This window comes from Juglans microcarpa x Juglans regia, chromosome 2D (genome assembly GCF_004785595.1).
Source record: "Juglans microcarpa x Juglans regia isolate MS1-56 chromosome 2D, Jm3101_v1.0, whole genome shotgun sequence".
NCBI classification, from domain to species: Eukaryota; Viridiplantae; Streptophyta; class Magnoliopsida; order Fagales; family Juglandaceae; genus Juglans; species Juglans microcarpa x Juglans regia.
This window is the reverse complement of record NC_054596.1, coordinates 29,903,614-29,971,462: the sequence shown is the minus strand read 5'-3', so window position 1 is coordinate 29,971,462 and position 67,849 is coordinate 29,903,614. Positions and strand designations below refer to the sequence as shown.

The following is a 67,849-nucleotide window of genomic DNA, read 5'->3' as shown; positions in this document are numbered from 1 at the left end:
GTTTAATTTTTCCCCCGAAACGTAAACACATTCCCTTTTTTTTTTTTTACTTGTTTTTCCCCATCCCCGAGTACCTACAATCGCTGCGATACCCACCCTCTCATCAGTGGCCATTATTTCCAGCCCAAAATCGAAGATCACTTCGCCCGATCCTTTGCACGAAAGCCACTCAAGCCATTTGCTCCCATTTTTCTACCCTAGAGTGTCTGTTTCCTTCACACAAAAATTGTATAGGTCGTTTCTCGTCGACACAACACCACTCAAGGCAGGCAAATAGAAGCCATTGAAGCAGTTCAGAGATGGAGGCGCCTTAATGCAGCCAAGGCCCAAATCAAGGTCCCTCCTCCTACCTACCCATCTAATCTGACCAAATCGTGACCCCCTTTGTGTGTTTTAGCTTTTTTTTTTTTTTTCGGATTCTCTAATTGGTTTGTGATTAATTTTTCATAAACCTCATATTGATTGTATGGATAAGAAAACTCATTTTTCATCTAGTTTATTAATAAATTATTAGTTAGGCTCTATTTCTTGCTTGAAAATAAAATTGTCCCATTTCACTTTGAAATTGGGTTTCTTCCATTGCAGCAACAGCAGCACCAGCACATCCTGCCATGAGTTTGGAAAATTAGGTAAGGGCGTTTGAAATTTGTTTTACTGTGATGTTGGTTGAATTTGTATATTTTTCTCATTTTTGTCCATGTGTTTGTAGACAATTGTATTCTCTAACATGGTATATAACATTTTCTTTTATTTGGAAATTTCCATACAATATATATAATTGGAAACACAAAGGAGATAAGTAAGTAGGATTAGATAACTGGAAGCAGGACTAGATAACTAGAAATAATAGAATATAAAACAAGAAATGAAAGAAATAATAGATAAGAGTATGCACAGTTTAAAAGCAGGCAGTAGAACCGACCATATGCATGTAGGCAAAATACAGAAAATAAATAGATGCCGAAATAACAATTTGCATTGAAATATAAGTTTAGTAAAATTACAAGCTCTAAAATTACAAATTTAAACTTATAGAAGAACAGGTGGAGGAGGGTATGTGGAAGAAGAGAAGGAATGTGAGTTTTGAAAGGAGGAGAATTGAGCCTGCCTTCCTTGAACCAGAGGTGCCATTTTTTATAGATGAAAGGGTCGTCTTTTTACAATAATTGAAACAGTAAAATAGAGTCCGTGAGTGAATAGTAATTGGGACTGTTCATTCACATGAAAGTAAAATCATGATGTCTTCAGATTGCTTTCTCAGCGTGTCTTGCGGGAGCATCTGTTTTGACATAAAGCAATTGGCATCTTTGACAGAAGGTACTAGTCAGTCTGAGAGATGGCAGTCTTCCTTCGTCTGATAGTGTCGGTAATGGAGCAATGGATCATTCATCGTCAGACAATCTTGGGGTTCCTTCGGAATCATGTCAAAAAATGTTCGAGTAGGGATCAGCCACTGAGGCTTCTGATGATGCCTCTGATTTTTTATCTTCATTAGAATTGTCATTTTCTAAGGATCTTTTAAAGAGTTGAATTAAATCCTTTTTGCTTAATCCTTTAAGAATATTAGTCTTCTTTTTGGATTTTGAGGATTTATTGGTAAAAGAAGCGCTGGTTGCTTTTTCTCGTTGTGAAGCAGTTGGTGAAGCTGGTGCTTGGATTTGAGGATATCCAGTTGAAACAAGAGAACCATGTGTGATAGCAGGGAATTCTTCTTTATTCTGTAGATGTGGTACAGTTTGTGAGAAATCTCTGATCATATAATCAATAATGTTTTGGGTATAAGGAAACATATTCCACCATTTTGTGAAAATATAACAGACTAAAATATCACCATTTCTCTCACAGTTCCATTTCATGATCCAAGGAATCTTGTACCATTCATAGAAATGGAGACAGTAACGAAACTTGGCCATATTTCTGTACAGTTTAGAACAAACAACATTGGAAAAATATTTGAATGCTCTGAGTAGTGGATCAGGAAAGTTTACAGAAATAGGACCAAACTGGCTCCACCATGTGAGAAACCAGAAGTGTAGTTTTCCTTTAAATTTTTTATCAAAATTGAGAAATCAGGAATGACTTATATCAGAAACTTGGAAAAACATGAATCTGTTCCAAGCATTGATGTAGTCATAATAGTTATAAGAAATATCTGTATTAGCAAGTCTTTTAGAAGTAAAGGGATTGGTTCCCCAATCTTCTTCTATTATGACAAGGAGAATATAAGCACTGTGGTAGATCAATTTTGTTTTATCAATTTTGTCAAAAATGGACTTTATGACAATTGAATCAATTTGGACTAAGAGGTTGGAATAAAATTGAAGATTTTTTGTGGAATCTTTAGGGATCCAGTGAAAATTAGAGAGAAAGTAAGATGAAGCAATTTTAAAAGGGTCTGTATACACATACCGATTTGGTTCTATATAAAATAGATTGGTTGAATGCATCTTCCATTATACTCAGTTTTGGACTTGGGAAGTAAATACTGAGTAATATGTGTTGAAGTAATGGCTTTGGCGTATGGATCATATGGGGTAGAAACAGTTGAAGCAAAAGAAGCAGGTTGAATTACTTTGTCGAGAGTAGTGAACCTATTGGCAATTTCAATAGGTGAAACATGTTCATTCTTGATGAGTTTTCTGTCAGGGATGGGGGTGAAGCAGTTGTTTGTTTTTCTTTTCCTTTTTTCTTCCTCATGGTTTGGTATCTGCAAAAATTCACGGGTAAGAAAATCAGGGATAGAATTATTGGATACTTTGATATATTCAATATCAAAATAAAAAAAAATACTTAAAATAGATTGTCATCGTGTAAAAAAATATTTTGATGCAATGTTTTCAACATCTTTTTTTAATACATACTTAGCACTTTTGCAATCAATTCTTAATAAGAACTTTTTATTAAGTAAATCACTTTGAAATTTAGAGATACATAGTACCATAGATAAAATTTCTTTTTTAATAGTACTATAATTACTTTGTGCAGGGTTCCAGACTTCAGAATGGAAACGAACTATTTGTTTAGAAAAGTCTGGCAAAATAATTTTAAAAAAATCAGTAGTAGGAATGCCAAGGCACGAAAGAGTTTTGACATGTGCCTTTATCTGTTTAACAATGTTAGTATGAACTTCTGACCAAGGAGGAGGATTTTTCTGTAGTCGTTGAAATAAAGGGCGGCATTGTTCCTTATATCTTGGTAGAATTTAGCAATATAATTAAGAGAACCAAGAAACTTTTGTAATTGATTTTTGTCAAGAATGACATCTGGAGATTTGTTAGCAAATTCAATGGCCCTATTAATGAGTCTGATTTTGCTTTCAGAGATGTCATAACTAAGAAATCAAATCTTGGTATGAAACAATTTGATTTTTTTGGCTGAAACAACAAGACGATTTAGTTTAATGATATCTAGAAACGGATTCAAATGTTTCCAGTGTTCATCAATAGACTTGAAGAAAATGAGTACATCATCAATATAGACAATGGTGAAATAGGTGAATGAGTTAAAAATGTCATTTATGATATTTTGGAATTCACTAGGTGCATTTTTGAGGCCAAAAGGCATCACATTCCACTCGTAATGTCCAAAAGAAGTATTGAAAGCAGTCTTATACCGGTCTGACTCTTCTATTTGGATTTACCAAAATCCTGACTTTAAGTCAAATTTGAAAAAGACAACAACATCATTTAACCGATGAATCAAGTTATTTTTGTTGGGGATAGGGTACCTAATCCACTCTAAGACTTTGTTCAAATGTTTGTAATTAATAACTAGACGAGGGGTCCCTCTCTCAATTTCAGCATTTTTCTGAATATAAAAAGCTGCACAGGATCAAGGAGACTTACTATGCCTAATTATATTTTTATTAAGTAGATCAGTAATTTCTTTTTTGCAAAATTCTAAAGTCTCACTTTTTATTTGAAAAAGTCGAGTTTTAGTTGGAATATCTTTTTCATTAAAATTTTTGATATAAGGAAGAGTAACAACATGTTTCTTTCTATTCTAAAAAGCATTTGGTAAATCAGAACAAATATCAGAAATTAAACGTTTGTTAAAATAATCAATTTTGGATTGAAGTAAAGTACTAGATAATTGTTCTGAAACCTTCTTATATTTGATTTCTTGTTGAAGAAAATTCAAATGTTTGGTTTTTGTAAAAAGCAGAGATTTCAAACTTTTATCTGTATCAATTTCAAATCATGAAGCAAATTTAAATTTGACTTTTTGTCCAAAAAGATTAGTAGTCATACCGTACTTTTCAGTAAAAAAAAGATATAAAAAGGAAATAAAAGGGATTTCTAAAATTACTTTATCAGACATATTTCTAACTAAAACAGAGGGAATTTTAAAATGAACATTATCTTAGCAAACATGAGCAATATTAAGCTCATAATTGATCTTCATCTGAGATCCATTTGTCGAGAATAATCTTTTGTAGATTTTTCAAAATATTTACTAGGTATTAGTCATTCTTGGATACAATTCATATCCGATCCGGAATCAATCATAACAACAACTGAAAATTGAAATTCATGGCAAACAATAATAGTGACTCTTGAAAACCATTTGGGAGGAATAATTTGATGAATGAAACATATCTGATTATCAACAGCCTTTTCTTTTTGGTTTGAATCAGAGTTATTCATTTGCTCATTATCAGAAGGAATATCTTGATCAAGTTGTTTGTCAATTAAACATAGAAATTCTTATTTTAAAACATCATTTTTAGATTTAAGATTATTAATTTCAGATTTGAGTTCAATGATTTCTTTTTTAATAAAATTAATTTCATGTTGTAGATCACTAGCAGAAACATCTTTGGGTTTTTTGCTTTTGAAATCTCTTCAAAGTGTCTTGAAAACTAATCCTTTACTTAGAAGTTTCTGGTTCTTAGCGAACCATGGTCTTCTTGAATTTAAGAAGATATTTTTTTTAAGCTCAAGATTAGTGATTTGATAAATCAAAGTTAATAATAGATTTTCTTGTTCTTCAGCCTTGGTTAAAATATTGATTGTTTTACTCAAGGATTTGCAACAAGATTTATCACAATTGCAACCAAGTTTGATATCAGGAGAATCAAGAGACCTAGTTTCTGAGTGATACAATGAATCACTAGAACTGAACTCATGAATGTCTGATGATGATGAAGATTGCATTTCTAGAAGTTGAAACAATTCTTCTTGACCAGTGGTATCAATATTCAACTAATTAAGTTTCTTTTTAAATTTTTTAGGCTTTTGAGGACATTTATCAACAAAATACCTAGATTTGCCACAATTATAACATTTTCCTTTAAAAAAATTCTTTTTCTTAGAAAAATATTTAGAAAAAGGTTTTTTAGAAGATTTTTTGTAAAATTCAGCACAGGGTTTTCTCCTTGTCCAGCCATGAGGTTTGGAATACTTTGTAAAATGTTTGTGCTTTCTTCTAGATGGAGCAATAGGAGGAAGGCCAAATTGTTCACAAAAAGTTTCCATTTCGTATTTGGATTTCTTGCTATTTTTCATCTGTTCACGAAGCATTCTTTGATCATTATATATACTAATACCAAGTTTCTTAATTACACTGAAAATGTCACCATATGTATTATTTTCGTAATTAAGAAATCCCGAGATATCAGTAAATTCTTCCTTAACCTTATGAGCAAATAAACGGGGTTGACCATCAATAAACTTTTCCTTCCAGTAAAGCTTGTGACTACGTCTCTAAGCATTACTCTAGAAATAAAAACATATACCATCTATAATCAGACATTTGATCGCATCGTAAATTATTCAACTAATCACTAATACGATTAGTAATGTTGGAGAGAGTTCCAACAAATGTTTAAGAATAGTGTAGATCAAAATATTAACACCATCAGGATGTGTTATTCCTATAATGTCATAAAAAATAGGTAACCTTTCGTCATTACGCTTAACAACATTCTAAATGGTTTCTTAAGCTTCATCAGTGAGGTGTTTATCCTACCAATGACAAAGTACTCCAGAAAAACCTTGTTTTAAAATAATAACAATATCAAGTTGCCTAATATTATTGTTAATATAAGCATTTGCAACTAAAGACATTTTACTCATAGTATTGAGAATTTCTTGTTCAAATAATCCATCAATATTCCATTCTTAAATTTTGTTAGCAGAGTAAGAAGATTAAGTTAAAAAACTTTTTCTTCAAATTGTAAATTAGGAGGAGTAGGTCTGGAATGCCAGTTCTTCGTCAGACTCATTGGTTTGGATCCTTTTGAAGAGAATCTGGCTATCTCAGGTTTTAAATCAAAATGTTGAAAATTCTTTTCAAGAAGATCAATATCCTTAGATGAATCACTATCAGACGATTTTTCTGTAGTTTCAACAAGAACAACTTCTTTTTCGTTGTTGGTCAGAGAACTAGTAGAATGTTGTTCTTTCTTAAGATCAGCAAGCATTTGATCAATTTTAGGCTGACTCTGTGGTAAAATAATAAAAGGTTTTTCAATGATTTTGGAATTTTTCTTTGGTTGATCTTTAGAGAAAATCAAAGGATTTTCAATAGTTGTTGAAATAGGGATTGAAGCAAAAATAAGTTTTTCTGTTTTTTCTTCAATCCTATCAAACTGTTGTCCGATAGTATGAAGAATAAGATTTACAAAATTATTTTGGTGAATAATCTTTCTTCTTTCTTTCAAAATCTTGTATTCTTTTGGATCTTTGGACACAGTTTCAAGGATCTTAAAAGGAGCAGCAGTTACTTCAGATCCTTTGTGCGAAACAAGGATTGCCTCCAAAGGCAGGTGACTAGATTGAATCACTATTTTGCCTTCTTGCTTGACAAAATCATTTTTAACAACATTTAAACTATTTTTTGAAACATAATAATTTTCAACAAAATCGAAAAAAAGTATGTGCCTTTGCAAATCATTCATCTTTTCTTTCCATTTTCTTTTAACACGTAATTTTTCAAAAGAAGAAAAAGTAGCATGATAGGCTTTTTGCTTATCATGGTTTTCTTTTGAACTGTATTCGTTAACAAGAGCAACTAAATCAAACCTAAAAGGCCTATTTATCACAATAAGGTTGTGATGAATAGGTGCAACAGGAGCAGCCATATCCAAAGCTGTAAGAGATAAAGATGAAGTATCTTCTTTTTTATCAGCTTCTTCCTTTACGGATTTATCTTTGGATGTTTCGGCATCCTTGGTAGAATAATAAGCAGAAGTAACCTGAGAGGATGTTGAAATTCCTTTTAGTTTTAAATTAGGATTAACAGGTTGAGATGTTTTGAGTGAATCTTCTAGAAATTGTTTGAGATTTTGATCTCTTTTTACTGGATTGTCAGAAACAAAACCAACAAAAGAAGATCTAGATCCGGCAAAAGAATTTCTTCTTAAGCTGAGAGCTTGATCAAAACTAATTTTAACAGTTCCATTCAAATATTGTTGGGTGTAGTCCAAAGTACAATCATTTGAAACAGTTTTAATATGAGGAACTTCATTTTCTAAAGTCCATTCATTGGGAAGAGAGATATCTTTCCAATAAACCATCTTTGGAACTTGAATGTTTGCATTTAGAGTAGAACTCTGGATGAAGAGTCTTTCCCGCAGTTGGTTTTGAAATAGCTTTTGGATTTAAATTCTTTTTAAAAGACGATAGTAAATCCAATAAATAAGAGCAAGTGGTTTGTTTCCTTCTAGCATGTCATAGCCAGATGTTAAAATATTCAAAGTTAAAACTTTTACAATGTTATTATCATCCAAAGCAAGAGTTAAATCTGGAAAACAACTAAAATGAGCTAGTACTCCAAACATAGAGGACTGAATCATTCCAAGAATACTAGTTTCAAACTTGTTGAATCTAGTATCTCGTAAATAAAGAAGAATAGATGCGTTGATGTCTTTCCTTGTTAAAGATTTGACAGCAACTTGAACAGAACTAATATGCAAGTATTTGTAGCCTTTTTTCAAAAAATCTTGAATCAAGACTTTAGTAAACAATCAACATTTTTCTTGGGATTTTGAAATAGCATAGGTTTGTTCAACTGTTCTAACATTAAAAGAAGTTTTAAAAGTAGATTGAACCCATGAGGTTCGATAAATAGAGTTTGAATCAATTTTTGGGATATTTTATTGGTTGAAATCACTTGGAGAAGTTTCTTCAAAAGCACAATCTTCTTCATTAACAATGTCAGGTGGTATTGACGGCCTAGAACTAATAGTTGAATTAGATCTAAACATTCTACTCATTTTGTTTATAGTCAATACAGTCCTTCACACTTCAGTGTCTAGAACTAAACATCCTTATCCCGACCTGACAACCTAATTGCCCTCAACGCTTTCTAGCAAATGGGTCTTACCAAGGTACTAGACGGACAATAAAGAGATAGACAAGACAAAGTAAGAATTCAGGGATTGAGTTGAAAAACAACAAAATAAATGAAATGAGGAGAAGTACTTATCAATGAGGTGCTTATCCCACCAATGACGAAGTACTCCAGAAAAAATTTGTGTTAAAATAATAACAATATCAGGTTGCCTGATATTATTGTTAATATAAGCATTTGCAACTAAAGACATTTTACTCATGGTATTGAGAATTTCTTGTTTATATATATATATATATAAATATATACTGTTTAAATCTCACAAGAACATACTTCTCAAATAGCTTTGGTTAAAGGGGAATTTAAACCTCACTCAGACATGCACCATCAAAAGACTATATGCATGAGGTGCCACTAGGGTTATAAAAATGATCTAATTTGTGATTGTTTTTACCAATAATATAAAAAACAAAGAATAATTAAAACTTGACAGATCAATAATAGTGATATATATCAATACTTTTTCAAGTATGAAAATCTCTCCCACCATTCACACATGCAGTGGCAGAAGCTGGGGGGGGGGGGGGGGGGGGGGGGGGGGGGGGGGGGGGCAATTTTATCTACATGAAACTCAATGCGATATTTTATTCGTATGAATTAATTTGGAACAAAATACATAAGAGTACAAAGATTCTGTTGATTACGAGCACAAGTTTCTGAATTCAAAGGTTAGGTGATTAAATGGTATAAATATTCTTTTATTGTTTCATATTTTTCTAGTTGGTAATTAAGGCTTTTTTTTTTTTTTTGTAATCACATAATCTTTACAATGAGTGATTATATTTTAGCTGATATTTCTCATCTATATTTATCGATGAATGGTTATATAATTTTATTTTAAGCATGTTCATGTCTTTACCTTATACAGTTATTCTTGGTGCTCTTTTAATTAACTGATGCCAAATAGAACATCTAAAACATCTATTTCTTTTGTGTTTCCCACTTGTGCAAAACCTTATACATTCCTTTTGGATGATACTAATCATATATGCATGGTTTCTTCCTATAAATTTTCTCCACTCCTTTATGCACTCCATTTTCTATTCACATTTTCACCTTCACTACCTCCATTTCAACTTGTGCCTTTTTTTAATAAAAAATTAATTATAGAAAGGAAAAGAAAGCAATACTACCAGAGAAAGTCATTACGGAACAAAAGATATTTGAAATTTAATTGACAATTGCATAAAACTCAGCTTCTTGTTTAAGTAATAAATCAATATCCAACTAGATATATGCACATCAAAGATCAACGATAAATGTTAAACTTTTGTATATTTGGCTTCATTTACAATTGATTGGACATGACCAAGAGATTTTTACTCATCTTTCATGTTGGTTTCTACACAGTTTGTAATAGTTTACATTTTTTAGAACTTAAAATGCCTGCACACTACTTAGGTATATTGAGTTATATATTGTGCTTTTCATAAATAAGCATATTTTCTTTACATTGTTGCTCTTTTTTTATTGAATCGATATGTAATAACAGTTTTTTTTTATACGTCTATGCATTGATAGACTTTACTTGCTTCTTGTTTGGAGAGATTCTTTTTCATTACCAAATGGTTCTTGATTAGTAGGTGAAGAAATCAAATAGGTGATCATGGTATTTTTTTTCCAATTCATTTTGGTTTCAAATTCTTCAGATCTGGGGTGCAGAAGGCTGGGAGTCCAACTAAGTGAAAAAACTTTTATTTTGGTGCCTTATATGGCTTGCTATGGTTACCTAGAACAAATGGATGATAGAACTTATTTATGGCAAACAATGTAGTTTGATTGACGTAATTATGATCAGGAATTAGTTGGTATTTAGTCTTAACACAAAGAATAGAAATAAATCCTCTTATTGATCATATGATGCTGGATCAGCAAAACTAACTATGCCAGTAGCAAGTTAGGCAAAAAAATTACAAGGAAGATAATTCTGAGGAGTAACTTAATTTGACTTCTCACCAGCAACATCTTTAATGGTCTGTTCCTCACCAATCCCTTTGTCTTATACATCTCTCCTAACTTCAATGGGTGAGATAATATAAATCAATAGCTAAAGTATGGATACCATGAAGAAGAAAGACATATATTAACTTATAAGAGATGTTTTTCCTCTGGTTATGGTCATTGTGGCTGTACGCTTTCCTCTCTAGGCACACAAACTTGCACAGAATATTAGCTATTAGAAATGTTCTAATAATTAGTCTTCCTTCGTAGCGAATTCATTGTGGATGTATTGTTTCGATTCACACATTTACATTGTAGAGCATACTAATTCTAAAAACAGGATCACACAAGGGGATTAGGGTAAATACTAAGTAGTGTGTATTGGAGAGAACAACTATCAAGCAAAATGCTTTCTCTGGTTGGTTAGAAACTGTATATTGTAAAACACAGTTGATACCAATTTTGGTCATATTAGTAGCTCATACTTTGGATCTCTTTTGAGCATGTAAAAAGAATATTAGTGCATATCCATAGTGTAAGGTAAAATTGTGAAGCCTGCAAAACTTGGATGCGTATAATATTTTTCTTTATTTTGTTTTGTGCATTTTTTATTTTATTTTATGAAACACTTTTTCTGGCAAGTATAATTCGCCGGAAATATTTTTTTTGTCACAGAAACACGCAAATAATATTTTACGTCAAAACTTACCTACTGGAAAAACACAATTTCGACGATAATTTAAAATCGCTAGGAAAAGTAATGAGTTATTTGCGGCGATTTATTAACCTTTTTCGACGATAAATATCGCCGGAAATAGTTTTTCTCAGCGATTTTAAAGGTAAACGGGAAGGTCATTTCTGTCGATTTTTAAGACATTTGCGACAGACTAAAATCACCGGAAATAGTAGTTTTTTGTGACGATTTTTTTCTATCACTGAAATTGATCAAAAGCGACTATAAGATTTCAGCGAACCTGCAACAATTTATAAATTGCTGAAAATGATCAAATGCAGCGATTCTTAAAGTTATTTGCGACGATTTTGAACGCTAAAAAATATCTAATTTTCTATAGTAGGTGGCTGATGGTTGAGATGCCTATGGTGGCCAGGCCACCCATGGTGGGTGCATGACTGGCCACCATGAGCGGCTTTATGTTTTCCTTTTTTTTTTTTGAAAAAAAAAATTAAGATCAGATTTTAAATTAGTTTTTAATTCTAACAAAAAGAAATTAACTATTAAGAGACAATTTGCCACGTGAAACTCTATGATTGGTCCACGTGGTTTCTGTTAAAGGTGGACAGAAAAATGGACAAAGTCTATACCACAAGGGATTATCACTTTAAAAACGCATAGGGTGCTAGATCAAAGTACTTAGCCTAAGCACTAAGAGTGTTCTATCAAAGTTTCCTTTATTAATTGTCTTTTGACATGATCAGTAATGCTCGCTACCAATTTTAAATAAATAAGTATTTTATAAATTTTTTATAAAAAAGTGAGTACCATCAATAAATATTATTTTTATTTTTATTTTTTTAAAGTATGATTATTTTTTTATAAAGATTTATATGAGACTTGTTTATTTAAAAACTGTATAAATTTATCATTTTTCTTTTGACATTAGGTGGCCCAAGGTACCTGGCGTCACCCTTCCAAAGGGAGTTCTAGGAGTAATTGCAAGCAAGCATGATCCTGATGCCTTGCCATCTAATTGGTTTGTGAACTCGATCGAAGACTAATAGATATAGCATTCTTGGTCATATAAAAAAAAAACAGGTCTTCCATACTGAGAAAGGACAGCTCTAATTTTCCTTTGATCTTTTTATATTAATTCCATCTCCAGTACAATAAAAAGTTCTCAAAAGATCGATTAGTCAAAGCAAGGACCAATAATATTGTTGATGCTATTGAAGAGTGTGAGAGTCTTGAAATCCTTTTCGACTCATGGACACTAATTTTATAAGTTAATTAATGTCCCTAGCTAGCTTCTTGAGCATGCAAGACCATGCATGATGAGTTGGGGACCTGGCCACTTAATTAACTCATTGATACTTTTGGATTTCTGTCATTCTTGCAATATTGCACTAATCTTGGTTGGATCAATTTGGACTTGTCAGTCTATATATTTGCTAGGGGGGGATAGACAAACAACTGTTGTAGAAGTAGGATTTGATCATGTTGTTCATTATAAGTACGTACCTACAATTAATGGATTTTTCCATGTGGCAGGGAAGAGGAGCTGGATGTCATTAAAGAGGAAGAATTATATATTTCTAAAAAATCATTTTTAGAATTGAAACATCTGTATTTGGGATTGAACTCTGGATCAGAAGAATTTTTTCCTAGATGGATTTTGCAATAGCTTTTAGATTTAAACTTGTTTTTAAAAGACGATAATAAATCCTGTAAATCAAAGTGAGGGGTTTGCTACCCTTAAGCATATTATATCCAGAAGTTAAAATGTTTAAAGTCAAACATTTTGAAATATGTTCATTATCAAGAGTAAGTGTTAAATCTGGATAACAATTAAAATGGACTGGTCCATCCGTTAGAAAGGATTGGATCATTCCGAAAATACTTGTTTCAAAATTATTGAATCTGGCATCCCTTAAACATAATAATACGGATGCATAGATGCCTCTCTTTGTTAAAGGTTTGGCAGCAATTTGGACAGATCCAATATGAATATATCTAAAACCTTGCTGCAAGAATTTTGTCATCTGTTCTTTTGGGAAGAGATAACATTTTTCTTGAGTTTTGGAAATAGCATAAGTTTGTTCAATAGTACGCACGCAAAATTGTGTGTGCAAAGATCTTTCAAACCAATTGGTTCGATAGATCGTGCTAACATCAAGTTTTGGAATCTTCCATGATCCTAGCACAAGCGACTCAGTTGCTTCAAAAGCACAGTCTTCCTCATTAACTATGTCAGGCGGCATGGCCGACCTAGAACTAATTGTTGAATTAGATCTATTTATCCAACTCATTTTGTCTTAGGACAACACCGACCGTCGCATCTCAGGGGTCTGCGAACTTACCACTTTCGACCCTCGGGTTTGAACCTATAGTTGCCTTATACTCGCCTCCCTGGCTTCAAAACGGGACTTACACCTCTGGGTTCCTAACCTACTTGTCGAAAGATGATCCTGAACCAACCAAAGTAGAAACTCTAGGTGGGGGTTGTCAGAAAACAAAATAAGTTCAACAAAGAAGAAACTCACAACAATTAGCTACCAGATTGGCTCTGATACCAAAACAGCGGAAAGAAGGAAAAGCCAAAACTGACTGAAGAAGAAGAGAAGGAAGGGAATGGAAGAATAAATTGCACAATAATTAAATTATGCAAGCACAAAATAAACAGACGGTTAGACCAGCCATATGCATGTATGAGTATGTAAAATTAATTGTAATAAACATATAAGCTTTATTAGAATTAACAAGCTTAAAGTAATTACAGGTGCAAGGTAGTGCAGATTTGCACTTATAGAAATTAGGGTAAATAAGAAGACTCAAGAACAGGGAAGAGAGGGTCAGGTTTCTCTCGAGTGAGTTCTGGTTTGAGTTCTGCCTCAGCTCAGAATAAGGTTCTCCTTTTATAGCATAAGGAGTTCCTGTTTACAATCATTAAAATAAAACAGTAAATCAATCCGTGAGTAAACAGTGGAAACTGTTTAGGCATGAGGCTCAGAATATCATCATTGTGTCTCTCCAGCTGTCTTTGTGGGTGGCTGCTTTGGGTACAAGATGACAAAATAGCATTCGGTCGTCTCTGTGTCTTCCAACTGTCTCTGTAGGTGGTTGCTTTAGGCACAAAGTGACAAATATCTCAAAGAGAATTATGGTCGGTCTTCTTTGAACTCAAGTAGTAGTCAATCATCTTCCAGCTTTGGAATGCCTTCTGAATCATGACCAAATATATTAATGTATGAAGCCTCTGAGGATGCTTCTGAATTCTCATCGTTTTCAGAATTATCACTCGTAGACTTAGACAGTTGTTGAAATATTTTTTACCAAGTCTGTTGAGGATATTATCTTTAGCAGACTTAGAAGATTTCTTTGAGGATGAGCTGGTGGCTTTTCCTCTTGATGAAGCAGTTGGTGAATTAGGGGCCCAAATTATTAGGGGATATTCGGGAACTGGTGAACCAGATTTGATTGCTGGGAATTCCTTCTTATCTTGCAAATCAGGAGCGACTTGAGGGAAACCTTTAATCATCTGGTTGATCACTTTTTGAGTACATCCAAACCTATCCCACCATTTTGTGAAATAAGCTCGGTCAATTATATCAACATTTTTCTCATAAGTCCATTTAAAGATCCACGGTAATTTGTAGTTCTTGCAAAAATGGAGCTCATAAGGAAACATCTGTGAATGCCGGTTCAGTTTTGTACCAGCAACCTGTTGATAAAATGTAAAAGCTCTGGCGAGCTGCTCAGGAAGATTCTGTGGAATTAATCTGAATTGGTCCCACCATTGGAGAAACCAGTAAGGGAAAGTTCATTTGAATCTTGTATCAAATTTGATGAACCATGAATGACTCATATCAGGTACTTGAAAGAACATGAAATGTCTCTAGGCAGTTATGTAATCAAAATAATTATAACTCAGTGCAGAGTCTGAGAGTCTTTTAGGAGTCCATGGGTTTGTTCCCCATTCGGCCTCTGTCATGACTCGGAGGATATAAACACTGTGATAGATTAATTTGGTGGAATCATTCTTATCATAAATGAGTTTTATGACAAGAGAGTTGGTGAGAATCAGGATACTGGAATAGTATTGGAGATTTTTGGAAGAATCTTCAGGTATCCAGTGAAAATTAGGGGGGAAATAGGAAGATGCTATTTTGAACGGATCTATTAAATTAGAGCGGTCAGGTTCTATATGAAACAAATGAGTAATAAATGGCTTCTTCAAATATTCAGATTTTCCTTTTGGGAGGAAAAACTGAGTAATCAAAGTAGGGCCTTTTGATGCAACTGCTTTCGCATATGGATTAAAAGGTGTAGACGCGAAGGTTGCCGGTTGCACAATTTTACCAAGAGGTGTGAACCTATTGGCAATATCCAGTGCTGTTGAGGAGACACTGGGCACAATGGAAGATCCAGACTCATTCTTGATGAGTTTTATACTGGGTATTGGAGGTGGGGGTTCGCTCTCTGTTTCTCTTTTCCTTTCTTCTTGCTTACGCTCATGGTTAGGTGTCTGCAAGAACTCTTTGGTAAGAAAATCAGGGATAGAATTATCAGTGCTTTTGATATATTCAATATCAAAATAAAAAACACTTAAAATATCTTGCCATCGTGCAAAAATATGTTTTGATGCAATGTTTTCAACATCTTGTTCTAAAACAAATTTGGCACTCATGCAATCAATACGAAGTAAAAATTTCTTATTTAACAAATCAGATTGAAATTTAGAAATACATAGTACTATAGATAAAATCTCTTGTTTAATAGTACTATATTTCTCTTGTGTAGGATTCCAGGTTCTAGAATGGAAACGAACAATTTATTCAGAAGAACCTGGTGAAACAGATTGTTTCAGAATGCCACCATAACCAATGTTTGATGCATCTGTTTCAATAATTTTAAATGAATCAGAAGTGGGGATACCAAGGCACGGAAGAGTTTTGGCATGTGCTTTGATTTTCCTCACTATTTTAGTATGGATTTCTGTCCAAGGAGGAGGATTAGAAAGAAGTCGTTTGAACAAAGGACGACATTGTTTCCTCATATCCTTGTAGAAATCAGCAACATAATTAAGAGATCCTAAGAATCTCTGTAATTGTTTTTTGTCAAGAATAACACCAGGGAATTTGTCGGCAAAATCAATGGCTCTTTGAATGGGCTTGATTTTCCCTTCAGATATATCATAACCAAGGAATCTGATATTGTTTTGAAATAGTTTGATCTTCTTCGCAGAAACGACAAGACCATTAAGTCTAATGATGTCTAGAAACGAGTTTAAATGTTTCCAATGTTCATCAATAGAGTTGGAAAAAATAAGGACATCATCTATATAGACGATGGTAAAGGCAGAGAACGAGTTGAAAACATCATTCATGATATGTTGAAACTCACTAGGGGCATTTTTTAGACCGAATGACATCACATTCCATTTGAAATGACCAAAGGGGGTTACAAAGGTTGTCTTATACCGGTCTGACTCGGCTATCTGGATTTGCCAAAAACCAGATTTAAGGTCAAATTTAGAAAAGACTACAGCATCACTCAACCTATGAATTAAGTCATTTTTGTTGGGAATAGGGTATCTAATCCACTGCAAGACTTTGTTTAAAGGTTTATAATTAATGACTAGACGATGGGTACCTCTTTCTAGTTCAGCATTTTTTCGGACATAAAAGGCTGGACAAGACTAAGGGGACTTGCTATCCCTAATTATGCATTTTTTCAAAAGATCTGCAATTTCTTTTTTGCAGAATTCTAAAGTTTGACTATTCATCTGAATTGGTCTAACTTTAGTGGGGATAGTGCTTTCATCAAAATTTTTGATATAGGGAAGAGAAACGATGTGTTTCTTCCTATGCCAAAAAGCATTTGGTTAATCAGAACAAACATAAAAAACTAGACGTTTGTTAAAATCATCAATTTTTGAAATTAAAATTGGCGAAGATAATTGATCAGAATTTTGTACCTGATTTCCTATTGGAGGAAATTCAGATGTTTTTGTTTTGTAAAAAGTAAAGATTTCAAGCCTTTATCTTAATTGATATCTTGACGAGATGCAAATTTAAATTTGACCTTTTGACCAAAAGGGTCGGTAGTAATACCATCTTTTTCAGTCAGAAAATGATATAAAGCAGAAATAAATGGGATGCCTAAAATCACTTTGTCAGACATGTTTCTGACTAAAACAGAAGGGATTTTAAAGCAAACATTGTTTTGACAAACTTGAGCATTGTTAAGCTCATAAGTGATTTTCATCTGAGATCCATTTGCAGAAAATAATCTCTCAGAAGATTTTTCAAAATATTTACTAGGAATGAGTCCTTCCTGAATACAATTCAGGTCTGATCCGGAATCAATCATAGCAACAACAGAAAATTGAAAATCATGGGCGACCACAATAGTAACCCTTGAAAACCATTTTGGAGGAATGATATGATAGATTAAACAAATCTGGTTATCAGCAGCTAACTCATGTTGGCTTGAACCAGAATCGTTTGTTTGCTCATTGTTAAAAGGAATATCCTGATCAAATTGTTTATCGATTTTAAATACTAAAAATTCTTGTTTTAAAATCTCATTTTCATACTTAAGGTTGTTAACCTCAGATCTGAGTTCAACGATTTCTTTTTTAACAAGATTTATTTCGTGTTGTAAATCATTTGTAGAAATTTTCTTGGGTTTTTTCTTTTGAAATCTCTCCAAGGTTTCTTGAAAACTAATCATTTGCTTAGAGGACTCTGGTTCATGGTGAACCATAGTCTTTTTTAACTTAAGAAGATATTCTTCTTTAAACTCAGAATTCGTTATTTGAGAAATCAAGGTTAGCAATAGGTTTTCTTGTTCTTCAGATTTGGACAAGATATGGATTGTCTTACCTTTTATCTGGCAACAAGTATCATTGTAATTGCAACCTAGCTTAGGACCAGTAGAATCTGGAGATTCAGTTTCTGAGTGATATTCTGAATCACTAGAACTGAACTCAAGGATATCAGATGATGAAGACGAAGCTATTTCTAGGAGTCGAAATAGTTCTTCTTTATCATTGCTATCAATATTCAACTGATTAAGCTTCTTTTTTAATTTTTTATCATTTTTGGCTTTCTGGGGGTATTTGTCACCAAAATGTCCTGGATTGCCACAAATAAAACATTTTTCTTGAGAAGAATTTTTAGATTTCTTTTTCTTGGAAAATGGCTTAGAAAATAGTTTTTTATAAGTTTTCTTATAAAATTCTTCACGGGGTTTTCTCCTGGTACCGCTATGAGGTTTAGAAAACTTGTGTTTCCTTTTAGAGGGAGCTATAGCAGGAAGTCCAAATTGTTCACAAAATGTTCTCATTTCGTATTTGACTTTCTTGCTATTTCACATCTGCTCTCGGAGCATCCTTTGATCATTACACATACTAATACCGAGTTTCTTGATTACTGCACAAATATCACCATAGGTGTATGCGTCGTAATTAAGAGACCCAGCAATAGTAAGTTCATCCTTCACTTTGTAAGCGAACAAGCGAGGTAAACCATCAATAAATTTCTCCTTCCAGTAAGGCTTCTAGCTATCATCCCGAAGCATTACTTTAGAAATAAAAACATCTTGGTACCATCTATAATCAGACATCTGATGACATCTGAGATTGTTCAACTGGTCGCTGATGCGGCTAGTTATGTCAGATGGTGTGCCAATAAAATGTTTTAAAATTGTATAAATCAAAGTATTAACTCCATCAGATTGGGCGGATCCAATGGATTCATCAAAAATAGGTAACCCTTCATCATTACACTTGACAGCATTCTGAATGGTTTCCTTGGCATCTCTGGTTAGGTGTTTATCCCACTAGTTTCTCAAAACACCGGAAAAACCTTGTGTTAAAATCTTAACAATATCAAGTTGCCTAATATTGTTATTTACATAAGGATTTGCCACAAGAGACATTTTACTCATGATATTTCTTGTTCAGAGAAACCATCAATATTCCACTCGTAAACCTTGTCGGCAGAGCAAGAAGATTGGCTTTAAAAAACTTTTTCTTCAAACTGTAAATCAGGGGGAGTAGGCCTGGAATACCAGTTCTTCGTTAGACTCATTGGTTTGGGTCCTTTTGAAGAGAATCTGGCAATTCAGGTTTTAAAACAATATCTTGAAAATTCTTTTCAAGTAAATCAAGATCATTTTCTTTAGAAGATTGATCATTGGAAGACTCATCTGTAGTTTCGACAAGAACTTCTTCTTCTATTTCTTTGTTGGACAAAGCACTTGTAGAAGACTGTTCTATTTTTAGATCATTAAGCATTTGATCAATCTTATCTAAATCTTTGCCTGTGAATTTTTAAAATAAATTTTGGCTCGACTTTCAAGTAAGATAATCAAAGGTTTTTCAATCATTTTCTTTGGTTGATCTGTAGTCAGAACCAAAGGAATAGGATCAAGTTTTTCAACCTTTTCTTCAATCTGATCTAACTATTGTCCGATCGTATGAAAAGCAAGATTCACAAAGTTATTTTGAGAAATAACCTTTTTTGTTTCTTTGAGAATTTTGTCCTTCTCAGGATCTCTGGAAATAGTTTTCGAGATTTTGAAAGGTGAAGTAGATATCTCCACCCCTTTATTGGTGATGAGAACAGTCTCCAAAGGTGGATGGCTAGACTGAACTACCATTTTGCCTTCTTCCTTGACAAAATCAGTTTTAACAACATTCAAAGTGTTGTTAGGAACATAAATATTCTCAACAAAATCGAAAAAAAGAATATGATTTTGCTGCTTATTCATTTCTTCTTTCCATTTCCGTTTAACACGTTGTTTTTCTTTTTCAGAATACTTTGCATGATAGGCTTTTCGCCTAGCATTGTTTTTTAAAAGTTTGTATTCTTCAAAAAGATAAATAAGATCAAACGCAAATGGTTTATTCAACACAGTTAAACTGTGATGAACTTGTGGTGCAACAGGAGCTACCATATCTGAAGCTGTAGGTGATAAAGATGAGTTATCTTCTATATCGGCTTCATTATGAATAGACTGGTCTTTAGAGGATCCAGCATCCCGTACAGAGTAAAAAGCAGAAGTAACTTGAGAGGACGTAGAGAGTCCTTTCAGTTTTAAAACAGGATTAACAGGTTGGGCTATTTTAACATAATCTTCCAGAAATTGTTTGAGATTTTGGTCTATTCTTACTGGAATTTCTGACCCTGCAAAACCCTACAAAAGCGCTTGTGCAGGAGAGGGTGCCTCTCTCAATATAAAGCCACTAGCAGGATCACTACTAGTCGATGTGGGACTATCCCGGCCCGCATACTCGACCCTCCCCTTGGGTGTCCCTTGCAGCGGCCCCACACGCCTACCAAACCAAGGGACCCTTGCCAGGAGCGGCCCTACTACCCCCCGGCGATATCGGTTTTGGCTCTGATACCAATTGTATATATATAAGCGTAATAAACTCAAAAAACGTAGCCCTAGCTTTCAAATATGGAATTCATGGTGACTCAAAGTCTGAAATGGAGCCTTGTGAATGCCCTTAAGATGTAATGGAATGTGTTGTGTTGGCTTCCTACTAATTGTCACTAACAACAAATAGCAGTGTTTGCCATGAAGGACAGTGGTGGGAATAAGTTATGGACCAGTCACGAAAAAAACTTTTCCCACCAATTCTTCTAGTGGATGGCTCGTGGGATATAATTCATGGAGAAAAATATATTACCCACCAAAAATTGATTTCATGGCAAAAACTAGGTTTTTCCCACGACCAAATCCCGCGGCAATTGTAACTTATGCCCGTGGGAAATTATCTTGCCAACTGGACTATTGTGGTGACAAATAGGCCATCTATCCATGGTATCAGTGCTCGGAAAAACTCAAAAGCCATGATGGTTTTTGTGGAAACTTTAGTGGCATAAAGTTTCTTCCCATCCACTGGTTTGTCACTACAGTTGGTTTTGGGACACAATTATACAATATTAACACACAAATTTAGAAAGGACTACTAACTACCCACCACGACATATTTTGGGAAATACGTATTCCCTGTGACACGAGCTCCTAGCAAACTGTTGTTATCCATGTCTGCTGTTCTTGACAAAAGTAATTGCCTCATATGTGAAGTTATGCCAATAGCCTTTGCTCTGACGACATAAGTGGTGGAAATTAGTATTACTCCCATGATATTTATTGGTAGGAAACTATTATTCCCAATGAACTTATATCATTGCAACCATTTCATTTAACATCATTGGTGTTGGTGGGGAAAAAAAAAGCCCAGGACGAAGAAGTATATCCATGACAACCTTTTGCGAGAACACACCTTTTTCCCATCACAAGTTTCCGTTGTCTATAATTTTTTGGAGTCCATGCAGCTCATTTGGTCTAATTTTGCATTTCCCCACTAATCAATTAAGTAGGCAGTTATTGGTTTCCCACGAAACAGCTAGACACTAATTTATAAATTACTGTCAAAATATGTTTCCTCAACCACTGATCTCCTTATAAAAGTTGCTTATCACCAAATCCATACATGTAGAAATTCAACCTTTTAAACTCCAAGTTATCCCACCAAACAATCCAGAAATAGCAACTTGAGGAGGATACCACATCAACATGCAGCAAACAAACGAAATAGCAATTTCATAATAACCTATCAATATACATATATAATCACCATCATATATATATATATATATATATACAAACCTGTCAATATTGTTGTTACACCATCATATAGACAAATATGCCAATATTCATTGAAACCAAATAGTTCAAGGCCATTTACAAACATAAGAGTTGCAACTGTGTATGGCAGTACATGAGGGAATTATAAATTCTTGCTCCAATAACATCTATGATAAGTGCTTTTGATATATAGATAGATTACTAAGGGCAATAGATGTTGCCCCATCTTGTTCTCCAGACATTCAGATTTACCAATCTTGCTCCACAAAAGTATGGTGCTAACATGTTTCCTGAAATTTTCAACAAGCACTGTGTCAAACTAAGATACTTAATTGAAGCATGACATGACAACAACGGTAGAGTAAGCTACTATAGTAATTGTGCATCCATATGTACATTAATTTTAATTAATTAACTCTCACCCATACAGCATATTAGGATTTTTTGAGTAAAAATCCTAACTCTAAAGATGAATTTCAAAAATGACATTATATCAATGGGAGTGATATTTCCGTGGAAAACTAATGAAATACCTACTACCATTAATTTTATGCCAATCTTAAGTACAACAATTGCATATCCCACATGATAGAGTTTGCAATAGCCTCATCCATGCTATTGCAGAATAGATGGAAATATATCCCTAAAAAGTTTGATCCAATTTGAAATCATGATACGTACTAGGAAGGGAAAATCAATTGTTGATACTCTACTTGTGACTCCCCACCTACCATAGTAATGGATCGATGTTGTCAGAGAATAAATTGTGTTCATTATTTGCAACCAAGTCTAAGTTTATGTATATAAGTATTAATAATATCAGAATTGGTATTGAGGAGAAGGCATGAGGAGTTTTCTGATTTGCACATATCCTAACTATTTCACCTCGGTTTAACCTATTTGTGCTATCTAGTTAGGAGGTTATCTTACCATATAAACAAACCATACAGCTCCAACTGGAATTTAAAACCTGAAGCTTATGGAGTTCCAATTGGGGGTGTGTGTGATATATAGTTAGAACTGGAATTGTGCATACATGACTTGAAAAAAATGTTTGGCAAGGTGTAAATTCTTACAAGATTGAATAAATATAGCCCCAGCGAATAGTACGTTTATTTGAAACAAAAGTTCATCTCCACCAACTCCTGCAGCAGCATTCCATGCTCCATATGGCTGATCAAAATACTTGCTCCAACCTGTAAGAGGAGAATACTAGCGAAATGGAATTACTTGTTCAGTTTTCAGCATTATGCAAATCTCAAATCCATACATTAAACTAGTATATGTAACTATAAGAGAACTTACCATTTCATAAGAACCTAATCTGTCCCTGTCAAGCTACTCAACCAAAGAATAGCATGTCTTTTCCCTCAACAATTCAAGAGAGACTACCAACAACTCAAAAGTCAACTCACTATCTGAATTAATAAACTACTGGTTTAAACTTATCCACCCTAACTATATGATGCAACTACCAAAATATGTATCAAGGACATAAGTCCATGGCCATTGAATTGTTACATATCCAATAAACAATTCACAAAAAAAAAACGCACAAAAAAACCTCCACAAAATAGTAAAGAAAGTGAGATGCCTAAACATCTTGATGAGTCTCTCTATGAGACTCAGTACCTCCCTCAATCTCAGTCATAAGATAGTTCAATAAGACTTTCTCATGCTCAGAAAAATTCTTCTTCAACGCTTCAATATCACCCATCATCTTGTCTAGCTTGCTCTTGTACATTTTCGCATCACTCTTGTTGTGTTCATTCTCCTCCGATAGACGAATAAATGCTCTACTCTTCTTCATTGAAGGAAAGGGGTTAGGAATAACCATGTGCCCCATCCTTACTGCGTACCCAGATTTTTTTCCCAACACTTCTTTGAAGATAGTGTCAGCTGCTTCTTCAACATCCTCCTCAGACTCTTTTTCACCTAACATCTCCACCATTAGATTCTGAAAAATATAGATGAAAGGAAAATCAACATTGTTGTTAAATTCCTATCATTCCTATAGTCTAACTTAAATTAAATTAAACACAATCTTACATAATTGTGTTCACTTGCTGCATTAATGAATTTACCCTTTCGTGTTGACCAATGTGTTTCCTTGTAAAATGCAACCATGTTTGGCGCCGTCTCCCTCTGAAACACACAAGTAACAGTAAATACTCTTTCCTAATTGAACATATTGGTGAGGACTTATATATACCCATAGTTATCACAAACCTTTCTCCTCTAATATCCGTATAAAGGATTTTCGTCCACCGGTATGTTTGAGTTTCAGTTTTTGTCTATTTGAACTGTTTCTTCTAGACTTCTCTTGCATTTGTTTCTAAAAAATTAAATCTCATTTACAAATAGTTTTGTATATCAAGTTTAACATATATGGAAAAAACCCGGAGACCATCAAATAGACATATTTGAGGCAGTAAAAAAATCAACCTGCCACCTATTCTATTCACTTAAAACTAATATGAAGGTAAATTACAATATACCTTAAATGTCAAACTTGCCCACCATTCACATAGCTTTTCCCATACAGGTTTCTCCATCATGTCCGTCCCACGACGTAGGGCCTCTTCATGTGATGCATATTTTAAATACACTTTGTGTAGTGCATAATGATATGCATTATACTTATTGCCCAAATGTCTTTCAACCATCTCACAATGGTTGTCCCTTGTCCAATCCAGAACAAAATCTACCTATAATATCAAATATGCACTTCATTACAAGGGTTTGTCATCAAAATACAGCTTTGTTAGGCCAAATGAGTAAGCCACCAATTTCATCACTTTCTTAGTGCAAAGTAAGGTCCTACCCGCACACGCTCAACGAGCTCTTACTTTTTCTCTTCGAGTACATAACTCCAACTAGCATGCCTCATGTTGGCATGTACTTTAATAATCCCCATCAGCCGACCAGTGAATATGGAGGCATTCTCGCACGAAGGCCCTCGATGACCATCTTGTATAACCAGAGGGATCTTACCCACCTTCCTAAGTCGTTTAAATACTGTGCCCTTCGCTTGCCCTTAACCTCGTTTCTTAGTAGGTGGATCTACATTAAGACATCAATATCGTGTAACCCAATCACCTTATTTGCATCCATGAACCAGAAAAAATTATATACTTGTAAGGATTGATATGAATTGACCACACCACATAGTATAAACTAACTCCTCAGGAACGAGTTGGATGCCATACCTGACTCTCTCCAACATGTGCTCCACCCATTACCTCTTGTGCACCCGCACCTCCTACATCCTGCATCGATTCATTTGACTATGGCTCGTCCCGCAATGTGGTTCTTTGTGGCAACGCATCTACTTTTTGACTGTTACTAGCAATGATAGCTCTATTGTGTTGGGCTCGCTCCCCCGAAACTTTATAGATTTCACCATCCTTGACTTTGCTGAAATTTAAAACCTAACTTAGTTGTAACATGCAACCAATTTGTGAGAGAATAGATTAAGATGCTATTTAACCTACTATATATCATGTAAATTGAAATTTCAGCCTCTAACTATTCTGTTGGTACCATGTCAATATACTCTACTTGTAAGCATACTAAAGCCACATCTGGAAACAGTTAAAGCAATATTAAGAGTTTGAATAAGAAACTTGTTTCTATGTGCTCTGGACTTTTCTTGTTGGGTGTTACTAGGGTGAAGTCGAGTAGATTTCACTTATGAAGCCAAAATCTCAAGAACCTAATGATGAAGGTTTTGTTTTCTTCAATATCTTGAGGACATAATTGGGACTAACAAGTATGTTGAAAAAAATTGACGAATCATACAAGCAATGAGTATATTGTCTACTCCTCAACTTAGTTGAACATTTGCTTTCTTGTTCCTGCTCTATACATTGGCTTCCTATTTTCCTAAATGTAATAACAGATTCCCTATATTAGTGCTAACTACAAGTACAAACTCTTGTTATTTATTTAAAAATTGTAAGTTACTCGAAAAAAAAAAGCCTTGAAAATTGAAAGCAAGTAACAAAAGTACTTTGCAACTGTATGGCTTATAGGGTACCCTTTCTATTGGTATCTAAAACATATTAATTCAAAGAGCCAAATCTAAAACATATTAGTAACTACTGGGTCGAGTCACCCACGTGAAATAAATGATAAATTTATTTTAAAGTTAGATATCATTAAATAATATAATTTTCAACCTGGATAGCTCCTGCTATTGTTAAAAATGGTTTTATAAGTGTACTGAAATCCTTAATAAATCAGGGAAACATCTACCCTCATGACATCCAATACCTTTTCTAGCTTTTATAGTATATATTTGAACCTACTAGCCTGTTTTCTAGCATGTGCCAAATAACAAGGCACATCAATGTTTTCTACATGCATTTACATGCAAAACATTTACCCACTGTATTAACTAAAAATCAAGTGGTAGATAACAAAAATAATATCCAGTATTCTAAAAAGATAAACAACTTGCGCAGATAAAAAATTATATGCAAACGACAACATGAAATGGTTGTAGGTGGCCTGTGTAAACCTAATCTAACATCTCAGTACAAAACATGTAGTCACAAAATAAGGCAAGAGAGAGAAAAGACTTGTTAGTACCTGGTTGTTGGTCTGGCTTTCATGGCAGTAGGTGAATGAGAGGACCTATTATGTGTAGTTTATGTAATAGGTTTTAAACTTTTGAAAATGCTCAAGTGGAAGAAAAGAAGCAGCTCGATGCATAGGAAGACAGTTGTTAATGAGATAATATTGAAGAGAAAATTAAATGTGAAGAAGATAGTTTTAAAGATCCAAAGTGGAAGAAAAGAAGCGGGTGCATGCAAACCAAACTTCTACCAAACCTGATGCCACTGCTGGAAGCATAGTACAGATGTTGGGACAAGAACTGCAGTTCAACCCCTTCTTGGATATTTCTGGACTTAGAGTGTGTCATGCTTTTTCCTGAACTAGATGTGGAGGTTTTCAGAACAAAATACAGCTTTGTCTAACACAGAAGATTGAGGGACACCTGTCCATGGGAAGTACCAACCAGCCACTAGGATTTGACGTCATGGCGCCATTTCCCTTCTCAAAAAAATTACCCTCCCACCCTTTACCACATCTCCCTCCCCTTACATATGCCAATCTTGTTGTATATTATCATCACAAAAATTACCATTTTTGTGAGTCAACAATATTCCTAAAATTTTATGGACCATTTTTTTTTAATACCATGATCCAAAATTAAACAACACACTTAGGCTGGAGTTGCTGTTAATACCATCAATAATAAACATGGTTAGTTGAATACATATGTTATTAATTCCATTTTAAATAACTCAACAATATCTAGAAATTGTGGATGTCTTTTCCTGAATCCCACATTCAGAAATTATCATTTGCATCATACCTGGACAGGACTTGGAATATATGAACAATGTCAAACATGTTTAGTTGGCAGGGCTAATAGGTCTTTAACTCTATTTAAAATCCTCAACTGATTTTACTGCTCATGACCTACTATGTAATTAAATCCCATGTTTCTAGCAACACCTCAAAAGCTTAGTGTTTTTTTGTACAACCTTGAGATTTCATTTATGACCACCTAAATGCAAGCTAGTTTTATAGATTGTAATTTCAGATGTGGTAAGAGTTTCCATTTCCTGATTTGCATTATATGGTGTTGTATATGTATTCTTTAGTTTATTGCATGAACTGGACAACACTTACACATGGGTTATGTGCCACAATCATCATTCTCCAACTGGGGTGCAATCCAAGAGTTAAGGCCAGTTCATGATCCCTTTGCAGCCCTCCAAGAGTTTGTGATCCTCCCCATGCATATACCTCCATTTGTGGGATAATAGTTTTGGATGCGGTTGTTTATTTAGACGCCTATGCTTTGGCAACTCAATTCACGTTATGCATCATCCCCTGCCACAACCTTCAAGCCACTTGACTGCATAGAATGGCTTATAGGGGTTTGTAGCACGTTGCCTTTAAAGACCAGCCTAAAATCTGCATAGAACGTAAAAAGCAACGATGAGTAACCTTTTACCCAATTTTACTAGCTATCAACATCTTGTTAAGTTTTATTTATTACAAATTATCCAACTAACAATTTCCAATCCCTAAATGCAAAACAGGCTGGCTTTTGCAATTTAGTCCAATCCTTTCAAAGCAACAACAACGAAAGCAACAATAACATGATGATCATTTAAAGAGGTCTCTTCTGACTTTTATATATACTACTTGATGATCTGTTGTGTATTGTGCAGTAGAGAGGATCTATATAAGTACTTGAACTTATAGTTATATTGCAAACTTGTATTACTTAGAAAAAAATAGAGAGAGATGAAGCCCAAACTATACTCACCAATCAGCACTAGCCAGGCTGTTGCCCTAATAAGAAATACATTCAACTACATGCTAGACCATGAGCTCTTTATATAATATGCGCGCGCGCGCACACATATATATATATATTAGCACCAATAACATCATGGGGCTGATATCTTTTTCAATCCTAAAAGCTTTATCCAACTTGTGACTAAGCTGGTTTTGTACATATATATTATGAAATGGAGATCACCTAATCAAATTGCAATGTATAGTACAAAATGATAAAAGCACTTTTCAACTTTACATGCAGTTTTTGTTTATTTATTTATTTTTATCAAAATAAAATGATCTCCTTCCCTTCTGGAGAGAGCCAGCTGTTTCCTCCAGCAACAAAATGATCATGATTTTATTTGGATGGAGACCAACATACAGTACTATTAAATACAAAAAACAGAAAAAGAAGATGAATGAATGAATACATGATCATGATCAATGTATTACTGCATGCGTTCCTTTTGTGAAGCTTCTCTCTCTCAACGAGCTCTCTCTCTCTATAATGACAATGGAAGATGTCAATATCAAGACCATGACCAATAATTTAATATTCTTAAATTATTGGCTTTTGTTGATTTTATTTCAACAAAATGTAATATATATATATATATATATATATATTAAAAGCTGGAGCATATTCTAATCTTTTCTGAAGGTGTGTTTTGTCTTTAGAATTGATTTCGCAATTAGTATAAACCGCATTCTCTCGATTTCTACTCTATCTCCTGCTTCTTTCCTAATGACTAATTACTAGAATCCTAATTAAACAAACAGAACAATAATAATAAAAAAAAAACCCTTTTTTAAACCAATAGCCAGCCTTAGAATTGAATATTTGAGAACATTTATTCCAAGAGTATGATAAGACCATGCAAATCAAACACAATAGATAAAGTTCTTGATCACTACCATGCTATACATACCAAAATGGACAATGCATGACCAAGCTTCATTTCTTACATTATAAACATGATAAATTTATTTATTTATCATGCAATAAACATAAGGATTTTGGATTACAAGTACCATTATAAATCTTATCCTCCTTTCCCAAAAAACATTATCAAGATCTTATGCGTTTTGATAAAAAAAAAAAGGCAAGCCCAAAAGCAAAAGTTAGAAAAATGCACGAATTTAATTCTTAGAATGGAATATATGCTTCCCAAATTTACCCATGAGAAGAATGAAGTTAATAGCTATAAAATCCCGGTGCTTGGCATGTAGTCCCTTTTACAAACATGCAGTTTCAGGACACTACTCAAGATGGGTGCAAGGGGATTTGTTTGTGTTATAATTTATTTGCAATGAATGGAAAAGCCAACCCAACTTCAGATCTAAAATATTAAACTTATACCAGGATGTGAATTCAATTAAAGTACACCCAGGTGAATTCAATTACTACACCGTACATGTTCATTGTCAACCAAGTCCCAAATGCAAAGCTTAACATTTAAAAATCATCATCTGCTTCCTCATTCAGCTGATTCTCGGCCTTGCTACCAGAGTTATCATCGGCACATACATCCTTCAATCTCAAGTCATCGTCAAATAGTTCATCATCAATATCGAACTCATCGTTAACTGATTGTATCAGGTCTCGACCCGATATGAAACTGGATCAACAGGCAAATGCTCTGAATAGTCTCGATTCAATGGCTACGGCATGGCTGGTCCACTCTCGAGAATAGGGGATAATTGTTAGTGTTATTGTCACCCTCGTCATCTGAGTCACCATATGATGCTTCGTCATCATCCATCCCATCCTCAACAATATTACTTGCATGAATGTTGTAAACATTCCTACTTGTAATTTTATGGACGACCTGCCAACTTCCCCCCAATATCAGATCATTGAGATAAAAGACTTGACTTGCTTGGGAGGCAAGGTCAAAAGGCTCATCTTTATACCATTGCCTAGTAGTATTGACTACCGTCAATTTGTCCCTGACACTTATCCCCCTTCTCAGGTCGCCAATGTCATACCAAGCGCATTGAAAGAGATATACATTACGCCAACCCATGTAGCGTAACTCTATAATATCATGCAACACACCGTAGAAGTCAATAAGGGATCCCTGATGCTCGCCATGCACAACTACCCCATTGTTTTGACTACGACGATACCTTTCATGATCATTCCTATGAAAGCGAATACCATTCATTATGCCCTAGCATAGGATGCGACCCACGGATCTAGACCACATGCTAAGGCATATATCTCATCGGTTACTGTAGTAGGCCTAACTAATAGCACCTCTCGAATCTACCACACAGAGAAGATTTAAGATGAATTAGTTATATGTGTAATTTGAGAATAATGTAGTTATAATGACAGACGGTGTTCGTATCTTACGTGTGATCTGAACCACGATGGAAATTGAGTCTAGTGCCTACGGTCGATGTTCTAAAGGTCCTCTTCTTGGATTTTGTTATAGTGCTCCATGTCAATATATGTGACCCAATCAATTACCAGGAGGAAAAAAAGTTTTAGCAATAACAATTCATAAAGTGCATAAGAACTCATATATGGGTCCACTTACTCAATGTATTGCTCAATCTCCGTGCAATTATTAAGTATATACCATCGAGCCTTGACCAATAGTGTGTCGGCTAATTTGTGAGAACTTGTTGTTCCCAATGGTCTAACCTTTTGAGAGAAAACAGATAAACTTGGCTCATTTCCCGACTCAGTTGTCCCAATACGAACATCATTGTTGAATTCCTTGCAATTATATCTAGTTTCAATATCATAGGGGTACATAGAGCAAAATGTAAGACATTCGAGATGCACATATGCCTTAGAAATTGAGCCCTCTGGCCCCTCTCTATTGCGGACGTACCGCTTAAACTTCCCTAGATACCTTTCAAAAAGGTACATCCACCTGTATTGCACGAGTCTTGTCAAGAATGCCTCATCTGGCAAGTGAATGGCAAAGTGCACCATAATATCAAAAAAAGCTGGAGGGAATATCATTTCTAGTTTGTAAAGAATGTTGTGAATATTAGCTTGTAGACATGTCAACACTGATAAGTTCAAAGTTGGGGAACATAATTATTTGAAAAACGAGCTTAAATCTGTTAAGGCTTGATGCACATTAGACCGTAAGAACCCACCAATCACAACCGGCAACATTTTTTGCAAGAAGACATGATAGTCATGGCTTTTCATTCTACTGATCTTCCCGTCACTAGCATTCACACAACGGGCAATGTTCATTGCAAAACCATCAGAAAATTTCACTTTTGATAACCAATCACAAAAAATCCTTCGCTCATTTAATTTTAACATGTAGCAACCAAGACTTATAGTAATATGGTCTCCATCATATTGTAAATGCAATTCTTTTCTTATTCCAAGGTTTGCCAAATCACGACGGGCACTGGCGGAGTCCTTAGTTTTTCCTTCAATATTCAACAATGTTCCCAACACGCTATCGCATATGTTTTTCTTAATATGCATGACATCAAGGTTATGTGTCAAGCTCAAGTCTAACCAATAGGGAAGCTCAAAGAAAATAGATTTTTTGGTCCAATTTAGTTGATTCGGCATTCGTTTCCTCTTCGAAGCAGATTTGCCAAATTGGAAATGTGCAACTTCACGTAATTGTTCTAGCAAATCCTCTCCCTCGACCCTTGATGGTTGGAGTCCATGCTCTTCGCACCCATTAAAAGAGTTCTTTTTCCATCTCCAACTGTGATATGGTGGCAACCACCGTCGATGCCCCATATAGCAATGCTTTCGCCCATATACCAACCACTGTGAATTTATGTCAGATCTACATGAAGGACAAGCCAACTTGCCCTTCGTGCTCCATCCAGAAAGATTGGCATATGTGGGGAAGTCATTAATAGTCCAAAGTAGTGTTGCATGCAAGCTAAACATTTGTCCACTGTACGCATCAAACGTCTGAATACCCTCTTCCCATAATTCCTTCAACTCATCAACAAGAGGACGCAAGAGCACATCAATATCACTCCCTGGTGACTTAAAGCTAGGGATTAGCAACGATAACATGGTGTATGGATTTTTCATGCATGACCAATGGGGCAAGTTGTAGGGCACAAGTAGTATCGACCAAATACTGTACGGCCTACTCATGTCATTGAATGAGTTAAACCCATCACTCGCCAACCCAAGTCTAACATTGCGAGGATCATGAAAAAAGGCAACATGTTTGTTATCGAAGTCTTTCCATACCCTTGAATCTGCTGGATGTCGCATGCATGTTGGATTGTCAACACGTGCATCTTTATGCCATCTCATGGCTTGAGCTATCTTCATTGATATAAACTGACTCTGCAAGTGTGGCTTCAAGGGGAAGTATTGAAGAACCTTTTGTGGTACCATCCGATACTCACTTGTGCTTGCAATCCACCTGGATGCTTGACATTTAGGGCATTCATTGTATGATGCATTTTCCTTCCAAAACAACTCACAGTCATTTGGGCACACATGTATCTTTTCATAACTAAAGCCCAAACCACGCTCTAAGCGACGAGCATCGTTATATGAATCTGGAAATAGAGCGTCGGGAAATACATCGTGCAAAAGCTTGATCACCATGTGAAAGGACTTAACTGTCCAATCCCCTATGCTCTTGATGTGAAGCAGCTTGACGATGAATGATAGCTTGGAAAACTTAGCACATCCAGGATAAAGTGGTCGCCGTGCGTCAGCAACCAACTTGTCGAAATTATAGTTGGTTGGAGCATTAGAGGTGGAGGGTTGATAATTATCATTTGCATTTCCTTCATTGCTACCTTCCTCATCCATAAACGACTCATGACGAATGTCATCTAACATCTCGTCAACATCATCAATATAGTGATTGTAAGAAGATGCATAATCATTTTCTTCATCAGAGAATGTAGAATTTAGGATCAGATCCTCTTCTCCATGGAAAATTTATTCTGTATAGGTCGAATCAATTCCTCTTAAAAATAAATGATTTTCCACAATACAAATAGAGTGGAAAGCTCGATTCCGGTATCTCCTACATGGACACCTAATCTGATCAGTTGTCACTGCATGAGCTTGCGCCATGGCTAAGAATTGTCTAACGCCTTCATCATACTCAGTGGAATGCAATCTGTCTTCAATAAGCATCCAAGACTTATCCATCTTATGCAACTACCCAGCCAATGTTCAATGCTAATTAGGATAGGTTTGGCACATTGTGCAATGACCTTTGAAGAGAAAATTAATAAATATTAGTCTTTCCATACCCCGGAGACCAGCTGTGTATCTCAATAACTCGGAAGGAAATATGCATAGTTTTGTATTACAAGTTCATGCCCATATCTACGATAGAATTGGTGGCTAACATCTTATTTGAAGAAATTAAGCAGTATTTGTTACAGTGGAGTTATTTGCTTACATAACCCACATATATGTAGATAAGTCAAAGATTCAAAAATAGTCAATTCTGAAATAGGTGTAAAAATAAAATTGTGGGGTGTGGTTAGATAGAGGTGAAGAAGGAAGTTTAGAAATTGGCAAATATGCCAATTTGGACCGTGAACTCTTGAGTGATGCACTGTGAATTTGGACCGTGATTTCAACTGTTTGGCCTGAAACATATTTCAGTCCATGTGCACCAAGTATTAATTTGAGGCACCTATCCAAATTAATAGCTAGTCAGTCAAGTATTTTATTTGACTGACTAGCGAATAGATACGTCCATGTAAATGAGACTTCCATTTTGAATGAAGTTCATTGATATGTAATTCCATGCTCCAAAAGTAGTGTTACTAGTACTTCCATTCAAATGAGTTTAAGAACATATTATAATCAAGCTCTGGACACAAAAATTAATGCGATTAAACACACTTCATTTTATTCACAACATCATATTAGCTTGCAAGATTGTAGTAGTGTGACGGGTCTGGCATAAACTAAACAAACAACTTGCTGCGATAAAAACAATCCTAAATGCATGTATGATGATCCAAACTGCATACAAATCATAAATAGGATTTGTGTACTAAACCCCAAAAGAGACTATCTCAACACCAAAGGGCATCATCTCAACTTTTTGTTCAAAAAACAACATGTTTTTTGGTTGTTGTATCTCCTAGATCCTTATAAAACCCAAATCTTTTCTGCTAAATAGACCATAAAAAAATGCAAAGAAAATCTTTATAATGTGTGACTTGAGTAATAATAATATTAAAACCAGTTCCACCAAAAACTATATACAATGTCTTGTTTCAAAAGAATAGAGTTTTGCTCCTATTGGAAAATCTCCATTCCATATAACTTCAAAGAATGCAATTTTGTTCCCATGGAATCATATCATCAACTATCCCACTATATTATTATTAAATGACAACTACTGTTATAAAACCACATATCCATTCATTTTTGTTATCATGAAATAAAAATTAAATAATAAATCATTAAGTTAAAATAGTAAATTACATATTAATATATCCTATTAAATGCCTACTAAAATAAATTATTAAACAAAAGTTACCACACTTAACTGGATTACTAATTCTTATTTTCTATTAGTTTTCCTAATAGAGCAATAAAGGATAGTAAGTGATAGAAGATTTAATTGTTCAACCGAGTTTTTGAACACTTCTTCTTTCTATGTCTGGGACATGAACACCATATATAACCATAAGATAAATGGAGAAAAAATAAATTCTTGCAGGAAATTCATATTGTACTCTCTCTTTTGAATATATTAGCAAGTACTTGAATTAATTAACAAAAATATGAGAAAGAAGGTCACAAAAAAAGGTAAGAAAGCTGTCAATATCATTACTTGTGGCCTAGGTATTAGCCAAAATAAACACAATCTTAACCTAGAGAATCTTTGGGTTAAATATGTTGCATTTTGTGGACATATGACTGAATTTCTTTACCATGAACAAATAAAACTTCCCTTAATTTCTAACAATCCCAAATACCAGGTTCAATCCCACTTGACTGCCTTCATAACCTCTCTTTATTAGAGAGGCTAGAGTACAAAAGTTGTAAATCTGAAGTAGCAACTTGATAAGCTCCTTTCCAAACAGGCAACAAAACAAACCAGTGATCTAGGCATAGCCAAATTCAGCTGAATTAAGTAAATAAAGGGCAGGCCTCTCTTGGAACCTTAAAGGATAAGAGTTTTATAAATATAAGTCTCACCATCCTCATACACATTATCTTACTATGTAAGCGTCTTCTTCACATCATAAAATTCTCACAGAACACAACTTAAAGCCGCAGTCCAAACCACCTTGCAAGGACCAACACTGGCAAACTACACTCTCAAGGGAATATACCTAGTGGAGTTGCTAAGAATGCCTTACCAAAAGATCTAAACTGAATTTCCTTACTTTTAGAGAGTTGGTACTGTGGCATAATTGGGGAGTAGGTTTCTAGCATTATGGGTCTTGTGGGCAAGCATGAGGTGGGAGTAAAAGGGGCAGTTGAGAGAGAGACTGCCATGAGAGGTAGTAGCAAGTCAACCAGACTATTATTAACCATGTACTTTAATAAACCTCTAACTTGACTGTTGTTATGCTCTATTGTATTTAATTTTGATTGAATACAAAATCACTTACTACTGAAATCCAACTACCAGAACTATAAACAGAATTCATGTACCCAGAATTCAATCATATCGATCAAAGAAGGGCGAAAAACACAACAGCAGGAAAGATTCTACTATAAGTAGAATAGATGGAAATATGGATTTCCCAAATCCATGCAGTAGAATATGAAAATCAGGGCAATAGAACAAATTGGTACCAAAACTAAGCAGCACATTATGAGGAAAATAAAACACAACAAAATCCATGCAGCAGAATAACAAGGAAGAGATTACCACCAGGAACGGCGTGTAAATCGAACCCTCGATTCGCGTGAAATGCAACAAGGAATATGAGAAAATGAAGCAACAAATCCAACAGAAAATGACGGAAAACTAAGCATAAAATCCAACAGAAAATGACATGGTTTAGATTATAAATTGAAAACTTACAAACGATGGGTGTTGGGGTCTGCGCGAGGAAGAGGAAATCCACACGTGAAAAGGAATTCCTTGGTGGAAGTGGGCTGCACGAAATGGAGGTAGTGGGCAAATCGGGGCAGGCGTGGGAGGCAGGAGGTGGTGAAATCGCTGCGCAAGGGACGGGGGAGATGAACTGGGTATGCGAGGGAAGGGGTGGCGATTTTGCCTATGCACGAGAGGGAGGAGTTGGCGATCAGCGGCTGCGGGAGAGGGAATGGGTGGGGATATTGGCTGCGGAAGGGGAGGGGGAAGAGCAACTGGGAGAGGGAAGAGAGAGGGCAGGGTTTGGGCTGTCTTGTAGGATGAGGAGAAAATCTACAATTAATTTGGAAGAGGAGATTATCGCGGGGGCGGGGGACGTAGATTTTATATATTCACTTTTTGTGATGAAAAACAGTAGTTGGGGAATTAGACAATATTTTGCCCTAAAAAGTTTTTCCTGAGAACCAACAAAATTTGTGGGAATTTTTGCATCCCATGATATAAACTCGTGGAAAAAAATTGAATTGTCGCTGCATAAGGTTTAAACTCACCAATGTTTATCCACCACTATCAGATTTTGGGAAAAAGTTAGGTTTTACTCCTATCAAGAGTTCCTGTGTTAACAACCCACCTTTAATTGCCACTAATGTATACCATGTAAAAAGAATCCGTGACAAAAGGAGCTATTTGTTGTGGTGATGGAAGTCCAACTTATATAACATATCAGGAATATTGCTTTAAGTGTAATATATATGAAGTATTGGCATGCATATTCTAGTGATAGAAGTACTGTAGATGATGAGTTTGGCATATATGTAACTCATTCCAATTGATCAGTTAAGATCGATAGCGTTTGGTTCGAGATTGCATGGATCAGATTTGACAAAGCTAGCTAGCTAGCTAAATCGAAAAAGGCAGCTTGAGATTGTCTGAAGCAAACCTCTTCCAAAAATCTCTCTTCGATTTCAAGCGATCGAGAGCAGTGATTCCAAATATGCTCTTATCTTTTTTAGTCTCTTTTCACATTTATATCTTTTTGTAAGGCATGCAGATCTTTTTGTAGGGCATGCTGCATGCAGATGTATGTGGTAGATAACAACTCACCCGTGAAGCCTATCTCCTTAATTAAGATATATATATATATATATATATATATATATATATATATATACACATACATATATATAGTACTACGTACTGCAGCACAAGATAAGATCGATCATGTAAAGAAAGATCCAAGCTGAGTAGTTACTTTCTTTGACCACTTGTGATCAAAGCAATATATATATACATATATTTATATATATTTAATCTTTCTAATTATCAATAAATTTGTAATATTTTCTTATTTTTTAATATTTAAAATGTCTCATCGATCGTATTTTTATATTGTAATTAATTGGAATAATGTTTGATATATCTATCCGCACTAAAAATGAAAAAACTTATCTAAATATAATTGTGTGTGGCATCAGATCAGATATTATTCCACCCACCGGCAAGTGGGTTTTGGCTGCATCGACCGCTTTTGGTCACAGAAAACACCAAGTCAGTCGTCAATGCAGAACGTATGAGATACTTCGAAAGCATGCGCGCAGACTTTGAATGTGGAAAGTGCTCTGTTCAGTTAAAAAGATTAGAATTCACTTTCTCTCGTCTCTTTTTCAGAGTACTATTATTTATGAACTGGATGCATACACATCATTAGATCATGGATATGCATGCATGGATGTATACTTTTCCCTTTTTAACCCTTGGACACCAGCTTTAAGTTAATTACAAATATATATTGTAGTATTTTCATTTCGATCTAAATTATGTAGTATGCAAATGTACGTTAACAATAACTCTATTTAATTTTCTCTATATTGGATATATATGGTAGTATTAACTTTGTTAAGATGGGATCGAACTATCACTATAAAAAAAATATGTATTTGTGATGAATTATTTGTGATGAGAATGATTATTTACGATGAAAATACTTATTTTGATATAAAATAATCATTTTTACAAGAAATAACTGGTCATAATTAAACAGTTTTTTTATAATATACATGCATGTAATTATTTAAAATACTATTTATTTTTTGCATTTGGATGAACTTTTAGAGATTATTGGTGGTGATGTAGTAACCTCAGTCCATGACCTAGTTTAACTAAAGATCAGAGAAGAGCAGTAACGTCTGTGAAAAAAGATTTCATATGATTTGGCAGCTCATAAAAGCTGCAAAATTGTTGGTAACAACAAAGGAGTGGAGGGGCTAGAATGCCAACTTCTTGCTCATAAGCATATATCTCACCATTGATGAATCCATTTAAGCAAGGGGATGGAGTCATGAATCTTGACTCTGATCTAAATGAAAGGACCAAGTATGATTGCAATTGTAGTTTTGGTAAAGAAAATTAGCTGGCTCTATCTTAGGCTTCCACGTAATCATAATAATTATAAAAATAAAGGTACTGAAAAGAGACCATAATCTTTTTAGGACATGATGTGCCATTGGGATGGTGTCATAAAGCTGGAAGAGGTGGACTAAGAAAAGGTGGTGCATGCGAACCTTAGTTGGGTCGTCGTGCTTGTAGGGACAATATAATGAGAAAGGTGATGGAATCAGTCCTGTCCATCAAGAGAAATGCATAAAATCATGATTGGGTTTTCATCGGCAAAGTTAATAACAATTTTGAGGCTAAGACCAAGGTATGGGGTAATTTATTTTTTAAGTCTTAGCTTAGATAATAAGATGAGTTAAGATAATTTATAAATAATAGTAAAATAATTTGTAAATAGTAATAAAATGATTTGAGTTGAGATATTTTATGGAGTTTCAAAAAATAAGAGAAAAAATTGAATAAAAATATTATAAAATAAAAATATTGTTAGAATATAATTTTTTAATATAATTTTTATTTCTAAATTTGAAAAAGTTGAATTATTTTTTATATTTTATTTAGAAGTTTGAAAAATTATAATGATTAAGTAATGATTAGATGAAAAAGTTAAAAATATTAAAATTAAAAAATATTTTTATTTGTAATATTTAGATATTAAAATGAGATGAGATGAGATAAGAGACTTTTGTTATGGCTTTATGGTGAAGAGGGCTTCCAATTGTTTTGATAACTAAAGAATAAGAAGGTTAGGTAACTGTTTGAAGACTTACGGCTTGTTTGGAAAAAATTTTCATTCCAAATTCTCATTTCATCTCATTTTCTTTCCAAACATCACTCAAATATAATTTACTTTCAAACTAATTATTACAAATTTCCTAAATTTTTAAACAAAAAATAAAAAATAATTCAAAATTTTCAAATCGCTAAACAAAAAAAAATATATATTAAAAAATTATATTTTAATAATATTTTACTTTTATAATATTTTTTATTTAACTTTTTCTTTCTCTTTTATCAAATCTCAAAAAATAAAAAAAAAATAAAAAACTATATTCTAACTCAAACTATCTCACTACTATTCACAAAATATCTTACTATTATTTACAAAATTATCATCTCATTTCACTCCCCAAGTTTGTCCGAGGGTTATTTAAGGAATAAGATAATATGAGAATTTTGTAAATAGTAGTAAGATGATTTGTAAATAATAGTAAGATCATCTCATTTCACTCCCCAAGTTTGTCCATAGGGTTACTTGGGGAATGAGATAAGACGATAATTTTGTGAATAGTGGTAAGATGGTTTGTAAATAGTAATGAGATAATTTGAATTAAATATTTTTTGAGTTTTGAGAAAAGAAAAAAAAAGTTGAATAAAAAATATTATAAGTTAAAATGTTGTTAGAATATAATTTTTTAATATAATTTTGTCTTATGATTTAAAAAATTTGAATTATTTTTTATTTTTTGTTTAAAAGTTTGGGAAAGTTGTAATGATTAGTTTGAAAGTGTTTATGTTTGAGTTATGTTTGTTAATGAAATGAGATGAGATGAGATGAAAATAATTTCCAAGTATTCCTAAGAGAATAGTAGAGAAGTAAGGAAGGTAATTTGGAGGGTAAGGTGGAAATCTTGTTTGGTGACAAACAACTTTAAAGAGAAGGGTGGGGAGATGGAGAGTGAGCAATAACTGAAAAAAGATTGCTATTATATTCCTTCATTTTGCCTTATCATTTTGACCGCTCATATATTTATTTTTTTAATTTTTTTTACTTATTGATTAAATAAGTGACTATTAGTGTATTAATATTTTTTTATACTTTTTTAAAATTTTTAAAAATGTTAAAAAAATGAATAAGAAAAATTAAAAAATTAAAAAAGTGAATTTTACTTAAGAGCAAACTCAATGGTCACTACTGGACGGCACTCTAGCAACACTCTAACTGAAATTAATTAGTTGTTTGAAGGGGCAGTGCCAGAGCCACTGATAATGGCTCCCAACACTGCCCATTGAGAAGGCTAAATGCCTCTTTTTTATTTTTTTGTCTTTTTTTTCATGTATTTTTTATATTTTTAAATATTTTATAAAAATAATTTATAACACCATAAAAAAATATTTACTTAATTATTAAGTAAAAAAAAAAAAAATATCGATAGAAATGGTGGGATCCAAAATGATGACCAAGCATTTCTCTTGTTTGAAGTGATTAAAAAGGAATGCCAAGGGCTGATCTCAAAGGCGCGGGAGTAGGGTTTCTAGGCATGGTACCTAAGGTGACTAAAAAGGAGGATTGGCCAATAATCGGACGGGTTTCTTGAAGGTCATAGCATAAGGATACGTTGGACGGTGATGTAATTCGAGATAATTTATAAATAGTAATAAAATAATAATATATAATAGTAAATATTAATAAATAATAATAAAAAATAATGATAAAATATTAAATATAATGGAGTGCGAACTCCACTACCTAAACATAACTTAAGACTCATCCATAAAGTCTGTCTAGTTGGGTTTGCCATTTTTCCTATATAAATTCATGGGTTTGAAAATCATGAATAAAATTCGTATCTCCTTTAATTTATTCAATTTCAAAATCAAATATACTCAAAATTCATCCTAGCAGAGATTTGCTTTGAAGCTAAATTCATAACATCTTTAGTCATCTTTTGTACTCTTACAATCGGTAAGCAATAAGGTCTCATTTGAATAATGAGTTGTTATGATTATATGAAAAAGTTAAAAATTTAAAATTAAAAAATATTTATATTTATAGTGTTTAGATATTGAGATAAAATAAAATTAGTTGAGATGAAAGGCTTCGTATTCAAACATATCTAAAATATTTTGGTTTAGAAAATGATGTTGAAACTTTAAATACATAAGACAATAGATACAATCGTTAAGTAATATTACATACAGTTATAGAGTACGCAAGAATCGCGTAATCGTTTTGAAAAAGAGTAGAGTTTATTATTAAAAAATTAATTTTTTTATATAAATTTTATATTTATTATTTTTTTCAAAATAATTATACAACACTCGGTAAGCATATGATTATAAATATTATTTTTCTAAAATTTTAGTTTTAATAGTTGTATAATTTCACTAGGTGCCCTTCCAGTGCTTGAGTGAATCCTAGAATTCGTGACGCTAGTAATCATAATTTCACAACGTGGTCCACATTTTCTTGAAGTATTTTTGTCCTTTCCATACGCACTAATGTCGGTCCTCGGTATTCTCGGGCAACCATATCCTGACACATTCATCCTCTAATATAACTGGGTTACAGTATCTCTCCCTCTGGTTTAAATGCTGAGCTGAGCCTGATATTCTCAGCTTCTACACAAATTCTTATTCCCAATGGCAGCTGTTTTTGCAATTCCGAAACTGCTTCTTGCACTTGTCGTCTTCTACACTACAATGTTATCATTTGCAACCTTTGGATTGGCAGCCACCGCTAAACTTCACAGTGACGAAGGTATCAAAATCTGTCAACTTCTTCACCCCTTTAGGAGGGAAACGAAGAAAAGAAAGCAGAAATTTCGTAATTCATTGGTTATTGTTGAATGAACTCAGTTCAGCTATTCCCAAATTGTTGCATTAGCCTCTACCAACTGATCTGGATTACAATTAGTTAAGATTGCAGCCTATGATTAATCATCTGTTTTGTCTGAAAAGATTATTGTTGCTTATTGTTGAATGCTCATATACTGCCTCAATAAAGAAAGAATGGAGAAGATTGTTTCTTAAGAAAATCCAAGATTCTAATGGGAGGGATTTTCTTTTCCTCCTATATTTTCCCGGTAGCCAAACTGGTGACTTGATACTTCTTTGGGTTTGTTTTGTTTGGTGCAGTGGAGGTACTTAAGAAGATAGGGGAGAAACTGGGGAAGAAAGATTGGGATTTTGGGATAGATCCCTGCAGTGGAGAAGGGAATTGGCAGAGATTGGGTGAAAGAAAAGGCTTTGAAAGCAATGTAACATGCGACTGTACCTTCAACGGCAATTCCTCTTGCCATGTCGTAAAGATGTACATCTCTGATTCTCTATTGCTTTTCCTCATTTTGTTCTGATCTCTTCTCTGTCTCTCTCTCTGTGGTAACGTTTTCTCCAAGGCTTTTACGTGCTGATCTTTCTGTTATGATTAATTTTCTTTAGGGACTCTTATTTCACAAATTTATCGGCAAATTGCATTTCTATATTAGTTTCGAAAAATAAAGTTCGTGCACATGCGGCGTCTTAGATTCTTTACCGAAAAATAATTCATCTTTCGTATTTCCAGTTCAGTTCTGTCTTAGCTGAGGGCAAAACCAAGGGAAGTGTCTCGTATCAACTGTTGATTGGTAAAGCACATGGGTGAACTTATCTATATAGATAAGGGTGTAATGGTTTGGTCCGGGTTTGAATATATTTTAGAATCTGAATATATTTTAGAATCGAACATGTATATATTGGTTTTGAAATTTAAAGAACCGGTATCGCATTGGTTAAACCGGTACTTCCGGTCTGGTTCGATCTAATTTTTTTCAGTATATTATATAGTATATAATAATATAGTAATAATATATTATAGTATATTATAATATATAGTGATATTGTATTAATATAACTACTAGTACAATAGACTATAGTGATAATATATAGTTATTTATGTAGGATTTTAAAATTTAATATTATATTAATTAGTAATTTATCATATAATACAAAATTTTTTTATATATAATTATATATAATATGAAAAATCATATAAAAAATATTTTATACAATATAAAAAATTAAAAATATATATATATGAACCGTCTGGTTTGGTGTTAGAAAAAGGAAAACGAGAATCGGACCGATTTTGACCAATTTTGAGAAAAATAAAATTAGTACCGGATCAGACTGAACTTGGTACCGAATTGGTCCGATTTACCTGGGGTTTTTATTTATTTATTATTTACAATCCTAATAATATAGATTAAAAAGACCCAACCTTAGGAATGAAAATAGAGAAATAAATAAATCGCTTTTGGGTTGAGCGACTTTGGATGGGGATGTTGGGTTGGGCCAAGAAATTCCACTAGTGCTGTTGTGCTTTGGTCTCGCACAGAAGTTCCAATGAACATGTTTTGAACCTACTCATCAAACGATACTAAACTTCTTCATGTTCTTTTATTTTATTTTATTTTTTAGATATTATTGGTTCTTTGCGAGAATTTCTTTATTTTTTTCCTTGTCATTTGTTCTAAAGTCCTCTGACTAGGGAGTTTTCGACCATAGATGTTTGGTAAGACTATTTTTTTTTTTTTTTTTTTTTTTACGTGTAATAATTTGGGAAGAAAATATGTCTGAAACCAAATTATATATTAACGCATACAACTATATTATGATTATGCTCTTTTTAACCTATCAATTCAATCAATAATTAAAACTGTCTATTCCTTGGTATATGCTAAGTATACGAGTTCTTTGTTTCTACTTGGGTCAGTCTGCCAGCACATGGGGGTTCCTCCATTCCTACCAACTTTTTCTTATTTCTTAAGCCTGTCTTGAATATAAAAACACTCTCAATCCATCTCATCTCATCATTATAATTTTTTTAAATTCTCATAAAAAATATAATAAATAACTCAATCTTTTCAAATCTCCAAAATAATAATTATATTAAAAAATAATATTCTAAGAATATTTTATTTAACTCATCTAAAATCATCTCAACTCATCTATGAATTCAAATGAGTCGTAAGAGTATTATTGTTTATTTGGGAGAAGTTATTTATTTATTTTTTCTTTTTGGTGATTTTGAAAGTCAACTTGAGTTTTTGACCATGGATGTTTGGAAAAGAAAACTATCCAAAACATGGTAAAAAAGCTTCAGTGAGAGGGATCCTGTAGTCCATACATCTGCCATTATCAGACATTCCTTTTAACTTGCTAATGGTTTTATTTCTTCCTTTATTTTTTCCACTTTTATACAATAATCCACACATCTGCCATTATTAGAAATGTGTCGAATCAAATCTACCAAAAAAACCTTCTTTTTCCTGCATTATTAATTAATATTCAAAACAAAATATAAACCTATGAGTGAAAGATAGTTTTAAGGATGCTTTATTTTCTGTAGCTTCTGTTAAAAAATAACCCAAGTGTGAACAGTAGCTCCTCAACAGTCTTGGATAGCTGCTCCAAATATCAGGCTTGTCTCTAAAATATCAAGTTTGTCTCTCTTACAGCCACTTTTGATGTTTGTTTGTCTCCTAAGGCTTCTCCTATAAAAGGAGATTATTTATAAACGAAATAGTATCTGTGTGGGACATAGAAGTGGGCCATTTGTAGAGATAGAGATAATCTTGTTGGAGTTTGTATATTTTGTACAAATACGTTGAAATCTACTGTTACCGCTACAGTGGACGTAGGCAAGTTGCTGAACCACTTACATATTATCTCTATCTTGTGTTTGTGTGTGATTTTGGGTGGTTTTGATACAACAATTGGTATCAGAGCTTCGGTTTTGCGCTTCCCAGAAAATTTAAGTTGATCCAAATCAACTTTTGACCACACCAAGAGGGTTCGTCTCGACAAGACGAACACGTTGCCGCAAACGGCATCGAAAATGGACATCGGAGGAGCTCACACACGCTCCTAGAAGGTCAGAAGGTGTGATTCATGTGCCATTGGTCGTGCAGAGGTTGAAGATGATTGCAGACCACGCGCCCACGTGCCCCCACTCGCACCAGAGGTTGAAGACGCGTGAGCCACACTCGCTCACGCGCCCCCACGCGCTCCAGAGGAAGATGACGCGTGAGTTACACACGCCCACGCTCCCCCACTCTTGCCACGCGCTCCACGCACTCCACCTTCTGTTCCTATTCGATCTGGACCGTTCAAAATTTCAGATCTGTTTTGGGCTTGATCTAAGCCATTCGGAGTCCAATTTCAACGATCCAATAGTGCTTTCCAACTATTTGGATCATTCCGGACTCATCCGTACGTTGAAATTTTGAAATTCGTTTTCTAGAGGTAAATAATTTTTTTTTAGATGGAATCAGAAGGAGGAATTGCAGGTGATAGGAGCTCTGGAAATGTTAGTAGCTCTGGGCGTAGATCCATGGTGTTAAATGCCAAATTTGAAGTTGAGAAGTTCGATGGAACTAATAACTTTGGTATGTGGCAATGTGAAGTCATGGACGTTTTGATCCAATAAGAGTTGGATATTACGTTGGAAGAGAAATCGGAGGACATGACGGAGAGGGATTGGGACAAGCTTAATCGACAAGCTTGTGGTACAATCCGTTTGTGCCTTGCCAAAGATCAGAAGTATTTTGTCATGAGAGAGACAAAAACAAGTGAACTTTGGTGGAAATTGGAAGAAAAATACTTGACAAAAAGTATTGAAAGTCGCTTATACTTGAAGAAGAAACTCTTCAGATTCCAATTTCGAGAAGATATGTCTATGTCAGAACATTTCAATAGTTTCAATCAGATACTTGCTGATTTACAAAACTTGGATGTAGAAATCCAAGATGAAGATAAGGCTTTACTTTTATTAAATTCCTAGCCTAATACATATGAACATTTGATTACCACACTTTTGTATGGGAAGGAAAAGATTAGTTTTAACGATGTATCTAATATTTTGATAAATAATGAGTACCGCAGAAAAGATAAGGAGGTACAGCTAAATACATCAAATGAAGCCTTTACAGCAAGAGGGAGACCGAAGTCAAGGTATCCAGGAAAAAAGAAGGATTCTCAATCAAGAACACGGGCCACATCACGTGGTTCATCAGTCAGCAGAAGACTTGCCAAAGATGAATGTGGTTTTTGTCACAACAAAGGGCATTGGAAAAAGGATTGTCCCAAGCTGAAGGGGAAACAGAAGAACCAACCCTCCACAGCCAATGTCGCCAACAGAGATGAAGATGCAGATCTTGCCTTAACAGGTTTATCATTTATTTGTCATTCTGATGAATGGATAATGGATTCCGGGTGTACCTATCACATGTGTCCCAATCAGGACTGGTTTACTGACTTCACAAAGAGTGATAGAGCAGTACTTATGGGCAACAATAATGCTTGTAAGACTCAGGGAATAGGTTGCATCCGACTGAAGCTGCATGATGGAACTATCAAGACATTGACAGAAGTTCGATACGTTCCAGAGTTGCGAAAGAATCTTATCTTACTTGGGACTCTGGATTTAAAGGGATTCAGAATCACCATAGAAGATAGAATTCTCAAGGTGATAATGAGAATTCAGGTGACAATGAAGGGCTCAAGGCAAGGAAATCTGTACTTCTTGCAAGGAAGTACTGTTAGTGAAAGAGCTTCCACAGCCTGTGAGAAGCTTGATGAGACCGATGCTGACACCACCAGGCTTTGGCACATACGTATGGGGCATGCCAAAGAAAAAGCTTTGCAAACACTTGTAAAGCAAGGCTTACTCAAAGGTGCCAAAACTGGTAAATTGTCTTTCTGTGAAAACTGTGTATTAGGGAAGCAGACGCGGATCAAGTTTGGAACCGCAGTCCACAGTACATAGGAAATACTTGACTATGTACACTCCGATGTTTGGAGACCTACCAAGAATGCATCTTTGGGAGGTAAGCATTGGTTTGTAACATTTATTGATGATTATTCTCGTCGTGTATGGGTGTACACGATGAAGCATAAAGATGAAGTATTGAAAATCTTCCTTGATTGGAAGAAGATGATCGAGACTCAAACCGGCAGGAAGATAAAGCGGCTCAGATCAGATAATGGAGGTGAGTACACTCTAGACCCCTTGATGGAAGTATGCCGAAAAGAGGGAATTGTTAGATACTTCATTGTACGAGGAACACCGCAACAAAACGGTGTGGCAGAACGGATGAATCGTACTTTGCTAGAGAAAGTACGGTGTATGTTACTGGATGCTGGATTCAGTAAACAATTTTGGGCTGAAGCTGTGACGTATGCTTGCCACCTCATCAACCGACTACCAGCAGCTGCTAATGGCGGGAAGACACCCATTGAAATATGGAAATGTACACATGCTACTGATTATGACTCTTTACACATTTTTGGATGTCCAGCTTACTATCATACTAAAGAAAGTAAGCTTGATCCTAGAGCTAAGAAAGTAAAATTCTTAGGCTTTAGTACTGGTGTAAAAGGGTATAGACTCTGGTGCATAGAGTCAAAGAATGTAATAATCAGTAGAGATGTTACATTCAACAAGTCTGAGATGCTCAAGTCACATGAGCATAAAGACTCCCATGAAGGCAGCCATGATAGCAAATCACCTTGTGAGTCACAGAAGGTGAAGTTTATTACGCCAAAAGAATCAGGAGTCGCTAATGGAGAGCATGGACAACTTGAGGTTGATAGTCCAGTCACAATATCTCCAAGCCAACCTGAATCAATTGCAACAAATTAGCCCGAGGCACTTATGCAGACTTTGTGACGTATGCACTTCTAGCTGAAGGAGATCAGATCCCAACCACTTACAAAGAAGCCATACAGTCTAGTGAACAGACTGAATGGAAAAGTGCAATGAGCGAGGAGATGCAGTCTCTTCATAAGAACCAGACATGGGAGCTTGTGCCGCTTCCAAATGGAAAGAAGACAATTGGTTGTAAGTGGATTTTCAATCAGAAAGATGATCAAGCTGCTAAAGATCGAGTGCGATTCAAAGCTAGATTGGTAGCCAAGGGCTACACTCAGATAGAGGGAATTGACTATAGTGAGGTATTTTCTCCTGTTGTTAAACATTCATCCATTCGGATATTGCTAGCTTTGGTTGCACAATATGATCTTGAGTTAACCCAGCTTGACGTGAAGACGGCTTTCTTACATGGTGATCTGGAGGAGGAGATTTATATGTCTCAACCGGAAGGTTTTAAAGAAGCTGGTAAAGAAAAATTGGTTTGCAATCTGAAGAAATCTCTCTATGGTTTGAAGCAGTCACCTCGGTAGTGGTACAAAGGTGTCGACCGCTTCATGATTGACTTGAAATACACTCGTTGCCAATACGATCACTATGTGTATTTCAAACAACTTGCAGATGGATCTTTCATATATTTGCTTTTATATGTAGATGACATGTTGATTGCATGTAAAAGCAAGGTAGAGATAGATCGATTGAAAGCTCAATTGAGTCAAGAATTTGAAATGAAAGATCTAGGAGAAGCACGAAGAATATTGGGGATGGAGATTAATAGAGATAGGGTGAAAAACACAGTTCACCTTACTCAGAAGCAGTATCTGGAGAGAGTACTATAACGTTTCAACATGAACACGAAGACGAAACCTGTAAGTACTCCAATGGCCCTATATTTCAAACTCAGTGCATTATAGTCTCCTAAAAGTGATGAAGAGCGGGACTACGTGAAAAATGTCCCGTATGCAAGTGTTGTAGGAAGCTTGATGTATGCCATGGTGTGTACATGACCTGACATCTCCCAGGCCGTCAGCTTAGTCACCCGTTATATGCATAATCCTGGAAAGACACATTGGCATGCGGCTAAATGGATTCTACTGTACAATCTAGGGACCGTAGATCTTGGTTTGAAGTTCGAAAAGAGTGAAGATAGTCTAGTAACTGGATATGTTGACTCAGACTATGCTGGTGATCTTGACAAAAGACGATCGACAACTGGATATGTGTTCACTATGGCTGGAGGACCAGTTAGTTGGCAATCTATTTTGCAGTCTATAATTGCACTATCCTCAACAGAGGCTGAATACATGGCTGTGACAGAAGCTGTGAAAGAAGCCATTTGGTTGCAGGGATTGGTAACAGATTTGGGCTTTAAACAGCAAGATGTTACTGTTTACTGTGACAGTCAGAGTGCAATTTATTTGGCCAAGAATCAAGTGTATCATTCTCGAACAAAGCATATAGATGTCCGCTTTCACTTCATACGTGAGATATTAGATGAAGGGGACATTCTACTTCAGAAGATTGGCACTGAAGACAATCCAACAGATATGCTGACAAAAGTCGTCACAGGGATCAAATTCCAACACTGTTTGGAATTGATCAATATCTCACACTGCTGAGCACCTTCGGGTGCGTTGGTACCTTAGGGCACATTTGGTAGCTGAAATCTCTCATGGCAGATATAACGAGTATTTCAAACAAGGGGGTGAAATCATTTGGAGGAAGCAGCAGTTTGCAGTAGCTTAATATGACACACATGGGTGGAGGGGGTGATTGTTAAAAATCAACCCAAGTGTGAACAGTAGCTCCTCAACAGTCTTGGATAGCTGCTCCAATATCAGGCTTGTCTCCAAATATCAGGCTTGTCTCTAAATATCAAAATTGTCTCCAAAATATCAAGTTTGTCTCTCTTACAGCCACTTTTGACGTTTGTTTGTCTCTTGAGGCTTCTCCTATAAAAGGAGATCATTTGTAAACGAAATAGTATTTGTGTGGGACATAGAAGTGGGCCATTTGTAGAGATAGAGATAATCTTGTTGGAGTTTGTATATTTTGTACAAACACTTTGAAATCTACTGTTACAGCTACATAGATAAGTTGCCGAACCACTTACATATTATCTCTATCTTGTGTTTGGGTGTGATTTTGGGTGGTTTTGATACAACACCTTCTGGATTCCAGATGTAGAATGGTTCTGTTGTTATGAATGCCATGTTCATCTAATTTGCTTTAAAGATATATGCAGAGCTTTGAAGGCGCAAAATCTATCGAGTACTCTGCCACCAGAGTTTTCCAAGCTTCACTACCTCAAACAATTGTAAGCAAAAAAGCAGCATTCTCCTCTAATTTGAACTAAGTAACCATTTACAATTGTTTCGTCTTTTTTAAGCTTCCATGCGTTCTACCATGTGAATAGTGGATCACCACTGGCTAATTCCAAGCACTTGATTTTGCACAGAGATCTCAGTCGAAACTACCTCACTGGTTCAATACCTCCCCAATGGGCTACCATGCACTTGGTCGAGCTGTAAGCACCCTCTCCCAGTTTTCAATCTGTTACCACGTAAGAAAAGTATCTTAGTTGGAAGTTACATGTTTTGTTAATTGTATACGCAGCTCTCTAATGGGGAACAGCTTGTCAGGTCCCTTCCCAACAGTTCTCACCTGGATCACCACTCTCAAAAACTTGTATGTTGGAATCATTCTTTGATTACTTTCATATTCACGATTTATTTATGTCACAATTATTACGAGTTGATGATTAAGGTTAGACTTGCACCATTTCACAACAATAATGGAATCTGCTTATGATCATATGTGTTACAAAATTATCAAATTATCGTTTTATAAACTATGTTTTATAGAAAAGAGGAGTAGTATGTGATATTATGCAATTTCTTTGGGTAATTTGAGGAAGAGACACATTGTTGAGATTGATTGGGCCTTAAGAGTCCTTATTATAAGATAAATTAGTGTTTTCTTGGGCTGTGTAAAGGTCGAAGCAAATTGCATTTTAGGGCTTCTAGGAAGCTTCCTTTGTGTTGGTTTCAAATTAGGTTATGGCATCCTTTGATTTAGGAATCTATAATGCTGAAATTCCTGGGTTAGTGCCCATCCCTGTTTTGATAAGTTTTTCTTTTCCTATACTAGACCCAATTAGGCAAGTATCATCAACTTGCCTGTTATACAAACCAGTACTTAAATAAATTAATTCTAAGAAAAGTGTAAGGTTTTTGAACAAACTTACAAAATGAAACCTTATAACCTGAGGTGATTTGATATGATTTGTTGATCTACCCCAAAATAAAAAGAGATTTATAATATGACCTACCATATCAAGCCACGTCAATTTATAAAATAACTGTTTGTAATTCTTTTTGTGGACCAAGCATTTATCTAATTCTAAACCTTCAAACAATGAAACAACAGCTCAAATTTCGAAACTAATCTACCCAAAAAAAAAAAAAAAAACCCAAATTTAAAGACCCTAGATACTCGGATATGACTTTTGTAGGTGATTTATTTTTTCAGATAGGTTGGTTTGGTATGGGTCATGTCCAAAAGAATAGTTGACCTTTTGTTTCGGGGAGAGGGCTACTTGCCTCGTGTGGTGTATTTGGAGAGAAAGAAACTAAAGTTGTTTTGAGGATCGTGAACAGACAATGAGCTCAATACTTTCTTTCAGAATACTCTACTCAGCTCGACAGCTTCTATAGACTTCAATGGCTTAATTTACCAGATTTTCTTGTAATTTATTCTCTTTCCAGATAGGTAATCACTTAATACATGTCTTCTGTATTTGGATTGCACCTTTCTACCTTTTAATGAAATTTTTATTAATTATAAAAAAAAAAGATGCAATCACACAAGTCATTATAGTTAAGGTGTAACTGTTTTGGGTTTTGTGCACAGTAGACTTGGGTCTCTAACACTGAATCACCTTCAATTTTTGTGACCTTTCTATGTCAGCTGTAATAAAGGCCTATCCGATCAATTTATCAAGGCTAACGTGAAACAATCCATCAATCCATTTGCAATTTTTATAACATTTTATGATATTATATTAGAATTCTTTACTGCGGGATTTAAAGTTAAAAAAAAGATGACTCGTAATGGAATTGAGCCACACAAGATTCATCTGCAGAACCTGTCAACCCACTCTATTTAAATGGGGGCTTTGCATAACTACTTTAACTTTTCCAGCTCTATAAATGGCTTCAAACAATATTCAGATGCTTTTTCTAAATTATTAGAAATTTATTCATTTACAGGAGCATTGAGGTAAACAGATTCTCAGGACCCATTCCACCCGAAATTGGAAAGTTGATCAATTTACAAAAACTGTAAATCTTCATCACCTTCTTCACTACATTAATCATTAAAATAGACCTTAATGATTCCCATAAGGTAATACTTTTGTCTCCTTTATTATCTTTTTGCAGTATCCTGTCCTCAAATGCTTTTACAGGAGAACTGCCAATTGAGCTTGCCAAGTTAACCAACTTGACTGATATGTGAGTGAGCATCTTCATTAAATTCATGATATATTTTTTAACCCAGTGTCATAATACCAGGCTGGACAAGACAAGTAAGCCATATATATGAACAACAAGTTCTTTCTAGCTGTGCATTAGAAACTTGTCATAGTGCCAATGATATATAGTAAACAAATTATAACTATTAGCTTTTACTCAATACAAATCTTTGTTCGATATTTCATGATTACTACCTACCATACAGCGTTATTGGATGTTATAATTGATTCAATTATTTCTTATGTTATTCCTTGAAGCTTGATATTTAGTGTGTGCCTGAAACAATGATGTTTGCCAGAATGACTTCTTATGTTAGTTTCTATGATACGTTTTAGGAGGGTAAGCGACAATAATTTTTCTGGAAAGATACCTGATTTCATTGGTAATTGGACACAGATTAAGAAACTGTAAGTTTCCACCGTCTAGCTTACTGCATCATAGTGTATGCTCCTATTGATCACAAACGCATTATCTATCAGGCATATGGGGGGTTGCTTTCTCGAGGGGCCAATACCATCAAGCATTTCTGCCTTAAGAAGCTTAAGTGATCTGTATGAATGTACTACCGCATCATATATTTCCTCGTTTTAAAAAAATTGAACATACGAGTAATTGTTTATGTTCTTCTATGATTTTAGGAGGATAACTGACTTAAAAGGTCAACGATCTACTTTCCCACCATTGAGTAATATGGAATCCATGAAGACGATGTCAGTTGAATTCCCTATGTGATTTATTCTTCTCATACTCTGAAATTATACTTTTAGTAACTTCAATGTTGTGATGCAGGATACTGAGGAAGTGCCAAATTTATGGAGAGATCCCTGGATATATTGGATATATGGAAAAACTTAAAATTTTGTAAGTAGTTCAAGAGATGGCTCTGAGGACCTTCTCAATTTTCCACGTTCTCTTGGGAAACCTCAATTAATAAAGAATTCATGGAAGATAGGTTGCTATATGATGTTAGAAGGTGATTATGAATGGTTTTGATCATCCACTTGATTCTCGCTGCACAATATTATTAGTCATTGAGTGAGTCAGCCATAGTCAATTGTTATCAGTAGCTATTGTTATCAAGCCAGTAACTGATATCGATGGTTGTTGTCAACAAGTAGATAATCGTTATTTGATTAGGTTAGGTTGTTTGACTTGGATTAGGAAAGAAGATATCAAATAAAAGTTTATCAAGGATTTTCTTTAATCAAAAGCTATGAGGATGCTACCGACGTACACATGGAAAAAGGAGCACCAAAACATCAAAAGGAAAGAGAGCAGGAAAGTCCTGAAAACTAGAAACAGAAGAATTCGGAAAATATCAAGTGAATCATGGAAAAGCTCCTCCATCACCCTTTTGCAATCTTGATGCTCCAATAAGTTCTTCCCCTCCAAATGCACACATCATACATGACACAATCAAGTAACTTTTATCAATAATATAGGAAAAAAGAGCAACTCTTATCAATTGTTATTGTTAATATGGGAATTATTATTTGATTGAGCTATGTTATTTGATTTGGATTTGGACAGGAAATATCAAATAAAAGTCTCATATGAAAATGGTACTATAGGTTTATTAGATTTAGTTTCTTATTTCATTCATATTTTTATAGGTAGTTTCTTATTGCATTCTTAGGAACATAATGTTGCATATCAATAAATGTTTTTATCATTATTATTTAGAAATACAAAACTACCCTACCAAGGAGGCTAAAAACCTCAATGAATCCAAAAACTTTGTTTTCTCTATTGCTGAGAATCATAGTTCAGAATCCAACAATATTTAATATTGTTGGATTCTTAACAGAAAAATCTTGGACTGCCTCTCTTGGGAAAATTTTGACGTTCGATATTTAAGGAAGCGGGGTACTATAGGTATGGATTGGTGTTTCATGTGTAGAAAGAATGGGGAAACCGTGGATCATCTACTCTTGTATTGTGAGGTGGCAAGAGCTTTGTGGTATGGCATTTTTTGTAGAATCAGTTTGGCTTGAGTGATGCTTTGAGAGAGGTTGATCTTCTTGCGTGTTGGAATGGGCTCCATGGTTGTTCTCAAATGGATGCGGCTTGGAAGATGGTTCCTTTGTGTCTTATGTGGTGCATTTGGATGGAAAGGAATGAGCGGTGTTTTAATGACAACGAGCGTACTTTGGAGCAATTCTGGAATTTCTTTGTGCACTCTTTCTTGTTTTGGTTTTCTGCTTTAGTGATTAATGGAGCTTCTATTCATGATTTTCTCTCGCCACTTTCTGTTTTCTAGAATGTATTTAGGTGTTTTCTGCTGTATACTAACTGTGCAGTCATCTCTAATAAAATTACTTCTTACTTATCAGAAAAAAAAAAGATAAATTTAAGTATTCAGTTTTGAAGAGTGTGTGGAAAGGCTGGAAACAAGTTTGTTCATTGCATGGCATGCAGATTTTTAAAAAATCTAACAATGATAGCAGGCAGGAGGGACTTCTTTTCTAGTTTTATTCCAAGGAAAAAGAAGTACCCAAATGAAATCCCATGGACAAGCGAGAGTTTAGAGTCTTTAGACTATTTTAGTTTGCGAAAGCTTTATATAAATGTAAGTTAGTTATGATAAGCATATTCTGCCTGAATTTTGTTTTGGAAGTTATGCCCTTTTACATCATAGGATGTAAACCCAACATTCTTTAGGTAGGTATTTTAGATGCTTCTTTTATCCTCTAGTTTTGTCTCATAACTAATTTCTAACATTTCATGATTATTATTATTTGTCTTTTCTCCTGAAGAGGTGGAGAAGTGAAAATACAAGGAATTTTTCAGACCAGCCTCAAACAAGAATTACAGTATCTTTCTAATTGAAAAATGCTTTCCTCTTGTGATACCTAGAATATGACATGGTATGGATTTTAAAGTTCTTCTATCATTCAAATGAAACTAATATGACAGAAGGTTATAAGATTTTCTTTTGTTGGTGAAGTTTGCACAATTACACAATTGCATAATTGTTGTAGTTAACATTCCCGCACTCCATTATTCATGACTTATTCAAATGTATATATAAAGATTTGATATTTCTTTTTTGTTTTTTTTGGTAGAAACTAATATCCACTTTCCTTTATTAATATAGAGACCTCAGCTTTAACGGCTTAACTGGTGAAATTCCATTGTCCTTTGTTCAACTTGATGATGTAGATCTCATGTACGTGAATTCCCAATTAAGAAAATTTTCTGTTTACAACCTTGGTAATGCTATCATTTAAGATATGCATGTTGCTTTGTCCTAGCTATTTGACAGGAAACAGGCTCACTGGAAGCATACCTGGATGGCTCCTAGGAAGAAACAAGAATGCGTATGTAATTCCTTGACTCTTGTTTTCACATTTCCATCTCCCCTTTGTAAGCTTTTAATAGAAACAAAGATACATTTCGATAATTGTTTGGTTCCACTTGGATCTGGTTGCATTTGGAGCACCATGTAATATTTATTGAAAAGTATGATGCACCATGGAAAACTTATAATACTACTTTCTTTATGAACTTTGATCCTCTGATTCTAACTTTAAGAAACACAAAGCTTGCAGCAGCTACATATGAAAAAACAGGATTATTTTCTCATTCCTTGATATTTGATATAGGGATGTCTCTTACAATAACTTCACTTGGGAGAGCTCGAGTCCGGTAGAATGTCCACGTGGGAGTGTGTGAGTATTTTCTTCTCTTATGTTTTATTTTGCCATCAACAATGTATAGCGACAACAACTATTTGATTCGATTTTGCAGAAACCTAGTGGAGAGCTACTCGGCAGAAGATAAGTTGTAAGATTTTGTTCAACAATTGTCAATTGTTGCAGTTTTGGAATATTAGCTTCAGATTGACGTGTTTGTTTTTAAGATATAAAGCTCAAACATCTCTTCCATCTGTTGTAGAAGTAGAATTCATCCATGCCTAAAAAGGAATTTCCCATGTCCAGCTGTGAATAATGAGCGTAAGTTTCTCGATCTAGAACTGAATTCCTTTTTTTGGGGCAATTTTTGTAACATTAATTTTATGGATCCACACCTACATGAATTTAGTAAATAAATCCTCAACTACCCCCTCCCCCACCCACCCCCAAAGAAAAAGGAAGGAAAATTAGGATTTTAGGGTGCCTACTTGGGAAGAGGCCTGGTGGAACAATTAAAAATGTAACTATTTGAAATAAAACCTGTACTTAATATTGTTTATGCCAAGTTTTTCCTTCTTCTTAGACAACATATACAGCAAGAAAGAGGTAACTATTGTTCAGTGAAATATTTCTTGCAAGGTTGGAGAGCGGTATAGAGGCGCAATTCTTAGTAAAGAAAGTAAGAAGTATATATTGCATCCCATTTGCTCATTATAACTTACAACTACATAAAAGATTCAGATTTCAATTTTTAGATTTTGTGGGATTTTATTATCAGTGATATGAATGGAGTAAATTGCTTCAGTCCTTGGAGTAAGCTTGAAATATGTAACTTGAACCTTTTGTTATACTATGCAGAATATAAGTAACAATGCGTCTATTCCCTAGGAAAGAAAAAGAACGAGAAAAAGATAAAATTAGCCATCAGGTATAGGGTGAGTCAATTCAATAAATAATTTAGAAACACTCATCTTTTGTACCTGAAGATGGCGATGCACAATGAATATGATGTACTGAGTCCTGAGGTAAGCCTATCTTCCAATGTGTACTGCTATGATGTTTGAAAAGATACTATTTGAGCATTTCCCCTAACTATCCAAACTTAAATAGGTCATTACTTGTTGCACATTAATTGTGGTGGTAAGGAAGCCAGTGTCAATGGCACCAAATATGAAGCAGATAGAGAACAAAGAGGCGCTTCGATGTTTTACTTGGGTCAGAACTGGGCTTTCAGCAGCACCGGTAACTTCATGGACAATGATGTAGATGCAGATATCTACATTGGAACCAACACCTCTGCACTTTCCAATGTATCTGTTCCTGATTCAGAACTCTACACAACAGCACGTGCTTCTCCCCTCTCTCTGACATACTACGGACTCTGTCTCATGAATGGGAACTACACTGTTAAACTTCATTTTGCAGAGATTATTTTCACAAATGATAGATCATTTAACAGCCTTGGGAAACGCATATTTAATGTCTACATGCAGGTAAGAAAACTTCAATACGCACCGACTGAGAAAGAAACTTTCTCCAGTCCAGATTGTAAACAAATGAGTACAATCCTTACCATATGTTTTGATACAGGACAAGTTGGTATTGGAAAATTTCAATATAGAAGATGAGGCAGGTGGAGCTGGTAAGCCACTTATAAAGTCATTTACTGCGGTTGTCACAAGCGGTACATTAAAGATCCACTTTTACTGGGCTGGAAAAGGGACAACAGGCATCCCTGATAGAGGAGAGTATGGTCCTCTAATATCAGCTATATCAGTAGACCCTAGTAAGTAATTATAAGCTCTAAATTCTTCAAGGTACATTTCTATATTGCCTCTTACTTAAACAGCACAATTCTGAGAGTGAGAATGTGAGAGAGGTTGTTGTGAAGCTTTTAAAAATGCTTCTGCCTAAGGATTTTGTTTAAAAAATTGTAGCAAAGGTAATAGTTTACCTCCTAAAAGTTCCTTACTGAGTTAAATGCATTGCATGCAAGGAAGCAAAAAAAGGTTGTTTGCTAACCTTAGTAGAAAGCAAAATATGTTAAAATAGGATGAAAAGATTTAGTTATAGAAAGGTCAAAAGTAAAATTCTTTGATGACATAAAAATGATGCTAAATTGGAAAAAAAAGAAGTTTGAATTTGAACAATTCAGCTGTTATCAAATGAATATTGATATGTAACCAAAAGTAAAGCCCAATGAGTTTGGGATTTGCTTATAAGACTAGGTCATTCCCATCTGCCTTTAACTGGATTGAGTTTCTTTTTTTTTTCCTTTCATTTTGTTGACTTGAAGTAATTCCTGTCTTCCAGATTTTGAACCTCCATCAGATGGTGACAACAAAGATCATTTGATAATAGTGGTTGTGGCTGCAGTAGTCCTTCTCGGTCTTCTCGCCCTATTTGTAATGTGGAGGAAAGGCTGGATGGGAGACAATGGCTCTGCAAACAAAGGTATGAACATTTTTTCTATCCTTAGTGAGATCTTTGTTTATTAGCATCTCTAAATCAAAATTGCACCCCACGTAATCAGAGTGTAATTCACTCAACATTTAGTGCATCACATCACAGTTTCACCATCTCCAGTTTCAAATGGGTCAAATGGAAATTACTTCATTCCCCTTAGGCTTCTATAAATCATACCGACCAGCACAACCAGGTCAAGCATAAGGCAGTCCACATTCGCTTGACTGTAAACAGTCCTTAAAAATCTGTCATAACTTATCATTTGAGTGCATTTAGTTGCACTGAAAAATTAAAAAAGAAATATTTTTTTGTCTTTCCTGCATATGCAGGCAGTCTTAAAATTTCACCAACAATTTTCATTATCATGACTTTTTGAGAAAAGTGAGATCACTTACTTCAGTACTTGCACGGTGTATGTTAAATTCATGAGAAAAAGCTATTAGCATAGTTTTGACTTGTGTATCTGATAGAATGTGTCCATATTCCACATATGGTCATGAAAGTTCAAATTCATCTTTTTTCTTTTCCTTTTGAAGCAACATTCAATGCAAGTTGGCTGTCTCCTTGAATCATACTCTAGCAGAACCGGGTCAAGCACAAGACAGTCCTGACTAGCATGACTTTAGACAATCTTTACAAATCCATGTTTTAACATATCGATAAGTTGCCTTTGAAATGCCCCAATTGAAGACCCAAACTACATGGCCTATACTCTAAAAAGACTAGTCAATAATACAATTGGAGTCCCATTGAAGCCTTATAAAGAGCAAGAACTTATCTTTCCCAAATAATGTAGGATCTTATACACCACCCGCCCTTATTCTTATCATATGGGGTATCACAATCTACCCCCTTTAAATTCCCGACGTCCTCGTTGGGCCAGTCCGTCGTAGGTGGCACGGCTCAAGTCTCACATTTCTGGTGAGGATAGGCTCTGATACCGTTTATAACGCCCTAATAGAAACTTATAAAGAGCGAGAACTTATCCTTCCCAAGTAACGTGGGATCCCATACACCACCCACCCTTATCCTTATCATATGGGGTATCACAACCTTAAAGATCAAAATTAAAATGTTTTTTTTTTCCTGTATATGAAAATTGTCTTAAAATGTTAGTCACAATTTTCATTCCCATGATTTTTCTAGAAAATTGGGTTGACTTACTTTGTCACGGGTTTTATGTTAACTTTGAGAATGAAAAAAAGTCAAACAGCATAGTCTCTACTTTCGTATCTACTGTAAGGTGTCCATATTCCATGGGTGCTCTTGAAAGTTCAAACTTATCTTGTGTTTCTCTTTTTCCCTTTTCAACACTGATAATTAATTCGCAAAAGAATATAACAAAACAGATTGATTGTGGTATCTTCTCTCTATTGACATTCGATACTGTATTCTGGACAGAGCTTAGAGGTATCGACCTGCAAACAGGATTATTTACATTACGACAGATCAGAGCTGCCACCGAGAACTTCAATCCAGCAAACAAACTTGGGGAAGGTGGTTTTGGGTCAGTTTACAAGGTAATTTTATGATTCTCTTGTATGAGATCCATTCTATTGCAACTACGTAGATGTATATGACTGACTTCAAATATTTATACAACAGACAATTGTGAAACTTTTGTGTAACACCCCTATTCCTCTAGGGTTTAAGAATATACTAGTTTTAGAAAAATATGAGGGTTGGAATGCTACACACATTAAAATTTTTTTCTTAAGATCCAAGTATAAAAGATTCCAAAACTAGAAAAAAATCTTTTGCTAATAACTTATTAATAAGATGAAAACATGAACTAAGATCTTCCATAAATAACCAGGCCTCATAAATCTTCTCCCTGAACCAAGTCCTGTCTTGCAGCATTTTCCTCACATTGATTATTACCTGGGACATTCACACAATTAAAACAAAAATGAGTCGAATACTTAGTTAGGAACTATCTCATACAGTAGCCATATAGGGAAATAGGTTTTCCATCATGAAATAACATTCATAGTCACATTATGTGACAGCATTGCTTTAAACTGTATATGGCCTCTACACATCATTACCCCAGTGTCATCTAGAAGTGGAGAAGAATTGGAATAGTATTTCTTATTTTTTAAAATAAGGTACAATCTGTATGTCTTATAGTCTACAAGGATAAGCCGAAAGGAAAGAATAACAAAAGGAAAGTACAACAATTGCTAACAAATCTCCTAGAATATCTCCTAAGAATATCTCCTAGATATCTCCTAAGAATATTTATATAATTACAGAAATTTCTCCTATAATCCAGGGAGAGTTGACTGGATAAATTTGGAAACTTTCCAACAGTTAGGGATAGGAATCTATGCTATATTGGCTCTTTTCGGAGCTAATGGGTAAGAAACTAGCCTTCCACAAGAATGACCATCACTAGGTGCACTGTTAGCGATGCATTCCGGCGTTGCAATCTGCCCTTCAATTCTGGCACCATTTCCTCTGTCATGGGCCATGGCCCTTTTTATTAAAACATTTACCTCATGCAGTCATTCATTAACTGTCTGCTTCGTTTGTATTATTTTCCTTTACATTATGCTCTTCCTTTCCTTGTCTTTCATTCATTTAATACATAGTGATACTAAATATATACATAGGTAACCTGAAACATCCATTTCATTCAAATTTTGCATCATAATAATAAGAAGAGGGTACATGTAAAATGGGTTACCAAAGAATAGGCTTATACAGATATCATTTAAAACACATACATGTAGTCTAGTTTTGCAAAATAACATCTTTTTTACATAAAGAGTAAGAAGGGTATCACGGTTACTTACCTCAAACTTTATGCAAATATTCACCTTACGCAGTTAACCACGCGTACATCAATAGGCAGCTATATATAAGCACGCCATTACATTAAAATCTACTCAAGTGCATAATCAATTTAAATCTAGAGCCTTGCCAAGTGAGCCTACTCATGACCTTTCAACCATTTATTTAACCTAATCATGTCCTCCTATATAACCTTTAACATAAGCCTTGCATATCAGTTCATGTCATAGAACTACTCCTTTAAGATCAATCACACTATTATATGCTACTTCTAACACAACTTAGTATACCAACTTGTGTCATATGGCTATTAACCCTTAATGACTCCTTAAAAAATCATGACCTAACATCATGACTCCATGGTATCCATATTAATCATCCTTCTGTAACAATCGTGTCACCTCACAAAACCTTTACACTACCTATTTTGCTTGAAACAGCAACAAGATCGTGAAACCTAACTTATAAGCATTTACCTGTGACCATCAATTGGATCCTCCTGTATTTAAACTAACCATCAAAGCCTATCTTGTTTTATTAAACAAGTTATTCCTTCAATTCATAGCTGAAGCATATGCTAATCCACTCAAATGGCAGCAATCCTATGTTCACTTAGTAAATCCCCTATGTACTATTTACCTTCTTGTGTTAATATCAATACACCCAATTTGTCTCCTCCTATCACATATGCAGTCCATAATCGTATATATTTTAATGATTGCATAGCAACACTTAAACATATAAATTCCTATTGCTATTACCTTGATGCATCTGCCCATGTTCAATCCTAGTGAGCCCCATATGTTGCAATCAACCTAACATCACATCTATACTTAACACGTGGCCCATATTGTATGCCTATTCATACCTTAATCTACTGCTAACCCATGTGCTCTATCTATGAAGCAGGGAAGAGAGTTACCTAAAATAGAAACTTGGGTTCAGTGGCTGGCTTGTGCACGGTGCGGCTGGGTTGAGTTGGCTTTAACCTTGCTGCAAGAGCTTGTGTGTGGCAGGGAAGATCTAGAGCGGTAGTGCTTTTGATAATGGGCAGGAAATAGAGAGGGTGGACATGTAGGTCATGTTTTTAAAGAGAAGCAATTGGTATCATACATGGAGAAGAAGATGTGTATGGAGGTTCTTGGGTGAGGGTGGACTTTTAGCTACCATGGTTTTTGTGCATGAAGATAGGCAGGATTCGGGTATGGTATGTGTGGGCTGAATTTCATGGGCTAGTTGTGGGCTTTGGCAAAGAAAATCCATGGGTTTGCCTACCATTTCATGGGCCGGGCCTCCTTATAGGTCCTAATGAGCCAGCATCTATTCCTTTGAAATCTAAGTCCACCATTCAAGGTCCAATCCTATTTACACACTAATTATTCCTCAAACAATAGACACGGGTTTAAAAGCCTAAGTTCATATCCTTACCGTAACTACCTTATAAAAGTAGAAACCCTAATTTTAGAGAAACCCTAGATTTCCTAAAATGAAAACTCCACAAAAACTCAGGGCGTTACCTCTTTAACTTGTTTTCTTCCTCAATTTCCAAAACCAAAATTTATGTCAAACTGTACGACTAGGGGATTGTAGCTACAAATGCCTAATAATACTTTACTTGTTTCAGCACTCTAGTGTTATGAAATTTTGATTTCAAAATTTTAACTTTTGTAGCTACAATCATTGTCCAACTTCAACTTTTGAAAGATTTCAAGGAGATCTGTTCATTAGAGCTATTCCATCTCCCAAAGAATTTAGAAGTGCTTTTCACAATGATTTATTGACTCCAATTAAACACTGATGATTTGATGACATTAAAAGCTAATAGGCATCAGGGCTCAAAAGCTGTAAAATATCATTGTAAAAGGAGTAGACATGGACTTATGATACTCTAGTGTTATGAAATTTCGGAAGCTAATTCCATGGTTATCATTTGTTAATGCTAAGTCTAATATCAGGTCTCTTCTTTCTGATATAGGGTGTGTTATCAGATGGGACTGTAATTGCAGTGAAGCAACTCTCCTCAAAATCTAAGCAAGGAAATCGAGAATTTGTGAATGAAATTGGACTGATATCTGCACTACAACATCCAAATCTTGTAAAGTTGTATGGATGCTGCATTGAAGGAAACCAGTTATTGCTGATTTACGAGTACATGGAAAATAATTGTCTATCTCGTGCACTTTTTGGTGAGCACTTTCTACCATCTATGACATTATGTCGCATACAATACAGCTGTTAGTCATAAAAGGCTTGGAAAATTTAATTTAACTTATATTTTAACCAGGAAAGGACACAATACGCAGATTGAAACTGGACTGGCCTACCAGGCAGAAAATATGCATAGGTATTGCTAGAGGTTTGGCCTACCTACACGAGGAGTCGAGGTTAAAAATTGTTCATAGGGATATAAAGACAAGCAATGTATTGCTTGATGAAGATTACAATGCTAAAATTTCTGATTTTGGTTTGGCAAAGCTAACTGAAGACGACAAAACCCACATCAGCACCAGGGTTGCAGGAACTATGTAAGTGCTTTAATAAGAATATAGAGGTTAACATTCTTCTTTTTCAGAGCAAAGCCGAAAACTTGTAAGAAGTTATTTACTCATCTGTACTTGTCAGGGATAATAAAAGAGATGCTATCATCTAAGCAGACACAGACTATTCATGGTTTCCTCAAATTGCTTGGTCATAATTGAAGAGAATTTCTTGGTTGCATGTACTTATAGCTTCCAATCCCAAAATACATTGCCCTTGAACATCTTTGCCCTCAAACTTGATACCATATATGTCACAGTTTAAGATTCAAACAACTTGTTTTGCATAATAATTGGTTGTGTTGTTTTATTATACAGTGGTTATATGGCTCCCGAATATGCAATGCGGGGTTACTTGACCAATAAAGCAGATGTTTATAGCTTCGGAGTTGTTGCATTAGAAATTGTCAGTGGAAAGAGCAACACAAATTATCGTCCAAAGGAAGAATTTGTTTATCTTCTGGATTGGGTAATTCAAATTGCTCAGAATTTCTTTACTTTTTGTTCTTTGAAGGCGTGTTATTTAGTTAAAGTTTTCACCCATCTAAACATTCAAACCATCATCGGTGTTGCAAATACGTCAAAGTAATATATATATATATATATATACATATATTCTTTTAAAAGAATACCCTGCCTGATTTTACCACGCATTGTCAAATAATTAGCTAATTATCCAATAAATTCCTAATATTACAAATGATTCTAAAGTTTCTGATAACTCTTACATTAATGATTCACAAATCTTTCGATTAATTATGTTCTTTATAGGTTATAATTGATATAGTTTATTCTTGGTTGGCGTGTCTCTCTCCCTCCTTTCTAATCATTGAATTTTGGCTGCTTGATTTCATTGTTATTGTCTGCTTACTTATTATTATGCCAGGTTGTTTTAATTCTTAAATTCCAAATGATGCCCTAACACGGTGTGATGTCCTTATGTTGAATTAGTAACAATTTTCTGAGGGTAACCTTTTTTTTCGGTTGATTTGGGGTTTCTTCTAGGCCTATGTTCTGCAAGAGAGAGGCAGTTTATTGGAGTTGGTTGATCCAGAGTTGGGATTAGAATATTCATCAGAGGAGGCCATAGTGATGCTAAATGTGGCTCTCTTGTGCACCAATGCATCCCCAACTCTTAGGCCTACAATGTCCCAAGTTGTGAGCATGCTTGAAGGAGCAACTACCGTTGAAGACTTACGTTCTGATCCAGCCGTTAATTCCAAATATAAGATAGTAAGGGATAACTTCTGGCAGAATCCAAGCAGCACCCATAGCATGAGTATTGATGGTCTATGTACCAATTCCTCTTGTTCATATATTGAATTAGGAGAGACGGGTGATCTTTTAAGAGCTAGTTCAATTAAATCGGATGAGTAACATTTGTATCATAATAGCACTTGATTATAAAGAAACTAGGTGATTTTTAATGACCATCTTCCACAGATGGGGGTGTCTGATCAAAATACATTATATAGGCTATATATCTTGGAAGCACTTAGAATATTTGGCACGAGTAACATATTTAAACCATGGCAAAGCCATGATATTAAGAAGAACACTATAATTTGTAGTGACAGATTTATGTAATTTTGCTTGCTTTTGTTAGAAGTAGATATTTCCACGTATATAAGTCACCTACAATTGAAACTTGTTTTGTATTAGTTCAATTTATTTGATATCCTGACAACTTAGGTGTGTAGATGCAGCAGTAGAATGAGTATACAGAGGTAGCTTACATCTTTTTTAAAAATGGGAAACTGCAAGGTATTTGTATCAGTCTAGGAGATCTATCCATTTCATACTTGCCATTTGCTGATAACCTAATTATTTTTTAAAGAACTATCAGAGGGGGAGCTCATGCCATTTCAATTTTTCTGAATAAGTAGATGGTCTGCTTGGGGCAAAAAGTGCATCTTGAAGAATCTAGGCCGAATTTGAGTCCCAATACTCATAGCTCCACCATTCAATCCATCAAAAAGATATTGCTATTCAAAGTAACTCCAGCAAAAAATCTATACCTAGAACTTCCAATCTTAATGGGTGGGTTGAAACAAAAGAGTTTTATAGTAGCATGCATGAGCGTCCAAAAAATGGGCGGGTTTACAATAAAACAAATGCTCGATATATGCTTTGATTAAACTGCTCGATTGTAAAAGTAGAAATTTGCTTATGAAATCAAAGAACCCATTAAGCTCGGCTCGATTGAGTTAAGGCTCTTTTAAGATCACTTCAACATGTTTGCTAGACTCGTTAGCTTGTTTAAAGTTATAATAAATATATAGTATTTGTTGATGTCGTGCTTCGCATACCCTTGGGCCAGGCCTCAGCAACTCGGGTTTTCAGAGATGGGTCTCGATCGGTGCAGTGTGTGAGCCTTTGGCAGTGGTCCGATGCGGCTGTATGGTGTCAGTTCGTACGTCCATAGCGATGAACAATATTTAAATGTAGAAAATAAAGAGCCTACGTCCACGGGGGTTTGGGGATGGGAGATTTCACTATAATAAGCTATTTACAGTCTCTCGTAGGCTTTCATTTCTCACTGTACAATGGAAGTTGTATAGCTATTTACTGAAGAATCAGTTCTCTCTGGAGCTCTCTGGATGAAGAAGAAGTCTCCAAGTCCGAAGAAGTCGAAAAATCAACCCCCCCAGTCCATAGGTTTCCCCTTGCCTTTTATCGCCTGCACCCCCAACTTGCTTTAAGTCACCTCCTTCCTTCTTCTCTCCTGATACCTTACTCCTTACTTTATGTCACTTCTTCACTTTTCCTATGCTGACATTACTTTCCCATGCCTCATGACACCCCCTACCTTATTCCCTTATTGTCCCTTCTCCTACTCTCATACTTTATTTTCTAATGAGTCTCCCCTCAATGGCTGGTCCTATGACATTCTATGGGCTGGGGAAAAAACCCCTTACATTACCCCGCCAATTCCTATCGGACTTGTCCGATGGGATTTTTATAGTCTGTTTTTCCTGCTGGTAGGTCCGTAGGTGGGGTTCTACCCCGTCGAGCCTTTATGTCGTCGCTTGGTCATTCCGATTTCCTTTAATCTCCTTTTACTTTTCTATTTCTTTTGGTTGCCTTTCCCATCTACTTATGCCTTTCCTTTCGCCGCCTTTTTTCTTTCGCTTCTATTTCCTTTACCCACACTCATTTCGCCCTTGTTCTTTAGTCGCCTTTTCCTTAGCCGTTCCTATTTTGTACCTTTCTGAGCCTTTTATCTCTCATTTTTCTTCCCTTTTACTTTGTCCTGCCTGTTTTCCTTAGCTTTTCTTTTCATTTGCTCATTCTTGCATTATAAGAGTGTTAGTTTCTATTTGCGAAGATTCATTTGATGGAGAGTCTGTTGATGAAGATTTTGTTGGTGGAGATTCTGCCAATAAATATTTTGTAGATGAAGATTCCGCCGATAAATGTTTTGTAGATGCCAATAAATATTTTGTAGATAGAGATTCTACTGATAAATATTTTATAGATACCGATAAATATTTTGTAGACAAAGATCCTGTTGATAAATATTTTATAGATGAAGATTCCGCTGATAAATATGTCGGGTTGAGATTGATAAGTGTTATTTTTATATGATTTTTATCACTCTTTTATTAGTGTCATTTCCCCTTCAATACTATTAATTTTTATTTTATTTCTACATATTTTTATTTATTTTCTTGGATTTGAAGGAATGAGAAGATTTAGTACAAAATGAGAGCATTTTGGTACAAAAGAAGAAACTACGGATCCAGACCGATGAGAGGCAGCGAGATCTGAAGAGAACCGATGAGATTTGGGTGAGGAGCCTTGTCTCATGGGCAGCAAAGAGATTTTTCTTGCCCGAAGGCGAGAAGACTTTCCTCTCGGTAGGCGAGGAGACCCAAGTGCAACTAGAATTGGTGACAAGAGTTAGGTGAGATATATTTAACCTTATGGGCGAGAAGACTTGTCGACAAGGCTCTGGGCGGTTAGATTGGGCAACTAGTCTAAACGATAAACTTAAAAGACCAACCTAAACAACATCTTGGGCAATCATGAGACAAAAGGCAAGCAGCTTTACCGCTCGGTAGGTTGGTGAGAGGG

The 67,849-nt window shown here is 34.9% G+C and overlaps 1 protein-coding gene and 1 long non-coding RNA gene across 4 annotated transcripts; one reads left to right on the top strand and one right to left on the bottom strand.

Annotated features, from left to right (window-relative positions):
• Positions 1 to 16,665: 16,665 nt before the first annotated feature.
• LOC121249149 lies at positions 16,666 to 39,788 on the bottom strand. The gene is made up of 3 exons (XR_005937600.1): positions 39,650 to 39,788; positions 34,948 to 34,950; positions 16,666 to 16,679 (listed from the first exon to the last, which is right to left on the bottom strand). It is a non-coding gene; the product is annotated as an uncharacterized LOC121249149 (long non-coding RNA).
• A 1,842-nt stretch (positions 39,789 to 41,630) lies between these two features.
• LOC121249148 (probable LRR receptor-like serine/threonine-protein kinase At1g07650) lies at positions 41,631 to 65,359 on the top strand. 3 transcript variants are annotated; one of them, XM_041147848.1, is made up of 25 exons: positions 41,631 to 41,875; positions 42,253 to 42,427; positions 50,037 to 50,120; positions 50,262 to 50,330; positions 50,420 to 50,491; positions 52,075 to 52,146; positions 52,246 to 52,317; positions 52,674 to 52,745; positions 52,818 to 52,889; positions 52,977 to 53,048; positions 53,128 to 53,199; positions 55,436 to 55,507; positions 55,593 to 55,658; positions 55,944 to 56,009; positions 56,089 to 56,124; positions 56,236 to 56,294; positions 57,084 to 57,215; positions 57,303 to 57,466; positions 57,564 to 57,759; positions 58,287 to 58,427; positions 59,841 to 59,959; positions 63,211 to 63,421; positions 63,520 to 63,760; positions 64,091 to 64,241; positions 64,778 to 65,359. In XM_041147848.1, the coding sequence occupies exons 1-25, from the start codon at positions 41,758 to 41,760 to the stop codon at positions 65,147 to 65,149; spliced, it is 2,976 nt and encodes a 991-aa protein (XP_041003782.1). In that variant the 5' UTR covers positions 41,631 to 41,757; the 3' UTR covers positions 65,150 to 65,359. The 3 variants fall into 3 exon arrangements, with proteins under 3 accessions (XP_041003782.1, XP_041003780.1, XP_041003781.1); XM_041147846.1 differs by having other exon boundaries at positions 41,632 to 41,875; positions 57,084 to 57,466; XM_041147847.1 differs by having other exon boundaries at positions 41,633 to 41,875; positions 50,049 to 50,120; positions 57,084 to 57,466.
• Positions 65,360 to 67,849: the final 2,490 nt, after the last annotated feature.

Excerpts from the sequence above, each read along its gene's own strand:
- LOC121249148 (XM_041147846.1), top strand. The coding sequence starts at position 41,758 with ATGGCAGCTGTTTTTGCAATTCCGAAACTGCTTCTTGCACTTGTCGTC. Across the intron at positions 50,331-50,419 it reads ACCATGCACTTGGTCGAGCT|CTCTCTAATGGGGAACAGCT; the intron begins GTAAGCACCCTC and ends TTGTATACGCAG. Across the intron at positions 63,422-63,519 it reads TCTATCTCGTGCACTTTTTG|GAAAGGACACAATACGCAGA; the intron begins GTGAGCACTTTC and ends TATTTTAACCAG.